At 42.8% G+C, this 72,089-nt stretch overlaps 2 protein-coding genes, 1 non-coding gene and 1 pseudogene across 3 annotated transcripts; 1 reads left to right on the top strand and 3 right to left on the bottom strand.

Annotated features, from left to right (window-relative positions):
• Positions 1–7,618: 7,618 nt before the first annotated feature.
• LOC123445691 lies at positions 7,619–8,852 on the bottom strand (annotated as a pseudogene).
• A 540-nt stretch (positions 8,853–9,392) lies between these two features.
• Positions 9,393–13,512, bottom strand: LOC123445690 (NADH dehydrogenase [ubiquinone] iron-sulfur protein 3). Its single transcript, XM_045122713.1, has one exon. The coding sequence runs from the start codon at positions 13,255–13,257 to the stop codon at positions 12,685–12,687; it is 573 nt and encodes a 190-aa protein (XP_044978648.1). The 5' UTR covers positions 13,258–13,512; the 3' UTR covers positions 9,393–12,684.
• Positions 11,859–11,941, bottom strand: TRNAY-GUA. Its single transcript has one exon. It is a non-coding gene; the product is annotated as a tRNA-Tyr (tRNA).
• Positions 13,513–23,738: 10,226 nt separating the features above from the next.
• Positions 23,739–27,115, top strand: LOC123442291. Its single transcript, XM_045118313.1, has 2 exons — positions 23,739–24,160; positions 27,044–27,115. Exons 1-2 carry the CDS (start codon positions 23,834–23,836, stop codon positions 27,113–27,115), a joined length of 399 nt encoding a protein of 132 aa, XP_044974248.1. The 5' UTR covers positions 23,739–23,833.
• The last annotated feature ends 44,974 nt before the right edge of the window (positions 27,116–72,089 follow it).

Raw genomic sequence — 72,089 nt, forward strand, 5'->3', positions numbered from 1 at the left:
ATAGAATTGTTTGTCTATCACTTCGGCAACGAAGGTCATTTCTTTAGAAGATCGATACTGGTAGTTGCTTGCGGTGTCTGAACAAGTTTCGAAAAAACTACTGTGTCTGCATTTTCCTAAAGATTGCTGTGAGGCTGCTAGTGATATCTTTCCAATAACTGACTCAGCAGGTTCAATTGAGGTATCATTCGATTGATATTTCGAACCGTGTAGTGGTTAGCATCCTCTTATTGCCGTCAAGGGCTATTTTGGTCGATTCCAGCCAGAGAGTTATGAATAGAAATAGCAGACCTGATTCGAGACAACAGGAAGTTCCCGTTTGCAGATCTACATTTCTCAGGTTCAGGCTATTCGTGGAGTCGATCACCACCACTTGAGATAGACGATCAACTTCATTAAAGAAGCAGTCATCTCTATACAGGAAGCAGCATGTTTTCTATGGTCCTATGAAAAGGTTCCAGTGGGTTTCTCTTGCTGAATGGTGGCAAAACACCAGCTTTCATTCCTCACTGTAAGCTACTCCTTTTGCTGCTTTTTCTCACTCTTTGCTTGGGCCAACGATAGATTAGTCTCTGGGTCGGTCAAGTGATAAATTGGCGAGATTAGTTAAGGAAACTGGGACTTCTGATTGTTCGCGAGGGATGGCTGAATAACCTACTTTGCTTTCCATTTAGGGTAATAGGATGCCACTACTTGACCTTGCTTGCCCAAACACAAGATAACCTATAGTTTGGGTACTGCCCTTCGTGGTGCTTGCTTTCCTATAATCTATAAAGCTTTAGCTTTCAGAGAAGAGATTTCAGTATCCGATTGCTTTTCTGACTGGAATTCTCTAGTTCACTTCACTTCTACGCAATGTCATTTCTTGATTCAAAGTACTTATTTTCTGATTGGAATTTCGATCTCTTGGCAACAGGTTTCGCTTCTGCTGAGGACAAATTGAACAAGCTACTTCTCAAACCAAGTCCGGGTGGGCTTTTGAATTCAGAGAAGGGAATTCTAGTTCTGATTCTAGTCTCTGTGCTCTGTTCAGTTCAGTTCAAGATGGGAAAGTATTGCTTGTTTCCTAGAATCCTAAAAGGGGTGCTTGTTTTCCTCGTCCGGGCTCTCCTCTCCCCTTTCTGTCCCAACCTTCATTCCTGCTTTTCCGCCAATTCACTAATTTCAATAGTTCAGATCCAGCACTTATATCCCTTATATATATATATAGAATCAGGTATCTGCTTTCCATGGTTCCTGATTTCGGTATCTTTCTTGTCTGCACTTGATGAAATCCCTTTCTTTTCTTCTTGGCATACAGATTGGATTCTTGTTGATCCAGTCGGAACTCTTGAATTGAGGGGTGGCCGTGAAAGAAGAACTGTTTTGATGATATGAATGAAAACAAGAGATTTCATTCTTCATGGCATATTTCAAGACTAGGGTACCTGCATTCTAGGTCTAGGACTTGTTGCTTCGGATCAGTTCCCTTTAGAAGCTGTTTTCCTCTTCTTCAATCTCGAATCCCGAAGGGGAGGCTCTAGTTGCCAAGTAAGAAAAGATCTCGGTAGTTCAATTCATGCATGTGAAAGCTTATCTGCCAGATATAGATGATACTTGCCACTACTTGACCGAAACTGGGACTTGAGGAGGAATGAAATTCTAAGGGAAATCAATCAACTAATTGAAATAGTGATATCGGTATCGGAACTCTGGAGAAGGGCCCGGCCTAAGCGCCCTCTTGAGACTTGGACTCGAAAGAGGGAAAGATTAGTGGGTCAATAACCAAGTTCCCCGATTGGATTCCAGTATCTGATCAAGCCGAAGTAAGCAAGTTCCGGATTCGAGTTTCCTTTTCTGACTGGAATTCAAGTAGGATTCCACATCCACTCGGTATTCTAGCTGTACCAAGTCTTTTTCTTCACTCTTTAGAGGGAAAGTATGCTTTGGATTTGCTCAGTGATACAGGTATGCTTGCCAACCCTGCTGCATTGTCTTGATCTCTCCCTGGGATTCGGAACTTGGATCTGGGAAAGGAGGCTTAAGAAGAATATGACTCCATATTAGTAGTAGTATGTTGCACTAGACTCATATGATTAGGAAGCGATAGAAGTTATCGAAAGCAAAAAGGATAGGGGCAAGAAAAGGGTTTGAAAGTTCATTCTCACCCCTACAAACTTTCTTTTCTTCTTGGCATACATAATTCTCTGCCTTTAGTCACCCTTAGCGCGAACCATCTTCTTTTCGAAGGACGGAGTCGAGACTCCTATCTATTCGTAACACTTGCACGATGAACTATTCGTCCCACTATCTCCCTTTCCATGAGACCTACTATACCCCTTTTCTACCTATACCTGGCTAGACTCGTGTACCTCGATTTACGTACATTCACCTAATTTACTAACGTTATTGCCTGCAATCGAGCAAATACCAATAAGACATTGATCTCTAAGGAGCTGTTACGAAGTGTCGCAGTCGCTGCTAACGGTAGGATTTTCTATCACGTTTTTTTTCATTAACGTGCTTGCACCCACTAGTTTACTGCTTGCTTTAGCTTAGCTTTCCCGAAACCATCAACTCTTGCTTTTTGAGCAGGTTTTTACCAATCTGGTATCCGCTGCTGATCCATATTCTAAGATACCCGCTTTCTTTACGACAGTATCCTGTATGCTGACAAGATCCATGGAGTAAAAAGGAGGGATATGGACTCCATCCTATAAACTCAATATATAGAGGCTACTCCGGAAACAGGAAGAAACCACACTCAGCATACAACACCGACTCGTCTTAGACAGGCTTTTCTAAATACTCAATTATACTATTATGTACTTGACTTGCTAGGAATTGGATGAAACTATTAATGCATCCCATTATCTATTTCTTCATTCAGCTATGAGAGCTAGAAATTGATAGAATTTATCCATTCTACTTCCTCCACTTCTTTAAAAGCTTCTCCAATCACACTTATTACAATCTCACACACTTCTTCTTCTTCCTGACCTTGAGCGCAGCGCTGAAAATCCAGTATAGATTTCGTGATATATCAGGTATAGTGGTTTGAACCAGCTCATGCTTCAGTCCAAGTGTTTGCCGTACGCCTTCCTTAAAGGGCTTAGTTTAATCAGTAGTGGTCCTATCACGGGTGTCACATTCATTTTGACCTATCCGGGAGACCCTATTTGATTAAGAGATCCATGCGATGCCAGAATCCGTCACTAAAGCACCGTATTGAGAAATAGATACCCAGCTGAGGAGTAGATGAGGGGCAGTGAAATCCATCTAAAGAATGCCGTGGAAATGCTACTTGTTGAATATCAAAAATATAGGATATCGAAAGGTGATGCGAGCGCTAGCTCATCTTAGAAGTGAGGTGAAAGATTTCTTTGATTTCGCGATCGATCCTATTTTGCTGGTGAGAAAGCAGAAAGGATTGGAAAAAGTACCAACTTCTTGTAATTCTGTATGCCAGCTCCTATCATATGTGCTAAGAGGACGTTAAGCGGCCTGGGACTCTTATTTATGATCTTGTTTAGGATTGGAAGAGCGGAAAAGCTAAGGTACATCAGCATGGGTTCTATTCTCGTCTTTCAAGTACCTACCCTGGTATCACCTATGTAGATTGGTGGGGCTTTAGGACGGACTCCAAAGTTGACTGTTGAATCTCAGTATGTATGGCCAAGGCTCAGTCATTCAACCCGCGAGAAAAGCGAGTCTTGAACGAAGGAAGAATAGTTGCAGGATCCTGGGTTCGGTATGATCGTTCTTCCAATTCATACTAGCTACGATCTTTCCCTGCTTAGAGGATCCAGCAGTAAGGGACCTACCTATGGCCAGTAAAGAACCCACCTATGGCTGGCTCCTCGACAGCTTTCGGAGCTCCTGCTTCACCGGTGTAACACAAGTGGTTCCTGGGCTTTAACTAACTAAGTGCTGGCAGTGATTTTAGGTTGGTTTCATGGTTTCTTCATTCTTGTAGCCTGTGTTGCATGTGTTTGCAGTAGCTTTGCAGATTCAGGACTATTGGCAACAGCCGTTGACCGTCTATCTTCTTCCCAGTTCCCAGATACAAGATTCTAGGCTTTGAGCAATGCAAAATGCTTGATAGCCAGGAAGGCATTTCACTGGGGTTCCTTTGGTGGAACTAATTCTTTCTCTCTTTTCTTCATATCATAATTGAATTGATACCTGAATTCAAAGAAGAAATCAAGAGACAACGTTCCTGTTCCAGTTGGGGTCCAGACGGCTTTCATACACACGGATCTTTCCTTTCTTTTGGTCATGCGCAGGATTCAACTCAACTGAATACATTACATAACATATTTTTGATAGATCGATTCTTCTTGTCCGCAAGGGCAATAACGTTCTAAAGATGGGTACGATCGGTTGCACAACCATAACTCAAAATGGAGTATTTCTTGACTACTTATACAACTCTTTGGGGTCCAAAGATACTCTAAAATACTCATCAGGTTCGATACGATATTAATAGTGCTTAGCACTAACTTCCTTCGACCGGACACCACCACTAGCTTGTACTTAAGAATGGGTCTTGGCTGAAGGTATCGATATCCGGTGCGAATCAACTTGACACCATGGTTACGGTGAGGAAGGATCAAGTTTTATGCTCGCGCTTAGTGGGAAACCGTACAATTATCAACTCTGCCTCCGTTCCCCCTCTTTACCCCTATCTGAGCCCAATCGCGAAACCCACTCCTCAAATGATGGATTAGGTGAAATGAAACATGTACACGTCGTTCTTCAAATCCTTAGAAATCATATTAGAGTCTTGCTGGATCCATTAACACAAACAAGTGCAAGCGTTGGTCAAGTGAGTCCTTCTACAAAACAAATTACCCAAATCTTACAGAAATAGCATTCCCCTACCCTGTGTTAAGCATATAGCTAGCGTTTCTGGTGAACTTCACTTCACACCTAAAAAATCCCGATTGGAAAGAGAGAAACTTGACACGCTATAGTGACAGGCGAGGGCGAGCGAACCCCGTTAGCTACAATTCTATATCTTCTTTTTTGACCCCTTTGATTTGCCTTATCACTACAGCCACGGATTGAGCGAAAGCCGGCCAAATGAAGATCAGATCACGAAATCATTCTACGATCGATCGAGTTATTCTCTATATCTTTATATAAAATAAGAAGACAGAGAGACTCGGCTTCAAGATGGAGATTGACCATCTGCACCTGCTCATTCAATTATTCTATTCCTAGAAATCCGGACTACAATCTTCAGGCAGAGGGTCCCTTCGATAAACTACTTGTCTCATTGGGAATACCCTCTTATGGAGAGCTAGATTCCGTAGTGGAGTTGACTTAGCTAAATTAGCAACTTATCGATCTGCTGTAGCTTTTCAAATCCACTCTAACCGAACTATGTTAATTATGGAATACCGCCTATCCTTAGAAAATAAGATTGTCCTTGTACTTGCTCTCTCATTCCTGGGAGTCCTTCAAGGGTATCAGATCTTGCTTGAAACTGGTTTTTCTTTCGCGCTTCCCCTAGCGCAGGCAGTAGTTTGATAGCGAGTTCACCTTCCTAGTAACGTTTGCTCATTTCATTCATTCTCATTCAAATCTACTTCTAAGGCATGTGAAGTACCAATTGTGGACAGATCCCTTGGCAGAGTATCAACTTGAGATTCTTCTTTCACCCTCCAGGAGTTCGGTTCTTTTCTTTCTATATCAGAATACGACGTAGAGGCTGAGCCTGCCGATTGATCAGACTAGCCAACTAAGGGGCCATTCACTTCTATAGAAAAATAGGTGTACTGCGCGAAAGCTTCTCTTTATGAAAACCCCTTTGAGTCGTCTATAGCCGCCAAATCCCTTTTGATTCTGTTGTCAGAGGTGCCTTTCAATTTCATTGACCTTGGTACTGCATTTCATAGATACCTTCGCTATTACAGTAACACAATTCTCCACTGAACCCATTGACCTAGGTACCGAGTCTGTTATGCGTACGTCTTTTCGGACTCTTTATTTGTTTGTGGACAACAAAAATGCAAACATGAGAAAAGGGGATCATTCCATTTTGAACACACCCATCTATCTCATCTGACCTCTCCGAATTCCCGAGTAACGAACCATGGGCTATAGATGGTTGGGACATATCATCATCCGGAGGGAGTGGTCTTAATACCGATGTCTTTCTTTAACCTTTGGGAGGTCGAACCACTGAACCTATTTCTTTGACCTTGGGACCGATAGGAAGAAGAAAAAAAAGCAAGGACGAGTGGAACGAAGGAGACTAGACTAGCGTTAGGAAGGACAAAGGAGACAGACAGAATTTACATCAGAAAAAGACAAAAGGACTTTTTGAAGTTTGAGTGAGGATAATTGTCTTAAATTTCGGAGAATCGGCTGAAAAAACGCGGAATTGTCTTCGCCTTTGTAAGCGAAAATGTCCAGTAAAGCCTATCTCGCTTTTAGCCTTCATGGTGAATGGCCCACCCTTTCTTTGAACCTTGTCAATGATCGAACGAACTTACAGATATGAACTGAGTGCCATTTGATGAGTAAGATCGAACAAGGGAGAGGGATATGGAAAGGATGAAGTAATGAAAGAGGAAGTCATTGCTAGTAGTAACGACTTGTCACGATCCATTGGTTCATATAGAATCCATGTCCTAGGTCTATCAAAAAACATTCTTTTCGCTAAGCGTATATAATAAAATAGAGTGAAAGGGTCCACCCCGAAACCAAGGGGGTACTAACTAACAGCTGAGTCCTCTCCGAACCGCAGGAGATAGTTGCCCATCATACAGCTCACCAACTTCACTTGCCTCTAAGGGGGGCTCGCTCCGGGCAGGTTCGGATCACTTACTATACACGGCCCTACGAAGGGGTTAGGAGCGTTTTCAAGATGATTCTATCTTTGTCGAGACGAAAAAGGAACCCATCTTTTCGATTGAAAAATGTGAGTCTGTTTTGCCCACTTTATCCATCCCCCTCTATCAAAATGATCAAAAAGGCATTTCAAATGCTTCTTATTCCCGTGTTTGATCTTATCCATCTCTGCCCCGCTTCCATGTGGGCAGAGACCCCTGTAAAGAATGAAGAGGAGCCAAGGATCTTACTCTCAAGAGTGCTTCGATAGGCTCCACTCTCTCCCCTGAATAAGTCAGGCTCCGTTATCCTGGGCTGAGATGGGGATAACGAGTCGACGATTGAAGCCCCCAACGTTCTGCCAGACACTGGACAGGGGTAAGCTCTGTAAATGTGTAGAGCCAAGTGTAGTGTGGTGTAGTAGTAGGCACTTCTAGGCCCCTTCCCGGCTACTGGATCACTCCAGTGCTTCGGGTACTACGGACCCTCTGCCATCCATTGCAGCAGAGCCGTTTCATGAGCGGGGGGGCTAAGCGCAGTTCTTTGAATCAAAGGTTTCATGAAATCGAAATCGATTCTTTTTTAGATATCTGGATAGATGGATGGATCTATCTTTCTATTCAGATATCTTTTGCAATCAGCCCCAAATCCTTGATTTGGCCAGGAAACAAAGCACTGCTTTGGGCCCAGGAAGCGAAGGGAATGAGCTCGGCTGCTTCTCCCCCACACTTCTTTATTTCTCCGTGCCCCTTCTGCATGCGCTTCGCGCGCCATTGGCGCTTTGCTCTCCTCTTATTTCTTCATTGGAGGGTTCGGATGGACTTCGCCGTTCTTTCCCAACGAAAATGGAAAGGGCTGTATCACATCGAGATGTCGATTTGTTTTCCACCCGAAATGAGATGGGGAATTAGTCACCTCTGTCCCTTCATCTTTTTGAAAGGAATCGAGGCTCGGCCCGGCTCGCGTCGTTCCAACAACCGACGGGGAGCACCTCAGTATACGATCGCGCGCAGTAACTGGGAGTCCTATTACACCTAAGGCCAACTTCCATTCACCAAACCCAGGTTCATCTCGTGTAGTGATTGTGGACTCGTACAAGGATATGGAGTCGACGGTTGATGTATCAGACTCGACCCTGTCTTTCGTAGCATGCATTCCCATCTGTGTTGCAACTGATTCGGTAAGCTACGTGTCCGGTGCACGGAAAACTGCCTTCGGTCTCCCAACCTTACTCATGGCAACCTTCCGGCCGCCCAACGACCTATAACGCTAGTCACTACTCCCACTGGGGCTAGGAAGTAAGCCCCACAACCCAAAGCGGCGAAGAACAAATAGAATTTGCTACAAAAGCCGGCTAACGGGGGTATTCCTGCGTATGAGAACATTGTAATGGAGAAGGTCATAGCCGAAATAGGATTCGTTTTGGCTAGAGCGCCCAAATCCGCTATATATTTGACACGGGTTTGCCGTAATGCTGGAACTATGCGAATGCATCTATCGTCATTGATGCATAAATAAATATACCAATTAGGAGTGATTGAATTCCTTCTATGGTTACCACATGAGAAACCAGTACGAATATAACCTACATGTCCAATCGAACTATGAGCTAGAGGTCTTTTGACTTTCGTTTGGGCCATGGCGGCCAGTGCTCCTAAGATCATAGAAGCAATGCTGCAGAAAAAGAAGATTTGTTGTAATGTACCCCCATAGGAAGCAACAATAGAAACACGTGACATATTTGCAGAAATAGAGATTTTAGGCGCAATAGAAAGGAATGCTGTCACCGGGGTGGGTGAACCCTCATAGATATCAGGTGCCCACATATATAGAGTCAAAAGAGAGATTGAGTCCGAGGGAGAGGGGGGTTTTCTTGGGGCTCGAGAGATTGAATAGATAGGGCCCCACAAGTTGTTAATTCGCCGCTGGGGAATTCACACAAAAGGGAAGGACTTATTCTCAACGAAAAAAGTGCTCTCTGAACCGAACGTGAAAGTTGTTTTCCATCAGACGGCTGTTCACATAACTCCACTCTCGGCTTGGATTATATATCCATTTGGTCCGCTCTCGGCCATTCCACACGCTGCCTAGCAGAGACGTGGTTATCTGAAGTGGATTCTCTCTTTTGTAGTAGATGCCGAACCTGCTGCTCAGTGGGCAGGCGCAGCAGCTACATGGACCCCTTTCTTTATGTTGTTGCCAGCGCTTTCCCGGGCCGAGCCGGAATTCTTTATTAGAACGTCGGCAGGCAAAGCCCGAAGGAAGGCTGCTATCCCCTCGGCCTTCTTCCTTTTCGATGAAAAACAAATCGACATCTCAATCTCCGAAAGCGTTTTCCTTACCCAGCTAATATCCCCCCCTTCGTCGAGCCTTTCCTTTAGTGGTAAGGGATATGCACCTTATCTGAACGTCGGCAGGCATTCCGGAATTCTCCTTTTTTGGCCCCGGGTGAACATAGGCTCAAACATGATTGGAGGGGTCCTAGCTACGCAATGCGTTCAATAAAAAAAAGCAAGCCTCTGGGAAGCTGCAGGGATTACAAAAAGAAGGTGCTTTCCTGTGTTGCACTGAAAAAAGGACAAAGGAGAAGACGCTCTTCGACTTTCTTTCTTCCTCCCGCGCCCGCCTAAGCCCGGCCCGCGTTAGAGGGGAAGATTAGCAAAGCGGAAAAAGACAGAGGGAGGGGGAGCTGCATCTTATTCTCTTCGAGAGAACTTCAGGATCGGAGAAGCATTCGGAAGGGGCGAGGCCTTCATTTTGTTGGCAGAAGCAGAAACGATCCAATCCATTCGGGGCTTCGGGGAACCCAAAAACGAACTCTGTTTACTTTTTTCATAGATAGATGATATATATAGAAATAATATATACATCCCTTTACTTTAGATGTCTATGTATCTATTTTGGAATCATCTCCCGATTCTCTTTTTTTTCTAATTCGCACTGCTCTTTCTCTCTAAATTGCATCAAAGAAAATAGAGAGAGAGAGAGAGAGAGCAGATGGATCCTATCCCCTATAACGAACACTCATTCCTATCTATTGATAGAAAAGAAAGATCTTCGTCACGGACTTTGTCTTTGTTCTTTTTTTTTAGATTTGAGGAATTCCTCATATCCAAGGCAGCTCCCCACAAACATCCCACCCATATGACTATGCCCCCTTTTGAATCGACAGTAGATTGGGCTTCATAGCTACTTTCATTCTAAAGACGAATATTAGTCAATAGGCAGGCTTCTTTCAGTAGCAAACATATTCATTTTCACCGGGCTCCGCGCACCTTTGGTACTTCTGGAGGGCAAGCAGTTTTATAGTGACTTCTTTCTTAGGGTAGGGCGACGAATACTTCCAATTCCGGAAAGGTCATTGGGTCGCCTTTGGAAGCTAAAGCGAAAGTTGTAGAAAGCCGGGAGAAAAAGCGAAAGCTTGCTCGAAACGGCCTATACCCTAACCCTCGGAAGCGAAGACGCAAAGCGTCACTTTTTTCAAAAGGAAGGAGTTTTTTCTGACTGAATCCATCCATAAAGCCGCCAAGGAAACGAAGTTCGTTCCCTTTCATCAAGTGGGTAAGGTAGGCAAACCACTTAAGCTTTGCCTTAGACTGACGGAACAAAGCTAAGAAGTAGGCTGAATGGAAAAAGGAAAGGGACAAGGGCGGTCGTCGCTTGGCGCGAAGGCTGCTGGTTCGGTACGGTACTAAAGGTCCTCGGACTTCCAGGCGGTTTTTCTTTTGGGCTGCTGTGAACCCTTGGATCTCGCCAATACAGCCTCCTATGGTTTTCGTTACTGAGATATCTTTTCTTTTTTCCCAGGGATTTTTTGGGTAATCAGCTCCCATGCTGCAAACAGTCAAATCTGAACCTTGTCGCTCTTCTTTCCTCGTGGGCAGGAAGCACACCAGCAGCGTGCGTTGCGTGATTCCACTGTGTTTTTTGCACTTGACTGGGTGGACAGTTGACCGGAAGATAACTTCGATTCGCCCGGCCAGCAGGCGGGCGGCGTGCTTATCTTGTGTGACAACACTACAGAGCGAGTAGCTCTTCTAGTCGGGAAGCTGTGTGACAACACTCCTGAGAAAGCGGCGCTTTTGTGTAACATGCTATGGTCTCAACGCCCTTACGAGGTAGTGATGAGTTTCACGCGCTCTAAGACCGGCCCGCGCGCAGTTAGGAGGATTGGCCGCTATCTGAGCGGTACCACCCACCCTACCCTACTACCTATAGGGGGCCGTCCATCCTACAGCCGCCCGAAAAGGAACTGCAGTAATCTTGAATAGGGATCCTACAGCGATAAAAAGAATCCCCATAAAAATACCACTAGATCGAGCACCAGTGATTTCGTATCCGGTCAAAATCTTGGCTAATTGATCGAAGTGGGTAGCTCCAGTAGACCCATAGATCATGGAACAAATAGGGTGGGTAGGCCCAACCACCACACTACACGTATAGATGCAAACCCCCCTCCTTACCGTACGTGCGACTCTCACCGCATACGGCTCGCACAAAGACTCCAAAATCCATCCCGAGCTTTTTATTCCACCTCTCCCTCCTCTCCAATCCTCGATCAAACTAGCCTTCCCCAGCAAGAAAACGTATCCGCTTTAGCAACAAAGCGCTCATCCCTTGCTTGTTCTTGAGCGCGCAAGGCGCTCAAGACGGTGATTCTTGCTTAAAAAAGGGCTAAAGCACTCCAGCTTCGAAGCTGGAGTTTGCAACTTCAAAACTACAGGTTTTAGCCCTCCTGCTGGGTGGGCGCTTCCTTCGTCTATCGTATGTCTCGCTTGGCTTCGTCCCGAACCAAGGAGGCATGATGGCGGGCGCGTGCGTGTGCCGACTGCAGAGACTACAAGCCGACGCTTGAAGCGACTCGCTTCTATTCTCGATTGGATATAGATGGGGAATCTCTATAGATCGTCTTTTTTCGACAACCTCTCTAAAACGCATACGATAAAATTGCACTTCACGGCACGGCAAAAAAAAGAGCTTCGCTCGGTTGGCCCTCCTAGGCTTCCGCCTACTTTCTCTTCTCTTAAGTCTACAACAAGTGGGAGAGGCAGGATTCGAACCTACGTAGAAAACCTTCAACAGATTTACAGTCTGTTGCTTTTGACCGCTCGGCCACTCTCCCCTTCCCGGGGATACGCCCTCCTCAAACAAAGGGTTCCTGAATAAGAAGGATGGCGGCCTTTGTTCTTAAGTTAAGAAGAGCAGATGGAACTATTAGATTTGCTAGCGTTCCGGGAGAATAAATAAGGTCATTTAGTAAGTTCATAACAATTTATGTAAAGCAAGGGGCAAAGCTTCTACGACAGCTTCCCCCTCATTGCCATCGTCGGCCTTCCCCAGCTCCCCTCCTTCGTCGCTTCTGGCTAAGCATCTTTTGGCGGAGGAAAGGAGGCGACTAGTCGCTTCTGGCGAAGCAGCGAGTTCATGAGCAAGTGAATGAACGAGCAACGAGTGAAGTGCAACAGTCATAAGTAAGGCTCGCCATGTTCCTAAAAGGAGTGACCATCTTTTCTTCCCTTCTACTGAAACTGAGCGAGCAGCAAGCATAGGCAATAGTTTCCGTAGGGGTGGGGCGCAAGCAAGCGTTTTCAGGCTCCGCTAGCTAGCGTACTCTTCTGCTATCAATGAAACCGAAAGAAAAAACCAGTGCCCTTTCGTATAGATCGAGACGCAGTACTTTTTCTTTACTTCTTCCATACTAGGAAGAATGGAAGGAAATCCTTCGATAACACTTCTTCCTTATTTGAAGAAATGATATCCGACGCCCGTGGAAACTCTTTCATTTCAAAAAAGTTCTTCTTCTTAAGAAGCAAATAGCATTTCCTATTGATTTGTCCCCTGGACTAGACCTATGTAGATTCGGAATTATCCGTCGCTACGCTGTTCCCAAGGACTAGCAAAATCGAAATAGCGAAATTCTTGGGTCATCTCAATGGGTTCAGAAACCACACGTTTCTCTGGATCATCATAGCGTACTTCCACATATCCACTCAGAGGAAAGTCTTTTCGTAATGGATGACCCTCGAAACCATAATCTGTTGATATACGGCGTAAATCCGGATGATTGATGGAAGAAACACCAGACATATCCCATACTTCTCGCTCCCACCGGCCGGCTGATGGAAATAGACTGACTACCGGAGATATTCGTGTTACTTCGTCTGCACTTGTTTGTACACGAATGCGTGAGTTATACCGAGTACTCAGTAAATTATGGACAACTTCAAATCTGCGTTTTCGAGAGGGATGATCCACTCCGCAAATATCGATCGAAACTTGAACCCTTGTATAGGTATGCCATTTTAGAAAGCACAACAATGGAAATGGGTAGTCAGTATTGGTATAAGATCTATTCCCATGTTCCGATCTTTTCATTTTATGTACCCATTTCTTGGGTAAAATCTCCCAACTATATTGGAAAATGGATTGGTTATCCATAAATGAAAATAAAGAAAGCTTTATTTTGGTTCCGCTTCTTGCTCTAAGCAGAAAGACTTGTCGGAAATCGCCGGTTGGGTTGGTCCGACCAAGAAAGGCATGGGAGTGGAGAGGCAGAAGTGAAAGACTGGCTACCAATAAAGATCCCTCACTGCACACTTTTGAGAGTTATGTATCCAGGATCGGCTGCATGCTCTAGTGTTGAATCGGGTATAGAACCCAGGATGCTTGGTTACAATTCCGAATCCGCTAAACCATCGCTCGGGGAAAAGTATTATACAGAGCATTAGTACTTATTCTGATCCTTTCCTTATATTGAGATTCTAGTTGTTTATTTAAGTCGTATTCGTATCCTTACTGCGGTTTAGTAAGGGTAACAAATAAAAGTATGCAGGTTCTATTTTATTGTTCCGAGACATATGATGATAGCATTGAGAATGAGAAATCTTTGCAAAATGCACGTATTATTAAGGAGTTCTGGAACGATTACTACGCTAAGCTGTTGGATATTGACAAAACGAAAAAGACTTCTAATGTTGATATGTATCAGGATGATGTTAGAAAGTTGTTGATTAATGAAAAGAAGAATAAAAATGGTGTGTTTTCCGATACTGAATTAATAGATTTACAGAATCAAATTGCAAATTGCACAATGAAGTTGGATGAGGATAATCTATTTAAATTAACTCCTAACATAGTAAAGTTCTTGATTAATAAAGATCAGCCTAACGCTAAGCAATATCTAAAGGGTTGCCTACCAAGTAGCTTACCTATGCTTAAGATGTTTGGTATCTATACGCTTGAGGCTATCATGATTCATGTACTAGGCTTGGTATTCAACACTCTTCAGGAATCATCCGCAGTTAAGGCAGCTAGATTTATAGATCAACTTAATTCAACTGTACGAGAACAAGCAAGGTTTCTACAATACAAAGCACCAGGTAGTGGTAAGGTGGAAGCAGTACTCACTAGTAAGGTAGAATCAGTTAAGGATGTTGTTCAGCCCAAAGGTGCTAGCAAAAAAGAGAAAAAGAAAAAAATTCAGTGTCATTATGATATCGGGAAATACTTGCTCCAATTCATGATTGAAAGAAATGTTCTACATATATCAACAGATAGGGGAGTAACAAAAGAAGATCCAGTGCTGGTTCTTAAGAAAGGTCAAGGGTATATAGAGAATTCTTGTTATGTTATGTGCAATTTGAACATAAATCTGCTCCCTATCAAACTAAATCTTCCGATGCTTTGCAAACCCTTGGATTGGCAACCAGCAGAGAGGGGGTCTGATCCTGATACATTATTGGATCTGATAGGAGGTTACTTATGCAAACCCACGGGGGATATCTAGAATCACTTTCGGCTATTAACTTCCCATGACTTAAACCACTTCTATATAAAGTTACATAAAAAAGAATACAAGCAGATGTGTGATATTTTGAATGGGCTTCAGTCTCAAGCGTTTGAAATAAACAAAAGGCTCTTGAGATTTCTGGAAAAGAATCGTCAATGTTTAGTTGAGTGTGGGCTTCTTTTACCAAATGCTCTGGCTCGCGTGAATCCGACAGAAGCCTCAGACATATTGAGGGAGTGCTACTTCAATAACGTCAAAGGTATTAAGAATGCTTGTAGCTATAACATACTGTTAAATAAATTATGAAAACAGGTGCAGCAGGCTAGTTATGAAGATTTTTTAATAAGACTTGCGTCAGCATACGAAGGTTATCAATTCTATTTGCCAGCATTCATGGACTTCCGTGGTAGAATCTACCGTTCAGGTGTATTGCATTTTCATGAGCGTGATTTGTCAAAAAGTTTATTACTCTTTTCTGCCGATCATCCTCAACCTCAAGCACAAAACCACCTGTCGGAAAAAAAGAATCTCAGTCAACACTTAGCATGTGCTGCAGCCTTTAAGTATCAAAAGTTCTCGAACTTAGATGATGCCCTTAAATGGTATAACGAACACCAGACTGAAATGTTTACTTCGGACGAAAGTTTCATTCAATTTGCTGCGCAAGCTAGTGATCCATTTTTTTTCATAGCCAAGATCCTTTCTCAGGATGAAGGAGTGAGTAATTATCATCAGGTTCCAGTGACCCAAGATGCGAGTGCGAGTGCATATCAAATTATGAGTTATCTCTTGCTTAACTTAGAAATGGGTAGGAGAACGAATCTTCTTCCATCTTCAGACGGTAAAATCCAAGATGTGTACATGTGCTTGCGGGATGAGCTTAATAAATTCTTGGATACCAGATTGAATAATGTTAGTAGTAGTAATTAGAAGAAAAAACTCATAGATTCTACGTTAACCAGAAAGTTCGTCAAAGGATTGTTTATGCCACTTGTATATGGGAAGACAGTACTAACTTTTAGTTTCTAAAGATGTTACCCATATGAGAATAAGTAGAAACATGATTCATAATTGCATGAAAATGAAGAATGAACGAAGACAAAGAGAACAGGGTTGTATCTAATTGTACTAATATTGGGATTAAGTAATTTCTGCTTTGCTAGATCATGCCATCATCCATCTTGACTTTTGTTGAGTTGCCTAGGCTAGCTTCGCTCACACCAAACTCATAGTGCTGCCACAGGCATCAGTTCAATTGATCCTGCTACAGGGAATCGGCACTCTCTTTTTTTCTTTTTCTTTTTCTTCCCCTTCGGCTTCTTAGACCCCTTATTTTGATTATCTGTAAAGGTTATATTATCTTTAGGGGTCATTTATATATTAGAGGTATAATCTTTGGGATTCTTGTTGGTAGGTTGGGGCACCTCTTTGTTGACCATTGGGGGTGGTGTAACTGGGTGCATAACAGCTTCCTCTGGATGCTTATCATCAGCTGACTTCGAGATTATCTCTTCACGCAGTTTATAAAATGCTGACTCCAGACTCGCAATATACTGATCTTTTTCTTGATCTTTCTTACGCAGTATAGCCATTTCTGACTCCAGACGTGATATATGCAGATCCCTTTCTTTTGTATTATTCTGAAGTATAGCTATTTCTGACTGCATACTAGCATTTATCTCCTGCAAATTCTTTCATTCATATTTTAGAATAGTGCTTTATTCTCCACCAAAGTATATTATATACTTAGGTTCAGTATCAACCCATTTATTTTATTATCAAACACAGGGTTCCTTTTGTTATCTACTTGGATTCCAATGTTAACTTGTAAGCATTTTTTAGCTATTTCCAGTGTGTGCCAATCTATTCTGAATGAAGATTCCACGGTGCCCTGCTTAGTTCGAGACAGATCGGCGTATTGTGAGACAAACCATTCATAATCAACCAAGTCTTTCTAGAGCCTTGTGCTTTAGAATTATATCACCAGTGGGTGTAAGTAACGTATAACTTTTTGGTGCTAAGAAGTATGCATTCTTTTGGTGCTAAGAAGTATGCATTCTTTACAATGTGCTCCTGTTTTAACTTACCCAATTCCATAGATGAGATTTCATCTTCAGGAAGAGGATTTCCTAGAATAGCTCCTTCTGTATCTGTGTAGTAACAGTCAGGTCTGCTAATATATTGGTACATATGAATACGAGCACATGCTGTAATAGCCGCTGAGATTTGAACAGCTGTGTTAGTAGGAAGATTCCAGTCAGATGAGTTGTCAACATGTCCTGTTTTGCTATTCTAACTGACCATATAGTAATGATCGCTTAGCATGTCACCTGAGATGAAATTGGAGTTCTGTATCAAATACTCATATCGTTCCTTTTTGCATACCTCCGTTATAGTACTTTCCGGATTTCTAAAAAATCTACCGTATAGCGAGTTCATGAGAATCTTGTAAACATATGCCATAGCATCGTCACCACTTTTCTTAGCTTCTTGTCTGCTGGCGAAGAGGTCTGACACAAAGCTTTCGAAAGGACTAATCATCTCCTCAAACAAGTAACCCCTGAGTGGTATAATCTGGTAACCCAAATTGCGGGCATACTTCAACTCTTCGCTGTAATATACACCCAAAAATTTCCCCGTTGGGAAAAGTAGTGTATTATTTTGCTTTTTGTATGGCAAGAATGGGCGAGTAATAGTAGTAGGACAAACAACATAAGCCTTTTCCAATAAATTTATTGAGCCCGAAGCATCACACCAGCTAAAAGACGGATATCTTGTTCCATATAATCCAACAATTGGGCCCTATTATCCTTCAGAGAAGACACTTGAACCTCGTCATGTGCTATTGACCCTTTTGAACCTAAGTGCGGACATAAAGTCTTAGCCAATGTTTCTAGACTATTAGGGAGTAGAGTGTAGGAATCTCGTAGATTGAACAACAATTGATTCCGCCCAGATGGAGTAATCCTAGAAACAGATAACTGGTAAAGCTTATTGTTCCTCATCAGAGGTTTAATGGAGTACTCGACCATATGAGTTGCTAAAAACTTCATTAAGAGAATACCATCGAATCGTGAGAAATTGTGAAAGTAAACGGTTTTCACGTCATTGTGTTTAGATACCAGTTGGGCTATACGCTCTATAAATTCTACCAACATTTTTTTACTCCTTTCTTCAAAGGAAGGTAATATAAAATTGTATTCCTCACTAAAATATGTGTCTATTTGATCATCTATGTCAATGGGTAGAAAAGCCCGCCCTATAATCTGAAGTAGTCTTCGACTAGGTATATAAAATGGATAAAAAGAAAGAAGGGGAGGAGAGGAGATAGATGCATTTCACTAGGCGTATATGATATTGGAAAGAATGGAATCGAGTAAGCTTAGGCCAACTGATAAGTCATCTTTGTGTAACTTCCCATATGCCTACTTCTAAGCTAAAGTAAGGAAATAGGGTGAGATAAGCAAGAATGAGCCGAACAAAGACGTAAGGTTTGTTTAGATGTAGTCTTTGTGCTTTTCAAGTTGCTTCTTGCGAAATCAACTAAGTTCGAAAAAGCCATGCCCAGGTTTCCGGGAGTTTAGATAAGATATGTCAGCTGTTGGAGGATCAATATTATTCGGGGGATCCATATATTATGAGGGAGTATAGAGAGGGGGTCTAGAGATAGTACAGTCTGTAGTGAACCTATTCACTAAATGGACTTTTCCCTTACCTCTCATCAGCTTCCCTTTCCCTCGCCGGTGCAGTGCCATCTGGATACCTCATAAATAAATCAAGCAGGCCGGCTAGTAAGCGATCCCGAGGGGCTATCTTCTCTCCCATGCTGGTGCCTTGCTTAACTCAAGTATAAAGTGGAAATTAAAGCCAAAATCCGGGGTGATAAAATTCCATTTGAATCTTGAGATCCAAGAAGAAGGATAGCTTCATGAGTTCGTTCTGACTCCTAGCTTAGCTGGAAAGCTTTTGCTTGTATCTGGCAGTGGGTGTAACATCCATCATACTCAAACAGAAGAAGGTTTGCTTATCTAGCTCCAAGGCAGTTATAATCATTTACAGAACCTGGGTTTGCACCTACTGAGGAGGAGAAAGGGCCGACGACCCATACTAGAACTCCAAGATAAGATCTTTCAGTCGATCAGACGGCCGAGGCCTTTAATAAGGTCTGGTTGTGCCAACGAGTTCTTCTAGTTATGAATCGCCGTAGGGAGGTAGCATTACATTTGTATTAGCAAAATAGAGCTCCTCATAGAAAAGAATGGCGAAGAAAGTGTTAGAGTACTTTCTTTCTGTTCAGTCCTGGAACTTATTCTTTTCCGATCGACCTATCAACAGTAGCGATCATACCCTGTCGAGCGAGTTAGGAGCTGCTCACAAAGAAGGCCGAAACCAGATGAGATGGCCGAAGCAGATACCAGAGAATAGGTTCCTTCACGGAAGTCTACTTTATTTTAGAATTCAAATTCAATTGATGCCGCACAGGCTGACCATTTAAAATAGGTGGAAACGGGAGACTGGAGAAGATGATCACACTTTGGAAGAGAGACAGTCGCGTACCTGCCCCGGGAGGGGGCTTTTGTTCGATACAATCACTGAACTCAACCGCTTAGACTGGAGATGGCACTTGAAAACTCATACAGAAATCTATCAACTTGACTTAGAGGAAGAAGTGGCAGGGGTAGGTCGGCTGTTTTAAGTCCGGATGGTTCCTCTTGTTGGCATGGCGTTGGTATGCCTCGCTATCCTTAAATCTATGGACAGGGGAGATAGAACTTTTGCTTTTCGATACCCCGAGCCGATACATGAAAAAAGAGGGATAATAGTAGTAGCAAGGGTGCTGTATTGGGTCAGTCAAAACTTACTACTTCCACATTGGTAAACGGCTCCGCCGTAGATCTATCATACAAATTTCTATTCTGGAAAAGCGAACCCGCTGATAAAGAATTTTATACCGAGGTTGGAGTTAGTCAACTCAATAATGATACTCTCCCTCTGGGGCCTTGAGCCGAAGCCGAGTCGTCAGGAGAGAATGCATAAGATACGATTGTAATATCAATAAGCGGAGGAGGAGAAGTAGAAGACAGGCAGGATGATAAGTTCAATTAAAGATTTCTCTCTGCGGGAATACCTTCCAGGGAAGGTAAGATCATCAATAGTAGGATGCTGCACCCTACTCATCTCAGCCTCTTAGAGCAAGGTACTAGTTACTGTTGATTGTTTTACTATCAGCCTCTTTCATTTCGTAACACATGAATTATCTATTTGTGTAATCACCATCATTCCTCGACATACCTCATGACTATCCAAACTCCGCTCTGCCTCTGCTAAGCAAGGAACTAGATCTGTATCCTCTGATCTCTAATCGGTTTTACATGGTGCAACCACCTGGTCATTGAGGAATTATCTAACTAAAAAGTATATATACCTTGTAGGTTTCCTCTGCAACATATCCACCTATTCCAGATCTTGGTAGTTCAATTCAATTAAATATAAAAAAATCACAGTAATGAATCTTTGGAATGGAATCCATAGTATCGTGCATTGGAATGGAAAAGTAGAATAATCAAGACATGGATCTAGTATCAACATGACTCAACTTCCATTCTCATGACCCAACTTATTCAATCCTCAGTCAAAATGTAACATAACATCACTTATAAGAAATTATGAAACGAATGGAATCGAAACCTGGAACCGGAGCTGCAACCGAGCTATCTGATGACGGAATAGCGCCATTGAGAGTCATGTCAGAGTCATGCCCTTTGGCCCGATACAGAAGAAAACAGAAAATAGGTTCTTGTCGAGCTTCATGAAGAAGACCGATAATGTGGCGAAGGAAAGCATCACTGGAGGCTGTAAGGATGATGTCATCGACATATAACAGGAGGTAAGCAGTGTGACTACCAACCTTGTACACAAACTGCGAGGAGTCGGTGCGAGCTGCAACCAAATCCAATGGTGGAGGCAAACCAGCTTAAAAATTGCTGTAGGGTGATATACCAGCTTATAGCTTTGACTGCTCTTAAGGTAAGGTGGTGCTTAAGCCGCACTCTTGGCTTTAAGCATACCGCTCTCCTGTGAAGATCAGTTGTACCAATGCTCCATTTTCCGTAGTCGCACCAGATCCACATAGTACTCTTTTTCCATTCCTGGTGGTAATAAATAGTACGCGCTTTTATTGATTAAAGTCTGAATCCTGTAAGAAATTGGTGATAGTGATTTGAATGTGTATTGGTACAATATGAAGTATCCTCTGTACTACTTTACAGTATTGGTACAATATCAAGTCTCCATACCACTCTTTTTTTCTATTCCATTCAATTCCTTCAATAGGTGTAAAAATGCATTTGAACTTTCTTACTCGAAAGCTGTTCGCGCAGGAGGCGATAGCAGAGTAGCTGGATTTCACACTCAAAGTGTTGAGGCCTATTCTTTGATGCAGGGTAGAATACCAAAGTGTGTACCAGTTTGAGAATAAGCATGCGCGGTCTTCTTCAAACCGAAGGGGAGAGCCCCAGTAAGATAAGATTGAATTCATCTCGGAGCTTTGGAATAAGAAGATGGACCAAGCACCCACCAACTTAATTGTGAGACAAGCAGCTAAAGCAGTTACTAGACCCATTATAGAGATCGGAGGAAGAGAGTTCACTTTCGTTCGAAGGTGGTCCGTGAGCTCACTCTGGTTAGAATGAATCCCGACAAACAACATAAGATGGCTGTCAATACTCCTTTTTTTTGCTTACTTTGGAGACCCCGATCGGCCGGAGAAGATGTAAAGACATACAGTCCACCTAAACTACAATTTCAACAGCGAGCGATATAGGTACCGTTGTATTTTATCTAAGCACGCTAGTCGAAGGAAGAAGTAGTCGAAGAATAGGTTCCACCAGGCTGTAATAGACGATTTGAGCCGGCCTTTTGGTACCATTTCGAAGGTGATTACTTACGCATATCAGGAAAGCAATGAAGAGAAGGGCATATATATCCTTGGCCCTGCCGTACGACGAAAGCTGTTCTTTAGAAATCAAGTGAACCATTGGTTTCGCCACAAGGGAGGTACTAGTTATGACTTAGAGAAATAGTGATTGATGCTCAATTAGCTAGGGCTGCTAGTTGACTGTATAGAAAGAATATTGTGCCTCTAACTCACGCCCCTTAGACTCGAAAGTACTAAGGCACTTATTACGGTGAGGCAACGAACCACCATTATTGAAAACCCTTCTATCTAGACTCCCGCCGTGCTTCTAGACTACCCCCATGCTTCTCGCGAGCAGTGGTTAGTGAGGTACTAGAAACCATATTTTTTGCATTGCCTGAAAGAAAGTAGTATATTAGAGAGTCTCGCAGGTGACCTAGCCGGGTGGGTACGATTAATCTCACAACCATGCTGAATTTGAAAGCATTTCAATCTATCGAAAATCAAGTCAACCGTGGTTGGTATTAACTGGTGGTTTACCTGACTTGTTGTTCAAAACCTTGAGCGAATCAAACCTCTAATGCCTTTTCCATACCTTCTTGGACCTGGCGCCTCTCTTTTCTCTTTTCCTTCTCTTTAGTGGATGTGGTGGCATGTGCTTCATCCCTCCTTTTAGGGTTAATGCTATCAATGGTGAATCGATCATTCGCTATCCTTTTTTTTAGAAGATCTTTTTTGAATGGAAGAAAAGTAATGAAACCCGTGATGGCTACTGAATAACCTCCTTTGATTTTTTTTATAATAAACCCTTTGACCTTTTTCTTCGTTCACCAAATCTTCTTCAGTTCTATCCAAGCTCGGTTTTATCTGAATCTTTGTGGAAGAAGAAGCGGTTCGCCAGCCGCTACATCCAGGGATCCCACAAAATCATTAAACCTGGCGGCTGCTCGCTCTTTGATCAGTGATTCACCGGCCACTAGATCGATGAAGAATCTCTCAAAAATCCGCTTTTTGATCAGTGATTCACCAGCCACTACATTCTTGGATCCCACCTTATTCTCAAACCTGGTGGCTCGCTTGATTGGCAGTCCTGTAAGCTCATCTTGCATACAAATTTTTGGGGTACCAGGGCCTGCATCCACCAAGAACATTTCTTCCCTTAAGCGTAAGCGTAAAACTGAAGATTGTGAGGCGTTTCCACTACATAATAAGAAACTAGAATTAGATCTTGGAAATGATCGACTCCAATAGATGCTCATCATAAGCTTTTTTTCCTCCTATTCCTATTGATCAGAAGTATCCAGCAGCGCCACGCCAGAGTGACTTCCGAAGCGCTACGGACGGGACGAAATCCGGCAGCCAGTTGCTGGCTCTGAATAACCAGCCCAGCAAGAAGCTAAATTCTTCCATAACATAACATAACGGGGCGGGGTTGCGCGCGAGCCGAGTGACGTAGGTGCACAAGAGTACTTCGCGCCACAACCATCTCTTTTTTATAGGTTCTACGGACCGATGCCTCCTGCTTCATCTGGTAAAAAAGAGTCATAGATATGCCTGTAATTAGAAGGAAGAACCGCCATAAAAATCTTCCTCGTGTATCGTCTGTAGCAGAACTATGAACGGAAGCTAGCAATCCGGACCGTATTGAAAAGGTTCCTAAGACACAGCATGGAAGAGTCAAAATATTCAGAAGCGAGGTCCAAGAATGAAGAAGGGGTAGAATTACTGAATGAATACGAGCTGTGGCTAATACCCGAGGCATAAAAGATGCATTTTCTACAGGATCCCGAAACCACCATCCACCCCGACCTAATTCATGATGAGCCCACCAACTTCCTGGCGAGATGCCTATGGTTAAAAACAACCGACATGTCAAGATCCAAATTCGAATTGGTTCCTGGTCCTGGTCAGAGACCACTGTGTTCGCGCCGGCGGTCCAACAAAGAGGCGAAGTAGTGGTGTCTTTCTTTCCATTACGAACGACACGCTTCGCCTGCTCCCTCCCCGTGTCCATTAGCGCTCCTGTCCAGAGCGAAGAGAAGGCGAAAAAGCGCCGCCGAAGCAGCATGAGCAGGCTTCTATTGCTACGCAACAATAGAGCAGGCGCGCCGCCCACAAAATGTTTGAATGATCAGGTAAAGAGCGAGCTTCTTATATGGGATCCGACGCATCCAGCAGAGCGAAGCAGCGTTCCATTCTTTTCGGCAGCATCCTTCCGCATTGGCGGCGAGTGGAGTGCCACAATCCCATTCATCATTTTTGATCTACATAACCCAAAGCCCATAGCACTGGCGACATCTCCGGCATAAATGCAAGGAGGATGTATAGCTGATATAGGATCTTGTGGAACTGGATTTGATTCTGCAAGCGGTTCGGTACGAACGAAGAAATTTCGAACAAAAGGATCGGAACTCGCTGATAGGAAAGGAGAGAAAAACAAAGCAATGCCAAGAGCTCCGTCAATCTGCTGTTCATCGATAGACGAAGCTCTCTCTTTTTCATCTCGTGCCAGATGTAACAAAAGATTAGTCCTTTTTCCTTCTCGCGAACCACGGGAGCGCCCAGCGCCCAGAAGAGCAAAGCTCATTTTCAAAACAGGGTCAAGCGGCGCATTAAAAAGGGCTGGCCCGTTAAAAGTACGCTTACTTTGCGAACGAAGTTCAGAATCAACAAGGGTTCTCCGAACGAAGGGAGTGTACAACTGGGGCGCAACCCCACTTTTTTGTTGGAGAGATAGAATGGAGTTCTTCATGAAGTTCGAGACAAAGGAAAAAATCAAAGTTTCTCTATAGCCTCTTCGTTTTGAGACATTATGGCTTTGGGGTCGACCCCGGTAACAAAAAAGGAATCCATAAAAACTTGGGATCCAACACCATGATAAAATACTACCCTCATGATTAGACCATGTCCCTGAGATTTGATAAAAAAAAAGGTGCATTAGCGGTTAATACGTTGTAATTAGATAAGTTATTTGGAATATGACGGAACGAAAGACCAAGGAAAGGAAGAAGAATGCACCAAAATGCAAGTGCTGCACCAAACGCTGGTGGTTGTTTCTTGTTGTAAGTGAATGCAACGAAAAGACCCGGAAATAACGAATAATGAGAAAATTCATTTATAGACATTTCGTGCTCATTTCCAAATTTCTGCTTAGTTATTCCCGTCATCCGGTAACCACAGGATGATCCCAATCTCCTTTTAGTAATAGATCTTTTTGATATGTCTCAGTCTCAGCGGCAAGGAAGAGAAAATGCATCGAGTTGTTTATCAAGAGAGTGGACGAGCATGGCGGTCCCTATATCTCTGAGGGGTGTACCACTTTTTTATTCAAGTCAGCTTAAGAGGTTCAAAAGAGAAAGTCACTCTCCTTATTCTTGGCTAGTGGAATGGAAGCAAGACTCTTTCCTATCCACTTTGCCGAGGGGAGAGAACTAAAAGATAACTCAAGCTAGACAGAAAGGTGCAAAAGTCCACAGTTTCTTAAGGATCCTGTAAGCAAGTAGGTTAAGATTGTCATTTAGCTTCAATTTCTTCAGTCTCACAAGCGGGTCCGCATGCAACAAAAGAAATTGTATTTGCCTACTACTCCGACCTTGCCCTGAAAGGATAAGGAAATTGGATAAGAGCGAGAGCTAGACTGACTGTTGGTCCAATGCTAGTGGAGGATTCAGACTGAGGACCCCCTGTGGCGGCTACTCATAAGAAGATGAAGGATTGAAAGAGGACTGATCACCCCTCTGATTTGTGATCTTTTAATAGAAAGAAAAAGCCTTCTCTCAGACTTCAAGGTCAATGAAAGCGGGATTCAAAATGATTGACAGGTACCAAAGCAAACATCCCTTTTCCCCTTGCCTGCCTCCCCATGACGAATCCTTTGTCTACCTGGATCTTCAAAGAGCCTCAAAAAACAAAATTATCAAGCAGAGAAGTCATTTCTTTCTCTCTCTGATACTAATTCCCATCTCATGAAATTTCTATTCCATTTTGATTAATAAAATATAGGGCTGGCCTTTAAGATAGGATTCCATAATTGCAATTCTTTTTTAGGACTCAAAAAGAAAGCAATAAGACTGAAAAGTGGATTTTAGACCTGGCTGACTGACATGTTTACGTCTCATATTGGCTAATGTATTTGGAAGCCCCAGGAGCGTCTGTCAAATCTTATTAAAAAACTTTCCGGGGTGGCATCCATGCTGAAAAAAGAGAGAAATTGATTATGGTTGTCCGTCCTCTATGGAGAGAGATGCACTTAAACCAACCGCATAGTGTGTAAGGATGTCTCTGCGATGGTGATCTTTTGCTTTTGAAATGAGAATGGCTCGGAAGGCTATCATTTTGATTTTCCTTAATAAGAGGGCTCATTTGTACTTGATTTCTAATATCGGCGGGGTACTAGTTGTTGATTAAAAAAAAGATCAGCAGAGATAGTTGAAGGCATGGGGACCGAATATGCCTGAGTTTGGGAAATCACTATTCAAGCCCTATCGGATGGGACCACTTTGAAACTCCCATTTAAATAATGATGTAGATATATAGATATAGATATATGTATATTCATTCTCGGGTCCTCAATCTTAGTTCAGAATTCAGTCTCGTCTTCTTCTTCGACCTAGGTTTTGGATCAAAAACCTATGACTATTGGTGGACTTGCTTATGCAAGAATCGAATGAGCAATTTTTCTGCTATGAGCTGCGAGTTGGTCCAGTCCGCCTTAAAAAAGAAAAAATGGAAAAAAGAGAAAACACTATTTTGAACGAAATGCAAACAAAGAATTTGACTTTCTCAGTCTGATTTAGAAGCAAATTTCTATAGAATTCAAAATCAAATATATATTTCTATAGTTTCCAGAAATGCGCTGCCTCGAGTCTTGGCTAACAAAGCCCATGGCATAAGGGAGGACTAAATAAAAAGTTATTGCGCACTAAAATGGAATTCTAACCAAAAATCATTAAATGGATATAAATGCCCATGGATGCAATTCCAATGGTAGGGGAGTTCAAGGCCAGGCTCCTTATGCTTATTAAAACCATGGCATTGAGACGAAGAATCCATTTGCTATTCTAATATTCTGGTAGGTAAAACAAAATGCACTAGCGATTGATTGGCCACGAGGCTGATGGCTGACTATTCGTCTAACAGATCAATCTTGACTGACTACCATCATTATCATTACAAAGAAAACAATTTCCATTAATATATGACTCAGTCATAGTATAGTAATCCGATGGTGCACACTACTCATCCAATCTCCGCCCACAGGATTTGGAAAGTGCGATTGAGAATTCTGCGTTTGCTGGTGACGTCAAATCCCTTCCTTCATCTTTGTATGGGATCCGAGCTCTCAGAAGCAATCCATGCTTTCAGAATGAGGCGCCCCGTAGGCAAATTGGGATTCCCGTACTCATCAGTTTCACTGAAGACTGACAGCCATCTTCGAGACCAACAAGACAAAAGAGAATGGAAATCATCGTCCATTGAGGATGTTTCATTCGAATTCCCCAATCGGCATTCACACACAGAACAGAGAGATTGTACGGAAGGCCATGTCAGGAAAAGTGTCTGACCTTCACCTGAGTGCCATCGTGAATTGAAGTTGAAGACAGCTTTTTGACTCTATGGGACATTTATGGAATTTCTTCCATCGGCAAGAGTACCTTTGTTTCTCAACTTTAATGATTTTTTAGTCTCTCGATACTAACTAATTAGTTAGGGGAGGTTCTTACTTTTGTAGTTAAGGATCCAAAGAAACAGGTCTGGGGTATCACAAGATGAAAGCGGAATGCCTGAAGCATAGAGAAGTGAAGTACAGTATGAATAAGGAATGGTGGCACACTGGCGAATGCAAACTCTCAGCGAAGTCTGCTAGCGGAGATACTGGGTTGTCCGTTAAAAGAAAAGAGTTCATTTAATAACTCCCGTGGTGTTGGCCGTTCTCATTCTTACAGCAATCGAGTAGGCCGGGTCATCAATGAGTCCCCTTAACACGCTTAGAGAAGTACATATATAAGCATGATAATAATAGTCTACAATAATATAAGTGATTGGAGGTTCGATCCCTCACCCTTTCTCACACACTACCTATGGGAGGAATGAGCTTTAAGGAAATAGAAACATAGGTGCTTTCCGAGAGCCAGCGCTAATGGTTCAACGGACAACAAGAAAACTTCCTTTTCTTTATCTTTCTTCTCATTGTCCACCCGAGACTCTCGAAATAGAACCCTCGACTTGATTAACAAGTTAGGAAGTAGGAAATGTGATTTTATCAACATCATCCCGCTCTCATTCCTATCCGGCACAAGGTTTGTTAACCTCCACCTTTAGCTCGTATGATTATCCACCTTTAGCTCGTGGGTTGGCTCTCCGATTTCTATCGCGACCTATCAATATTGAAAAGTCAAGGTAGTGAAAATGCACACCTGCTTCAGTAGCCAGAGTGAAAATGCATACCTGCTTTAGTAGCCAGATACAATACAGTTGAGTGCTCAGTTCTTCCACTGCTATACTTGCATCAGAACAGGAAGAATCCCTATTTCTTTTCCATGGTTCCTTCGAGTTGGTATCTTCCTGAATTCCATTATCTCGGCTGCTTGGAATTCCCATATCAATTACCTAACACGATAGGGCCAACCTGCTCGGAATGAATGAATGAACCTGTTCTTCTTGTTTGGTATGCGAAACTGATGCCCCAAAGGTGAGCTCGGAATACGAACTAGGATTCCTGTCTTAAGCAAGTTATTCTTGTAAGGAAGGTGCGGATTGAATGCATTGATTCTTCGATGGAAATCCAAGACATGCCAAGAGAGATTGTAGATTGCATCCTGATTTCCTCCGCACAGATGCTCTTACAAGCTTGTTCACTTTCTTTGGGCTAGAAGATGCATGTCTTTCTCAGCTACACCATCTTTATGCATGTCTTTCTCAGCTACACACTTCTTTGAAGTATTGATTCTTCTCCTCCTTGCTTCTTTGAAGTATTGATTCTTCTCGTCCTTGGTCATGTCATGTAGAGGATGCAAAAGGGAGAGAGATGGCTCATGTGGCAAGTGAAACATCTCTGCGAGAAGACACTCTAAACATTTGTACTCTTGTAATCCATTGCATGTTGGAGCAATTCTTAGGGATGTGCACTGTGGCATAGAACTCCTTGATTGCTGAAGCATAAAAATCTTGCTTGAATTCAGAGAAGGTCACAACTGTCAAAAAGAGGAATCACTGCTTTGAGTTCATCTTGCTTTCCTACATGCTCCCAGTTCACCCACTTCTCACTTCAAAATACCTTCTTGAAGTAGACTGAATGATATGTATCAAATTGAAGTTGCCTTTAGAATCTGGGATCAGAACAGGACAGGTATCACTTTTCACGATCAAACCAATGGGAAAATGCAATGGATAAAAACCATGGATAAGCCCTTTCTCTTTTCTTTCAAGTACCAACTCGCCAAGAGAGGTTTGAAGAAGAATTATCTCTATGCTCCACACCTCATGAAGCTTATCTTGAACCAATCTCAGCTTTCCCCATCTTGTCGAGAAGTTAAATTTAGTTAAAAAGAAAACGATTATTTAATTTTTCTTTGAAAAGAATTGGAGAAAAGAAGATGAAATTGGAGTTGTATGTCGTCGATGATCACAAGATCAAGATGGATGCAATGCGCTTGAAGATTTGAAATATTACAAAATACGCTGTTAATAAACAGGCTTGGTATCACTATGCTATTGGATCAATTGTTACCTTAGTTGCAACCTCGATGACCCTGAAATTGAAAAACAGTATAAATGAACTCTGAAAAGGGTAAAACTTGACATAGCATCATCATTTCACTAACATAGCATATGCTAAAAAGTTGTGAGGAATACGATAAAAACTGGATACACTTCGTGTATAAACTGGACAATCTCTTTCGAAGTATCAAGGTTTCGGACAAATACTCATCTCTTACAAAGGCATTTCATTTTTTAAAACCTATTTCAACTCTAGACTTTTTGTGTGCTCAGTATGCACCATTGAAAGACACATCATCAATTTTCAACCCTTTCTCACTCATTTTCTATTTTTCATGCATTTAATGATTTTTGATGTAAATGACCCTGAAATTGAAAATCACTACAAATGAACTCTAAAAAGGCTAAAATTTGGCATGTTATCATCATTTCACTCACATAGCATGCGCTACAAAGTAGAGAGGGTCACGACAAAGCCTTGATGCACATCGTGTTCAAACTGGACAATCTCTTTCGAAGTATGAGGGTTTATGACGAATACTCATCTCTTACAAAAGCATTTCATTTTTTTAAACTTATTTTAATTCCATACTTTTTGTGTGCTCAATATGCACCATTTAAAGCCACGTCATCAATTTTTAACCCTTTCTCACTTCATTTGCTATTTTTCATGCATTTAATATTTTTTTGAGCTAAATGACCCTGGAATTGAAAGACGCTACAAATGAACTTTGAAAAGACTGAAACTTGGCATGGTATGATCATTTCACTCACATAGCATGTGCTAAAAAGTTAAGACGGTTATGGCAAAAACTGAATGCACTTCGTGTTTAAACTGAACAATCTCTTTCGAAGTACGAGTGTTTCACACGAAAACTCATGTATTAGAAAGACATTTCAATTCTAAAATAACCTAAAAATTACCAAATGTAGTATAATGATAAAAAACACTACTATTAAACATCAAGAAAAAGAATCACTAAAAATATTTTTTAAAGTAAAGTTTTCACAGAGTAATGATTCACATAAATTTCAAAATAATTCAAATTTGAACTATGTAAATTTGAAAACTAACATGCACTAAGAGAAAGTGTGTAATTTTTTTGACCTAAAGCAAAAACGTTTAATTCAAAAACTATAAATAGTCTAACAGTTATTCCGAATCTAAAAATAGAAATTGTCTTGTTTAGAAAAACAAAACATACCAAAAAAAAGAGAAAATAGACCTTTAAGTCCCGGTTGGATCCACCAACGGGACTAAAGGTCCCTTCCCACACAGAATTTTTGGCGCCGAAAAGGGGACTTGTATTCCGAGTTGGTGGCACCAACCGGGACTAAAGATAACCTTTGTATATAAACATGACTTATCCAATTCTTCCTCAACCTCTCCCATTCCCCCGATGTCGCCCCCTTTCCCGACGCCGTTAAGCTGCCGGAGCTCTCTGCCGCCCTTGAATTCTTCCTTGTCATTGCCTCCCCGGATGTCGGTCGCCTGCGCGCCCCCGACGCCGCTCGCGTGCCTCCTCGCGCTCTGTGCCCATCCTCGTCGAACAACGTTGTCGACACCGCCCGTGCCTCCTCCATGAGCCCCTCCGCCGCCCGCGGGCCTCGCCCTGGCACTGCATCACCCCGCCCGCCGGTGAGACCCCGGCCGCGAAGTACTTAATTTGCATTTTTTTCCTGTTTTTTCATGATAGATATATATATAGTTAATTGGATGATAGATATATAAATGATTTTGATGATGATTGTTAGATGACGATGATTGTTAGATGACGATGATTGTTAGATGATGATTTTTAGATATGATGATGATGATGATTCTAGATTCATTATTTATGTTAACAACAAGAATTGTTTGAGTGAAGCATATAGTATGCATTTCTTAAACTACTCCATGATTGACACACATAATTAACTAGTATACACCATATAAGAAGAAATGTAGTGTACTTTAATATAGTAAATTTTAAATGTGTTTCAATATAGTGAATTTTAAATGTGTTTCATTTTAAGTGTATTTCATATTTAAGTGTATTTCAATGTAGTGTATTTGAATGCAGTGTATCCCAATTTGAGCACGGGGAAATGTAGTTTATGAAAGTTTATTTTAATGTAGTGTATTTCGATGTAGTTGACTTCATTACAATTAATCCACAAACACTCGAAATCTGTGACAACGATAGGATCCCTGAATGTGATTAGTGCGGCGATGATCGCGGTTTGTGCGACAGGCGGCCTCACTTGCGAGACGGCAGGTTCTTCACCATCAATCTTGATGATATCTTCGATGTTTGTACGGTACGGAACGATGACAAGTGTTTTTTTGTAATTAAGCATGACTTCTGTTTCTTTGTTTCAATGTGTAATTTCTGTTTTATACAATTCGACTAGTTCCTTCCCTGCCATGCAAGAAGGTATGTGTTAGAGAGGCTCGGTTTCGAAGAGTATGAGAGCATGGAGACAGGAGAGCTAACCTAAGGACTAGACATGGTCACACATTTCTGGTCAAAGTAATGAATGAAGTTAATAACACAGAATTAGGGTGCTCAAATTGGGAAGCTCTTTGCAAGGCATATGTATTTCAGAAGGATATGGAAATAACCTTCGATCTTCGTCCTGGAGATCATATTGAAGGTAACATTGACATTTGGGTGGATGTTGATATGCTTCCTGCTTTACCTCCATATGAGTTTGTCAACCATATTTGTCAAGTAATTTGCATTCAATATTTAAAAATAGTTGTTGTTCATCCATACTAAATTTTTTAATTTATAATTTACAACTTATTTCGTTTCTTCAAGTGAAATACGGAAATTAATTGACACAACACCCTACACTTATGGATCACATCTAACTTGGGAGGAGAAGGATGTTCTTATCCACTTTGTCCTTGGTGTCCTGGTTGGTAGGGACAACTTCCCGTATAATTGAGGAACTGACCCAAATTATACATTTTACATGCCACTAGTGCATATGTTGAGGGTGGATGATATTCGCCGAAATATCTTGGTAAGGGTTGCTAATTAAGTACACTACACTATTGCATAAATGGCTTTGATTTACGTTGCTAACTAGCCTACTATTATGTTCTTCAACAAAATCTGCCAAATGATGTTGTGCCTGTGTTGATGCATGGCAAAGGTCAGATGACAATTAAAAGCCCACTGAGGGCTCAGTTCAATTCTCCATACTCGACTGGGCGCAAATCAAAAGGACGACTCTAAATTGAAGCATGGAGACAAATAAAGAAGGATCGCAAGCAACAAGTTGAAGACCGCTGGATCTCTGTGCTTCATCACGGAGACATAGGTGTTATTCTGTTTTATGACATTTTACCTAGGAGAGAGGACTAGTTCCTATGATAGAGAAGTTTTTCTGGTTTATATTAACTTAGCATGATCGATTAGGATGATGATTATTATGATGTTTTTCTGTTTTATGAGATTTTAACTTGGTATGATTAAGATGATGATGAGTTGTTAGGTGAGTAAGATGATGATGAGTTTTATGACATAATATTTTGTTAAAGTGAATGGATGCAAGTGGTCGATATATGAAACCCATAAACCTCTCCTTTAAAAAAAACAAGCATTTGGTTCCTACTGACGCACGGTTGTCTTTTAGTCCCGGTTGGTGTTACCAATCGGAATTAAAGGTCCCCGCCCCCCGGCGCAAGCTACCAACCACGTGGAAGGGCATTAGGGCATTAGTACTGGATCGTGGCCAACCAGGACTAAGGAGGGGGGTTAGTCCCAAGTTATTTGTCCCGATTGGCGAACCGTGAGTAAACACTAGTAGAAAAAAGGACCTTTCGTTCAGAGCATTAGTCCCGGTTGGATTTTGGACCGGAACTAATGTGACCTTTAGTCCCGGTTCCAATGGCTAGGATTTAGTTAGGGTTCATTTGTGACCTCTAGTCCCGGTTGGTGTTATCAATCGGGATTAAAGGGGTGGTGGCATGCTCGCGTGAGGCTAGGCCCCCTACGAGCCCCTTTAGTCCCGGTTGGTATCACCAACCGGGACTAGAGATAGACCTTTAGTCCCGGTTCGTGATACAAACCGGGACTAAAGGGGGTCTAACCTTTAGTCCCGGTTGGATATACCAACCCGGACTAAAGGGTTTTAAAAGTTTCTTTTCTGTTTTTCTATTTGTTGTCTGTTTTTAGTTTCTGTTTTAAATTCCTTATATCTTTTAGGTTATTTGATGTTTTTGAGTGATTCTTTTTGCATTAGATTCAAAATTTTGTCTAGTTTCTGTTTGTGCCTTAGTTTTCAAATTTGATTTGTTCAAATTGGCTTCAAACCCTAGATTGTAAATAACTTGAGTTTAAAAATAGTTTTTAATTTAATTCTTTTTGCTCCTAGTCACATGTTAGATTGTTGTCACAGTAAGATTTATTTGGTTATTTTTAGAATCAGTTAAATTTGGATTTTATTTAAAATAGTAGTGTTTTGCTTATATAGTTGTTTTAGTCATTTATTTGTTGTCACTACAAATGAACACTGAAAATGTTGAAACTTGGCATGGTATCATCATTTCTACCACATAGCATGTGCTAAAGAGTTGAGAGGGTTACAACAAAAACTGGATGCACTTCGTGTACAAACTGGACCATCTCCTTTGAAGTATGAGAGTTTTAGACGAAAACTCATTTGTTACATAGGCATTTCATTTTTTAACTTAGTTCAATTCCAGACTTTTTGTGCATTCATCATGCACCATTCTAAACCACATCTTCAAATTTCAACCCTTTCTAACTTCATTTGCTACTTTTCATGCATTTAATAATTTTTTTGAGCTAAATGACCCTGAAATTAAAAAAACAATACAAATGGACACTGAAAAGGTTGTAACTTGGCATGATATCATCATTTCGACTACATAGCATGTGCTAAAAAGTTGAGAGGGTTACAACAAAAATTGGATGCACTTCGTGTACAAATTGGACCATCTCCTTGGAAGAATGAGGATTTCGAACGAAAACTCATATGTTATAAAGACATTTCATTTTTTCACTTATTTCAACTCCAGACTTTTTATAGATTCAATATGCACCACTGTAAGCCACATCTTCAAATTTCAACCATTTCTAACTTCATTTGCTACTTTTCATGCATTTAATGATTTTTTAGCTAAATGACCCTGAAATTAAAAAGCAATACAAATGAACACTGAAAAGGTTGAAAGTTGGCACTTTATTTGGTAGAATTAGTTTTGCTATATTAAAAAGTAATTATTTTTGCCACTTTAATATAATTAACTTTAGTTTCTATTGTTTGACAATAATTTTGTTTTTGTAATTATCTAATATAACTTTATTGCTATGTTAGTTGTTTCTAATTTTATTTAAAAAAGGGAGTCATATTTGGATCCTCACATTTTTCCGATAATAATGGATATATTATTTGTTGAATTACGATTTACAGATTTAAGGATATCAATTATGCCATATTAAATGAATAAATGGCAAAGAATGAATAGAATATTATTATTATTTATTTGATTTTCATTGAAATTCAATATTATTATTATTAATTATTTTATTTTAAACTTTTTAGTTATTTTGGATTTTTTTGTTTTTTATGCATTTTAAGAACTATTTGTGTTTTTTTGAAAATTTTGCCTTTTTTGAAGTTTTTTGAAGTTTTGAAATTAATTATTGTTGTTTAATAATCATTGTTGTTTATTTTAATATTTTTTTAGAATTTTAAAAAATAAATCATGTGATATCAAGACCTGAGGGTTAATAGGATTGATAGGTTACTACTGTCAAGGAAACAACAAGTGGAGACTTGGAAACCAGTGGAGATAGAACCGGAAATTTTAAAAAATAAATCATGTGATATCAAGACCTAAGGGCTGGATTAGTGAGAGGATGGGTGACCGACTCGGAAGGTAGATGATTTGAAATGAGTGGAGTGAGTGACTGGTGGGGAAGTTAGACGATTTAAAAATGGTGATTAGAGATTAAATTGTCAAATAATTCAAAGATTTGAAAATTGTAAAAGGTTAGAAAATGAATTCATTTTTAAAATGTTTTTCAAAAAATTTGATTTTTTTAAAATAAAATAAAAAAAAACCTTTTAGTCCAGGTTGGTAACACCAACCGGGACTAAAGGTCCTCGAGCCCCAGTAGCCGCGTGGAGGGCCTTTAGTCCTGATTCGTGGCAAACTGGGACTAAATGGGGGGGGGGATCTTTAGTCCCAAGTTAATAGTCCCGGTTGAAGAACCAGGACTATAGGCCCTTACCAACCGGGACTATAGCCCCGTTTGCTACTAGTGAAAGGCCCTCACCAACCGGGAGTTATGCCCTGTTTTCTACTAGTGTGCCTATCGTGTCCACATTTGAAGCGAGAGTGTATGCATGTGTGGAAGGATGTTGAAGTGTATGTGGATTGTCCAACCTTCTTCATTGGTTGGTTTGGGTGAAGTTGTTGGTGTGTGAAATGTTATAGAAAAGAAAACTGGACATATGTTTTTCAAGTGAAGTGCATGATATCCTTCACATAAAGCATATAATAGGGTTCGACTACTTTAGGGTGTACATTGGTTAATTTTGGTGCCCTTAGAGCATGACAAGTAGTGCACTAGTCCCTGCCATACTACCCATGTTGCGTGCTCTCTCTGGATTTAATTTTTCTGTACGTGTTTTCAGATTTTAGATGAGCTTTTATTCTTGTTTGGTTCAAATATTTGGTTTTGCATGTTTTTTGTAAGGTTTTGAGAGAAAAAAACTTCGTGAAATATTATTATTATTTGCGTGAAAATACTTTGAGACGAACTATAAGTGTCTAGGCTTTATTGAATAATGGGAATGTTTACAGGAATGGAGTTCAGGTCGTATGGAACTCCCAACTTCCTAGTGCTTCGTGTTTCTTGTCTAAAATGTGAACAATCTCAAATTCAGATATTGATGTATGTAATATTGTTTTTTGTGATACTAGAAAAATATATATGTTAAGAGGTTTGAGAGTGATTTTCGTCATAATTAGGCTACACCCTCTCGGTGTGACACATTAGGCCTTGGTTTGGATGACTTTATACCCTTTTTATAGTAGGGTGATTCAATTTTTTTATGGACGTTATTGAGAGCAATGGAATGAACAAAAGTCAGTATGATCATATAGTGGGTTGATCACACTAGATTAGAGTGCACCACAAAGATATTTAGTTATGCATGTCTTGCATGCATGCACATTGTCTCTCTTTGAGTTTATATCAGTATCATGTTAGGGCATCTCTCGCCAATTCCCTAAAAGGCTATCGAGTAAAATTTCAATTGTACTTCTCTAACCGGCATATAGCCGAACTCTTAAACAGGTTTGAGGAGTAAGAATTTACTCCTCCAGTTTGGAATCTTAAATTTAGAATAAATTACATCACTGATGTCACAACTTGACGTCAAAAGTCAGTTTAGTGCTAAAACATATGGCATACATTGAACTGATGTCATAACTTGGTTTTGTCATGCATATACAGTGCAAATTACATTTCTATACGAACATAGTGCTGATTAGGCGTGCCAACATGGCATGGGACCTGGTGCCAGCGACTAAACGACGTGTGTCTGCTATTTTGGGAAAATATACCTTGGAATGTTTTTCTCACAGAAAAACCCCTGTCAGCGACCCATAGTTTTCTCATGAATGGAAGCACGTGGTGTCTATCTGCCAGCGACACATAGTATTGTGCAAAAAAAAAAAAAATCGCAACCGAGATGCAATCACGTGACCATTCTCGATAGGAACGCAGGCCAAATCAATACAGCCGATAACGTTTGCTTGTTATTAGCTATTACGAAACGTATATGACCTTTCTAACTTAAGTGAGATGCTCGCTAAGAGAGGTGCATATATATGTCTAGCTCTCAGACCGCTCCACACAAAAAACTTAAGTGGGTTGGAGTGACAGCAGCCTATTTTACACTTTATTTAAAACAACATACATGTAAATTGTAACCGTGTGTTATAGATAAATAATTTCAAAATAACAATGAACACTTATATATACTACATAAGTTCTCTATTAAAATCATAAACATTTTAAATTTATATTATCATTTACTGAAATAAAAATATATTTTTTATTAAATAGGAAAATTATTACGTGAAATTTCTGTAATTTATAATTTAAAAAGTAACACTGCTGGTTGGTGTGGTGGCCGCTCGCAAATGATGACTACATGTCGCTGCTTCTAATCCCAGCCAACTATTGTTACATTGTGTGAGTATATGTTTCTTACAGTATTAGAACATTATATACTACATGAACATTTTATTAAAACTGTGCATGTTTTAAATTTTTTTAAAAAAATATAGTAATTTTTTTTAGAACATGAACACTTATATGCTGCATGAATATCTCTTTAAACTCCGAACATTTTTAAACTTTTATAAGCATGTATTAAAAATATAAAAATATAAGCACTTACTTGAAGCATGAATACTTTTATTATATTACATTAATATTTTGTTAAAACTGTGTACATTTTTAAACTTACATAAGCATATTTTGAATATATGTTTTTATTCAGTATGCAAATTTATACATGAACAGTTTTGAAATTCATAATTTATTATATATACAAATGTTAAATCAGTATGTCATTATTTTATAGTGTAATTGATTTTATTTATATAGACCCGTCCTAGCATATTTAGGTTATTAAGTGCTGACACTAATTTTAACCATGAGCACACAGCCAGCCGAGTTGACTAGCATACCCTTTTGTCTCACAAGCACGTAGGCAGCCTATTGGTCAGCGCTCTTCTTTGAGTACCTGGGTTCAAAATCCATACACTCCAATTTTATCATGTTTATTTTTTCTGCCCAGCCACAACAATATTTTTGCATTTATGGCATATGATCTCGTGTTGCGCGTATCTTTTAAACCACAACTTTGTTGAAGATGAGCTATATATGTAAATGGACTAGAAGGACGAGTAGAATCACGTGAATCACTTTGTTTTACCGTTTAACAAACATAAAATGTGTTTAGGACAAATCTGGACAGATATCAAAGTTAACACGTGGGGTCAGTTCAGAGATGCTATATGTCGTTTCCGGCCTTATTTTAAATACCTAGATAGGTAGTTTAATGTGTGCTTCACCCCTTGCCATGTTTAACACCATATAATATTGTCGTGGAAATAAACGGGAGTGAACTAAATAATTAAACGTGGAGTTGCGTCAATATGCAACTCGTTGCATATTTAGCTTCACTTAACGTGTAGTGTTTGATTGTTGTGAATTGCCATGCCATGCCTTGTATAATTTAAACTCGACATGCATCATATTAGGGTGTGCATCGTATCATGCATGTGTGTGGTAAATATCGTGTGTTGATGCTTGTTTCCGGTTTGCTTCGTCTCGATAGAGTTCCGCAAGCGTGTCCGAATGAGAGGACCCATTCGACTACGTCGGTTCGTCTGCTTCGCGAATTCGTTCTTCTTTCAAGCGGGATCTCAGGCAAGATGATCATTTCCCAAGATACCATTACTATCATTGCCATGCTAGTTGTTTCGTTTCTTTCGCTATGTCTCGCTGCCTACCACTTAGATGTCAGCCTCTCAACATTGCCATGAAAACCTTCAACCTGTTCACAACCTAGCAAACCACTGATTGGCTATGTTACCGCTTGCTTAACCATGTGTTAGCGTTGCTAGTTGCAGGTGCAGTTGCTTCCGTGTGATAACATGGGTTCTTTGTTTTATCAGCATATAATTGCTAATTAATTTAATGCACATATATACTTGGTAGAAGGTGGAAGGCTCGGTCTTTCTAGCTTGGTATTTTGTTCCACCTTTGCCGCTTTAGTTTCGACTATCGGTGTTATATTCCATATTTGAGTGCTCCTAACACGATCAGGGTTGTTATGGGGCCTCCCTTGATAATTTGTCTTAGATTAAAACTGGTCTGGCAAGGCCCAACTTTGGTTTTACATTTGCCTAATAACTAATAAATAGCATAGGGACCCGTTGGCACCCGCGGATAATTAATCAACCCCTAGGCCAGTGATCCTCAGGAGTGTTGGTCCAAACTAGAGCACCGTGCGGGGCCAATCCGGGACAACTCGGGAGATGTCTATCAGGCCACCGTACGCTTCACTTATCCGTCGTGTCTTAAGAACGAGATACACGGCTCCTATCGGGTTCGTCGACACGTCGGGCGGTCTTGCTGTATTAGTTTTACCTTTGACGAAATATCTTGTGCATCGGGATTCCGGTGATGCTTTGGGCTATCTCAGAGTTGAGGTTTTCCACTAAGGAATCCGAGAAGATCACGAGTTTCGTGATCGAGACTTTTTATGCGGCTTGTGGTAATTTGTGATGGACCAGTTGGAGCACCCGTACAGGGTTATATCTTTCGGAAAGCCATGCCCGCGGTTATGTGGCAACGTGGAAACTTTGTTTAACATCCGGTTCTAGATAACTTGAAGTAAGCTTAATTAAAAATTTACCAACTGAGTGCGTAACCGTGACTGTCTCTTTCGTGAGCTCCTTCTCCGATCGAGGACAAAGTGGGGTTATGTCTGATGTAAGTAGGTGTTCAGGATCATTCATTTGATCATCAATAGTTCACGTCCGAATATGTGTAGATCTTCCCCCTCTTGTATTCTTGTACTCGTAAGTTAGTCACCTCAAGTAAATGCTTAGTCGCTTGCTATAGCCTCACCACTTAACCATGCCTCATTCATTAAGCTTTGCTAGTCTTGATACCTTTGAAAATGAGATTGATGAGTCCCTTGTGGCTCACACATTACTAGAACACTAGTTGCAGGTACAGGTAAAGCGATACTTTGACATGAGAGTGATGATTGTTCTATTTGGAGTTTCTCCTTCTTTTTCATCGATCTAGGATGGGTTCCAGGCCGGCAACCTGGGATAGCAAGGATGGACGTCGTTCTTTTATCGCTTGTTTTCGTCCGAAGTCGAACCCTGCTCTTCTTGATGATGACTGTATATTGTTATATTGATGTGAACTTGTTGTAGCTTGTGACGAGTGTAAGCCAACTCCTTATACTCATATTTTCGGCACATGTACTTGTAATGATATCCATTCTGACGAAACGACGAGATGCGTTTCTATCCCTGTCGAGTCCCTCGCGTCAAAATAAGGATATGACCACATCTTGAACTTTATATACCACCACGTAGTCTAGTCGTCCATGCGGATTGTCACCGCTCCATGCAGCGCATGCAAATACCGTCCAAACTAACTCTTGTAAAGGACCCTCCAGCTACCTTTTTCTCAAAGGTCCAAGGCGTTCCATTGTACCCAATGTCAATAAGTGAATAATCATTAACCGCAGACCGGAAAGCATCGATCTGCCCTTGGCTTCTTGGAACAACACCATCATGTTCACTCTCATGAAGGACCTCGTTGAAATCACCGATGACTAGCCAGGGCAGGTTTGGAAAACCAACTAGGCCTCTCAAAGTGTTCCAAGTCTTATATCTCTCTTGAACTTGCGCTTCTCCATACATGCAAGTAATTCTCCATGGCAATGGGCCCAGATTATCAACTGTTGCATCTATATGATATTTCGAGTAACTGGAAACTTGCAATGTTATTTCATCATTCCAGAAGAGACCCATGCCGCCACTTCGGCCGTTACTACTAATAGCAAAACATGTATTGAAACCTAGCTCACCCTTCAACTTCTCGACCCGTACACTATCTATTCGTGTTTTAGTGATACAATGTACGGACATGGTAACTTTCTTCTTCGCAAGGTCATGAAGTTGATAAACTGTCACGGGGTTACCCACACCACGGCAGTTACAGCTGAGTATATTGATTGCGAGCGGCGATCCTCTAGACTGGAGGATGCCGTTTTTCCATCATTACTCTTGCTAAGGGACGAATTTTTCTGCCCCAAAGTTTGCTCGCCTGTAGCAGTGGTCCTCGCCCTCAGATGTTCCTGCATGATGAAGGGCTTTGCAGGATTTGTGGAGCTGGTAACAGGAGCGTATTGCTAGAAGGGTTTATAGGAACCATAGCTACGGCTGTGGAGAGGTAGCCGCAACCGCTTAATCCTTTTCCTCCCGAGTCCTCTTTTTGCTGTCATCTGGATCTTCCATGGTCACATCCCGGCTCTCATATTCATTGAAATCCTCTTGGAAACTGTTTCCTCCTCCAACACGTCCAGCACCGTGTCCGGATCGACCTCTTCCCGCGCTTCTGCCTGCTCCAGGACCTCTACCAGGGCCCCTAAACCAATCAGCTCGAAGATTTTTAAAGACCAAGGTCGAGGGTGGGTGGATTCCATTCCCGCATTCCTTATGAAGATGACCGAAATGACCAAAGACAGTACACCAATCGGGCAGTCTTTCGTACTTGACTACGAAGATCTCCCTCTTCTTCTTGATCACCAGAGACACGTGGTTCTTCAAAGGTTTTGTGACATCCACTTTGACACGAACACATTTTTTTTTTCCTTTGAAGTCTTCAGACTTCAACTCTAACCACCTAGGTTGTAGAGAATTTTCAAGGGCGCCATCTAAACCATGACGGAGGGAGTAATACATGTAAATAATCTGAGAAGGCTAGTGAAAAAACAATAAAAGCAGAAGGAAACAACAAAAGAAAACAGAAAACCAAGTTGTTTATGGGAGGCCGGCCGTTAGGTTCATGTGAAGCTGTTTACGGGAGGCGGTTGGGGGCAGTTGGTGCCACGACAACCTGCCTGAGATGTTTGCCGAGGTGCTTGGGTCACACACCACCGCTGTATGACCGGCCCTCTGGGTTACAATCGGTGCCCTCCTGTGGATTCTATGAAATATTCGTAATAAGCTTGTGATATGACATGTTATTCCTCTCCGTACGATTGATGCAGTTTTCAAATTGTGTGGCTTCATCCAGCTTTGACGGTCGCTTAGTCCGCGCATCGACCGACCCTCCATTGACACAACTGTCGCACCATTGAGAGCCGTCGCCGCCCGCATGTCTTCGACTACAGCATCGCTGCATTGTCCTCCACCAGAGCCGGATTAGATTTGCCGTCATTAGACTCTTTCTTGGGGATTATTGTGCTGCTCCCCAGCAAAAATTCATTTGTTCGTCTGTACTTTGACATTGGCTGTGTGCCAAGGACGTGTGTGTGCGTGTGTGCGTTGAACCTTCTGGCTTATGGTGTCTTGTATGTTTTGATCGAGGCTTTATATAATACTCCCTCCGTTCCTAAATATAAGTCTTTTTAGATGTTTCACTAAAAGTCTACATACGGATGTATATAGACACACTTTAGAGTGTAAATTCATTCAGTTTGCTATGTATGTAGTCTTCTAGTTGAATCTCTAAAAAGACTTATATTTAGGAACGGAGGGAGTATAAAGCAAGGAAAAACTCTTTTTCGTCAAAACCAAGAAAACCGCAAAAAAACATAGAAAAGGGAAAGAAAAGAAAAAGAAAAAAAATGAAGAGAACCAGCGAAGCAGCAAATGCAACAAGCGGGAGCGTGCAATCGAACGAAATGCACTGAAAATTGTCGATACTCTCGGTATAAACGAGATTTCTTCTGATTCCAAAAATAAAATAAGAAATTCAACATGGGCTGGGACGTGTCGTGATGGGCTACGTACCACACGAGACAATGGGTTCCGATTTCGTTTCCGTTGAAAACTTGCCGGTTACGATTCCACTCCGGCATGAACCAAACCCTCACCAAAGATCAAAGAAACCGCCGGACGGATCCGAACAAACAGGCCTAAATATCATCGGATCGGAGACCTGAAAGCCGGTGCGGTTCCGATGTGTCGATGGAGGACATCCCCACGGAGCTAGTGGTGGAGATCCTGTTGCGGCTCCCATGGACTTCGCGCCGGCGGGCGCGCCTCGTCTGCCGGTCATGGCGCGACCTCGTCCACCAGCGCACGACGGAGATGGAGCAGTGCCGCGACGCCGTGCCGCTCGTCGTCACCACCGAGTCCACATACGTCCTGGACGACCAAGACCAAGAGACCTGCATACCTCGAGATCTCTGGACCGACCAACACATGGATGCCTACAAGGACATGGAGGTGGTGGGCGTCTGCAACGGCGTGCTCTGCCTGTGCGACGACACCAAACCCGGTGGGCGTCTGCAACGGCGTGCTCTGCCTGTGCGACGACACCAAACCCGGCGGCGCCATCACGCTCATCAACCCAGCTACCGGAGACACGCTCGCGCTCCCGTCGATTCCGCGCCACGGCCTGTTCAGGCGCCACAACTCGCGGCGCACCGACAGGAGTTGGCACCAGGCCTACAGCTTCGGATACCACCACGGTACGGGGCAGTACAAGGTGGTGCACGTCCCGTGCTTCTTCAAGACCAAGGAGACGGTGCAGGTGTTCACGGTAGGGGAGGCCTCCTGGAGGGAGGTTCCAGCCCCAAACATGAAATGCAGGCTGGACGCCGGCGTCGTGAGCGTAAACGGGGCTTCGTACTGGGTGACGGAGGGATCTCAGGAGAAAATAATGTCTTTTGACCTCAAGAGTGAGCGGATGAAGCCCACAAAGCCATTGCCCATGAGAGACGGGCCTATCTGCCAGTTGGCCGAGGTGCAGCGCAGGCTGAGGACCCTAACTAGCGACACATACTACATGATCAAGGTATGTTGCGTTTTTTTTCTTCTTCTAAATCGAGTCACTCAAACTTAGCAAAAGCGTTTATAATACTACTCCACTTTGTAAACTGTCTATCATAGCTTATAATAAAACTGGTTTAGACTCACTAGGCTTTTAACGGTTTATATAGAAGTTATAAAACAAATACTATGAAATAAACAATGGTAAAAGTAAAGAATACTCCCTCTATTTTTAAATATAAGACGTTTTAGAAATTACGCTATAGACTACTCCCTCCGTTCCTAAATATACATCTTTTTAGAGATTTCATTAAGGGACTACATACGTAGCAACATGAATGAATCTATACTCTAATGTATGTCAATATACATCCACGTGTAGTTTCTCGTAGAAACTCTAAAAAGACTTATACTCCCTCCGTTCCTAAATATAAGTCTTTTAAGATATTTCACTAGGAGTCTACATACGGAGCAAAATGAGTGAATCTACACTCTAAAGTATGTCTATATACATCCGTATATAGTCCACTAATGAAACCTCTTTAAAGACTTATATTTAGGAACAGAGGGAGTATACAATATGTGCATGTAAATAAAGTATTTGATCCATGAGAGTTTCCTTCACTCAATATTATGATTGTTTATAGGTGTGGGTTCTTGAGAGCAACGCGAAGGAGCAGACATGGATATGTCAATATAGTTTGAGTGTTTCACACGGGGCAAACAACCATGTGACAGGGCCAAACATCATTCTTTTTGGGTATGACCTAATCCATGGTGGACAAGGCCACAAATTGTACCGGTATCTGCATACTCCGGTCAATTATGAGACAAGCTCGGAGGGCAAGGCGGTCACCCGCTATTGTTCGAAAAGGGTACTAGTTTCCCATATACGAGGCCATATTTTACACACATTCGCATACATCAAGACCACGGAGGCGTTGAGTGTTCATAGGCGTTGGTGACAAAATATATAAATGGATTTTCAGGTCATAAGAGTATATAATATGTTAACGTCTATCTACTAGTTGTTTTCTTTATGCGGGAAAACTTTTAATCTGTTCATTTTCAATGGTGACAGTACAATGAAGGTCAGAAATAATAAAAATTACATCTAGGTTCGTAGACTACTTAGCGACGAGTACAAGCACTGAAACGAGCTGAAGGTGCGTGGTTTTCTTCGCCCCTCCCTCGCCGGAGCCGGACAATACTTGTTGTAGTAGACAGTCAGAAAATCGTCGTGGTAAGACTCCATAGGACTAGCGCACCAGAACAGTAACCGCCACCGATGAAGAGTAGCATATATTGAAAGGATCTAACCTAAAGACACACAAGCATAGACGAACGAAAACCACATCCAAGCATGTTCACCAAAGACGACACATCTCCACACATACACCTATGATGTGTTGAGTAAATAGGCAATTTTCCGAGTAGATTAATGCATGAAATAATTACGAACATGGCATTGACTAGGTTCATGACATACTGATCATGGAGTATACTAGCAAGTACTACGCATGTAGCAGAAACATCTATGCATATAGGCAGTATTACTAGTGCATATAGAAACAGGAGAGAGATAAACATATCATACCCTCCGATCAGCCAATTGGCCGTAGCAGCAGCGGTGGCGGCGGCAGTATCCTCTGCCGCCTTCTTCTCGGCTTCGGCCTTCTCGCGCACGAGACGGTCAGCTTCGCTTGGTGAAGACATGGCGATGACGAGGGCGACGTGGACGTAGACGAAGCAGACGGACGGAGGCGAGCAGTCGCATGATCGCTCCCCAAAAACCTAATCGCCCCTCTCCCGTACAGGAACCGGAGAGGCGAGGTTTCGGAGGCCTGCTCTCCCGTCGACCGTGTATGCGGTAAACGGGACGGAGTCGCCGGCGGCGGCAGCAACAGCAAAAGGAACGAACGCGTGAGGCAAATGCGATCTGGTTCTCGTGTCGGCTAGGGTAGGCGATAGCCTGCTTATAAAGACGGCTGGGTGGAGAGACGTGGGCCGAACCCACTTCCGAGTCGGTAACAGCCCACGATCCGACGTCTCGGATCGTGCCGTGTCCGTTACGTATTCTCCGTTCCTGACCGGCAAAAATAAGCGCGTAGGTATGAGCTCGGCTCGGCTCATTCCCGCAACCCACGGCGTGTCGTGACGAGGCATGGCGAGGCGGGCGGCAGAGGAGGAGTGCGCGAGGGCACCTTCTCTTCTCACTCTCCAATGGCATGTGGAAGAGAGACCCTTATAAAGGGGTCCAACTTCTCCTCCACTAGCGGGGTGGGACTAAACTTCCCATCACCTTGTCATGCCACCACCTACATGGGCCCTTAGAGATTTTTCTGAAATTTGTCTTATGGGCCTAAGGCCCATCTCTAATTTCAACAATCCCCCACCAGATCTCAAGGGCACATCGTGTTCCCTCGTTCCAATCACTATTTTAATATACCAGCATTTCAGTGAAGACTTGTTAAGGTTGAGCTTCACCTAGAGCAAGTAGCTACACCCCTTTACAACTGAACAATGGACTATGCCTTGAATTGTCAGTTTGGCGTAAAGGAGCTTCACCACAAGTCTTAGTAGTACTAGGCTGCCGAAGGTGGCCCCTCGGGTGGAGCATATTAGTCACACTCCTGGCCTATTCATGAGTTTACTAGAGATCACCCAAATCTCATAGACTGTGACCAGCAGTCAAGCTCATATAGGTGTATTCCTCCAAAGATCGCTCTCTAGGACAACGTTTTGCTTACATATAAGCCTTAGAACACATTAAGACAGTAGTCATCCTACCATACAGTATCCGAAAGTATTGCATCTCCAACGGAGTGGGTTAGTAAAATTACTCTCCTCAGTTCACCACTAGCTTGTTTTCCCAGGTCCTACTTCACGGGATCTCTGATCATATAGGTTGGGTTACTACCATGGCAACTCATGTGGGTCTCATACCCATCTCCCTCGATGCACTATCTATCACAACACGTGATAGCCCTTTAGTAAAGGGATCTGCCAGATTCTTAGCCGTTTGGATGTAATCCAACGCTATCACTCCGGAGTTTCTCAAACGTCTGACACACTTCAATCTCATTCTTATATGTTTGTTGGACTTCATATTGTCCTTTGAACTCTTCACTTTAACAATAACTGTTTGATTATCGCAGTTCATAAGGATAGCCGGAACCGGCTTCTCAACCACAAGTAAGTCCATCAAAAGATCTCGAAGAAATTCTGCTTCGACAACAGATGTGTCTAATGCTGTTAATTCTGCTTCCATTGTCGATCTTGTTAAGATCGTTTGCTTGCAAGACTTCCAGGAAACAACACCACCCCCAAGAGTAAACATATACCCAGTGGTGGCCTTCATCTCATCAGCATCAGAGATCCAATTCGCATCACTATACCCTTCAAGTACCGATGGGAATCCCGTATAGTGAAGCCCGTGGTTGACAGTACCTTTCAAGTAGCGCATAATTCTTTCAACAACACGCCAATGAACATCGCCCGGATCTGCAACAAACCGGCTAAGTTTGCTCACAGCAAACACGATGTCAGGCCTCGTTGCGCTAGCTAGGTACATAAGCGAACCGATAATTTGAGAGAATCTCAATTGATCTATAACTGTGCCTTTAAACTTTCGAATAAGCACACTAGGATCATATGGTGTTTGAGAAATTTTGCAGTCTGAATATCCAAAGCGACTCAAAATCTTCTCAACATAGTGGGATTGCAGAAGTGTAATCCCACCCTCATCATCTCTCAACAGCTTGATGTTCAAGATAACATCAGCCACCCCAAGGTCCTTCATCTCAAAGTTTTGAGACAGAAAAGACTTGACCTCCTCAATTACTTTGAGGTTGGTTCCAAATATCTGTATGTCATCAACATACAAGCACAATATAACTCCTTCGCCCCCACCATGGCGATAGTATACACATTTGTCAGCTTCATTAACAACGAAGCCAACAGATGTCAGAGTTGTATTAAACTTCTCATGCCATTGCTTAGGTGCTTGTCTCAGACCATATAAAGATTTCAGCAACTTACACACCTTTCCTTCCTGACCTTCTATCACAAAGCCATATGGCTGTTGCATATAGATTTCCTCATTTAGCTCTTCATTTAGGAAAGCCGTCTTAACGTCCATTTGATGAATGAGAAGACCATGAGAGGCCGCCAATGAGAGTAGTACTCGAATAGTGGTCAGTCTAGCCACAGGTGAATAAGTATCGAAGAAATCTTCTTCTTCTTTCTGGGCATAGCCCTTGGCCACAAGCCTAGCCTTGTACTTTTCAATCGTACCATCGGGCCTAAGATTCTTTTTGAACACCCACTTGCATCCCAATGGTTTGCAACCATAGGGACGACCAGTGATTTCCCATGTCCCGTTAGCCATGATGGAATCCATCTCGCTACAAACCGCAGCTTTCCAGTAATCAGCATCTGGAGAAGCATACGCTTCTGAAATAGAAGTGGGATTATCATCCACGAGGTATACAAAGAAATCATCACCAAAGGTCTTTGCAGTCCTTTGTCTCTTGCCCCTACCACGGGTTTCCTCGTCATCCTCCTCAGGATTTTCATCATGTGTTTGTTCATAGTATTCCATACGAATGACAGGCTCAGGAGTTATTTCAGATTCCTGTCTAGAAGTGCTTTGCATATCTCTCATGGGAAATATATCCTCAAAGAATGTAGCATCCCTCGACTCCATTATTGTACCGACCTTCACGTCAGGTACCTCAGATTTCACTACTAGAAATCTATAGCCTACGCTATTCTTAGCGTATCCCAAATTAACGCAGTCCACAGTCTTTGGTCCAAGCTTACGCTTCTTGGGGATCGGTACATTGACTTTCGCCAAGCAGCCCCAAGTACGTAAGTACGAGAGCGTCGTCCTTCTCTTCGACCACTCCTCGTATGGAGTGGCCTCATTATCTTTTGTAGGAACTTTATTCAGCACATGACATGCGGTCAATATAGCCTCCCCCACCATGCCTTGGATAAACCCGATGTATCTAACATGGCGTTAACCAAATCAGTTAGAGTACGGTTTTTCCGCTCGGGAACCCCGTTTAACTGGGGTGAATAGGGAGGCGTCCTCTCATGAATAATGTCGTGTTCCGCACAAAATGAATCAAATTCGTTTGAGAAGTACTCTCCACCACGATCAGACCGGACTCGTTTAATTTTCTTTTCAAGTTGATTCTCAACTTCTGCCTTATAGATTTTAAAGTAGTGTAGAGCCTCTTCTTTAGTATTTAACAGATACACATAGCAAAATCTAGTGGAATCATCTATCAATGTCATGAAGTATTTCTTTCCACCTTTAGACAACACACCATTCATCTCACAAAGATCAGAATGTATGAGTTCTAATGGTGCCAAGTGTCTCTCCTCTGCATCCTTGTGAGGCTTGCGAGGTTGCTTTGCTTGCACACACGAATGCCACTTAGAACCTTTGGCTAAAGTGAAAGTTGGGATTAAATTTAGTTTGCTAGCCGCGACATTACACCGAAACTTATGTGACAAAGACGTGAATGCCAAACTTTAGATTCATTAACACTCGAATGAATATTGTTCACGACTTTATTACAAAAATCTGCAAGAGAAAGGCGGAATAGACCTCCGCATTCATAACCTTTTCCAACGAAAAGTCCATATTTCGTAACTACTCCTTTATTAGACTCGAATACCAACTTAAACCCTTCTCTACACAGAAGGGAGCCACTAACGAGATTCTTCTTGATGACGGGGACATGCTGCACGTTCTTCAGCTGCACGATCCTTCCCGAAGTAAACTTCAGATCGACCGTGCCAACACCAAGAACAGAAGCACTCGCGCCATTCCCCATCAATACGGACCCGCGACCGGTGGCCTGATAAGAAGAGAACAATGATAAGTCAGCACACACATGAATATTTGCACCCGTGTCCACCAACCAATCGGGGGACTGACAAACTGTAAATACAGTAAGTAAATTACTGTACCCAGATGCACCACTTTTATTGTTGCCCACAATCATATTGGCAGACTTGGAGTCCTGCGCCGGCTTCTTGTACTTGTTTGGACACTTGTGCGCCCAATGTTCCTCTGAACCACAAGTATAGCAGCCATCTCCCTTCTTATTCTTCTTGAAGGGCTTCTTTCCCTTCTTCTTGAAGTCGGTATTCTGTTGGACATAATTCTTTCCCTTGGGCTTGTGGGAATTGAGGTTCCTCTGATGTACCATATTGGCAGCAGAAGAGCTTTCCACCGCTTTTCCATTGGAGTCCTTTGCTCTCGAGTTCTGCTCAACACTCAGATGGCCGATGATGTCCTCTACTGAGAACTCACGCCTCTGATGTTTCAGAGTAGTAGCAAAGTTCCTCCAGGAATTAGGGAGCTTAGCAATTATACAGCCCGCGACAAACTTGCCGGCAAATTGCACTTAAGAACCTCAAGTTCTTTAGCTATGCATATTATCTCATGAGCTTGTTCCAATACAGAACGGTTGTCAACCATCTTGTAATCGTGGAACTGCTCCATAACATACATCTCACTCCCAGCATCGATGGTCCCGAATTTCGATTCGAGCGCCTCCCACAAGTCCTTGGCAACATGCATATGTAAATATGCATCAACCAGCTTATCTCCGATCACGCTAATGACTGCTCCAAGGAATAGGACGGTGGCCTCCTTAAACATCTTCTCCTATTCAGGAGTGATAGTTTCTGTAGGAGTGACACCGGCTAGCCAAAACACGTTCATAGCTGTGAGCCATAAGGTGGTTCTCGTTTGCCAACGCTTGAAAAAAGTACCGGTAAACTTATCCGGTTTCAGTGCAGCAGCAAAACCATTACTCGAAAAATTCCTACACAAGTTAGGTTTTTGGATTGTTGAGTAAATTGGCAATTTTCCGAGTAGATTAATCCATGAAATAATTACGAACATGGCATTGACTAGGTTCATGACATACTGATCATGTAGTATACTAGCAAGTACTACGCATATAGAAGAAACATCTACGCATATAGGCAGTATTACTAGTGCATACAGAAACAGGAGAGAGATAAACATATCATACCCTTCGATCGGCCAATTGGCCGTAGCAGCAGCGGTGGCAGCGGCAGTATCCTCTGCCGCCTTCTTCTCGGCTTCGGCCTTCTCGCGGACGAGACGGCCAGCTTCGCTTGGTGAAGACATGGCGATGACGAGGGCGACGCGGACGTAGACGAAGCAGACGGACGGAGGCGAGCAGTCGCGTGATCGCTCCCCAAAAACCTAATCGCCCCTCTCCCGTACAGGAACCGGAGAGGCGAGGTTTCGTAGGCCTGCTCTCCCGTCGACCGTGTACGCAGTAAACGGGGCGGAGTCGCCGGCGGCAGCAGCAGCAAAAGGAACGAACGCGTGAGGCAAATGCGATCTGGTTCTCGTGTCGGCTAGGGTAGGCGATAGCCTGCTTATAAAGACGACTGGGTGGAGAGACGTGGGCCGAACCCACGTCCGAGTCGGTAACAGCCCACGATCCGACGTCTCGGATCGTGCCGTGTCCGTTACGTATTCTCCGTTCCTGACCGGGAAAAATAAGCGCGTAGGTATGAGCTCGACTCATTCCCGCAACCCACGGCGCGACGCTTCGTGACGAGGCGGGCGGCGGAGGAGGAGTGCGCGAGGGCACCTTCTCTTCTCACTCTCCAAGAGCATGTGGAAGAGAGACCCTTATAAAGGGGTCCAATTTCTCCTCCACTAGCGGGGTGTGACTAAACTTTCCACCACCTTGTCATGCCACCACCTACATGGACACTTGGAGATTTTTCGGAAATTTGTCTTATGGGCCTAAGGCCCATCTCTAATTTCAACATGATGCTAGACGCACCACCAAACCAGGGCTAGGCAAGGAGAACATTATCCCATCTTCAGGGAGTCGCCATCGTCATCTTGCATTCCTTAGCGTGACACAAATCTTAACAAAATTCGAAGCCCCCCGCCCCACCCCCCCCCCCCCCCCCCCCCCCAACACACAAGTACCGGGATCAACGTAACCAAGCCCCCATGACCTTAAGGCCACCGAAGACGAGGCAGACAGGCGGCGGTGCCGGCAGGAGACAAAGTAACCCAAAGCTTTTTGGGAAAGAGGAGGCAGCGGTGTCATATTCCATGTCTAACCTGCAAGGAAGAACTAGTAGGCTACTTAACAATATTGTACCTTAGCTGTTCTTTATCTGTACAGATTCTCTATCCGTTGTGTTGGTCACTTTCCAAGTAGGCATGCTTTGCATATTTGCTCATCCAAAAAACGATAGATGTTACGTGAGCAAGCAACATGAAAAAAACAAATGAACACTCATGCGATGCGGGCTACAAAACGTGAAGCAGAACATGGCCCAAGCTGCGTTTCGGCGGAGTTAGGCTCAATCGGACCACAAATATAGGAACCTGAAATCCATGCAACTAATCCACAAATATAGAATCATGGGACATTCAGAAACCTTTATTGGGAACCAAGTGTGTGCGTGTGAATGAGTGGCAGTATCACTAATTCGATCTAATTGCAGTATATTTAGTGAAAACTTGAAAGTATTCCTTTTCGGTGAAAAGATTTATATACCACAAAAAATATATTACTGTAATTCTTAGTGTAAGAATTACTTCATATTTTCTTGGATATTCTATCCAAATCAATATACCTATAATGATTACGAGTTATGAATGAAATTACAGGTGTTCCTAACAAGAAGGTTAATTTCCAATGTACTTCCTCCGTTCCTAAATATAAGACCTTTTAGAGATTACACTATGGACTATATATGAATGTATATAGACATATTTTAGAGTATAGGTTCATTCATTTTGCTCCATATAAAGTCCATAGTAGAATTTCTAAAAGGTCTTATATTTAGGAACGGAGGGAGTAGAATATAGTGTCTATTCGACTTCTAAAGTCAAACTGATCATTTTTTAATAAATTTATAAACATTACAATACCAAATTAATATCATTAGATTTACCATTTTTTTAAATGGTATCTATTTGATATTACATCTATGGACAATTTTCTATATTAACCTTGTCAAAGAAAAATCAATGTGCCATAAATTTAGGGACAAATGAAGTATATATAGTTTTTAAATCTAATGAGTGAATGTCTGAAATCTAGGACCACATTTTGGGAGGAGGGGGTAGAGAAATCAGCCTATGCAGAGGAAGAAACGAATGGCGGGGAGGCATGTTTGTAAAAAGGAGTGGATCGACTGATAGCTCTATAAGACGACGAATTTGCCCGAGAATTCGACAAATGCGTTGTTCATATTCCACGTCTAACGAAGAATTCGCCCGATGATGAGATGCTCCATAAGACGGAATCTAGGAACGTCGGCAATACAAGCGGTAGGGCAGCCTGTAATCTAGCCCACTAGCCCACTCGTCAACTCCCTCCAAACCAAACGTGTGGCGGGAAGAAATACTCCACCGACTGTCCTGGAAAGCCCTAGACACGGTGATCCTAGGATGAAAGCAACTCGCGAAAAGGCTCGGGAAGCCCACTCTAAGGGTCTCGGCACCAACCCAAAGGTCCAACCAGAATTCGGTCCCTAGTCCATTTTTTACGGAGAAGGAAACCCAAGATGAATATCCTACTGGATAGATTGGCTGGCTCTCCGAAACATCTTTAAAGGAAAGAGAGGAAGGGATAGGATAGAGAATAGGGAGGGCGGAACTGTGGTTGGAAGGGTTATGTCTCGAGTGGAAGACGAAGCGATGAACAAGGGGGTGACTACAAAACCTATGGTATATTGAAAGAAGAGTGCACTCATACACTCATGCACATACAAACATTACAATTTTTTATAAATAAGATTTTTATTTAGCCGCACTGAGTGAATTCCCAGCCGCAACATAACACGATGAAAAAGGCAACACGTCCAATACAAGAAAAAAGTTATCATTTTACATCAAAATCAAAATGTCTAATCTAAGATTGTAGAGATAGTATCCAAAGATTACGACTTCATCCATCATGGAAGAAACCTTCCTCAACCATATGCTCAAGTCGGGCCATCTTTCAAAACACCTTTGTCACCTGGCCTCTATAGGACAAACAAGTACAAAGCCATCATCGGTGTGGAGCAAAAGTCTTTTTTAACACATTACAAATGCAAACATTCATACACACGCACATATATTAACCCATATGAATGCACACCAACACACCTTATCCGTATGAGCAACTCCAAAAGATTGAGCCCATACATTATTTTAAGATTGTCGAAACTGTCACAGACGTGTTCTTCTTTAACAGAAACATTTTCTTTTACTGAACACACATCATCAAAAGACCTGAATAAATTCAACAAAGTACGACCACCAATATGAAGATTAAACCCTGGTGAGTTGGTTTCACCACAAGAAACCTAACCATCTAAGCTACTTCCAATTCGCATCATCATAATGGCTGGCCCATTTTCTCGTGTAGCCCGATTAAATTTCACCGACAACTATGTGCATTTGCCATTCAGGTTTTCATTTCCATAGCATTAGTAGTCTAGCAGAAGAAGTGAGTGCGGGGCAAAGAAGGGTGAGGGAGGGCATCTCCAATGCAAACCTCAAAACGTCCGTAATCGTTTGGACTGTAGAGTCTAAATTTGTTCTGTCATTACTTTTTCCCATGGACCAAAAACAAACTGCATGGGCTTTCATTGAAGGGGCATGCATATCAATCAAGAGCCGACACGACCGCTGCCTGCACACATATCGATCAAGAGCCGACACTAGTGGGGACGGGGCCTTTAGCCCCGGCCCGTAAGTGGCTTTAGTCCCGGTTCACCAACCGGGATTAAAGGGACGGGTCTAAAGGCCTAACCTTTCGTCCCGGTCCTCTTACAAGCCGGGACTAAAGGTGCTCCACGTGGGCGCCTCGTAGCGCCCCAGGGGCAGGCCCTTTAGTCCCGGTTCGTTACACGGACCGGGACTAATGATTTTCAGATTTTGCTGGTTTTTGGGGTTTTTTTTTGAATGAAATTATTTTTGGGTTTTAGGGTTTTAGGGTTTAGGTGTTCGGGAGATTAACGTGATGCCTCGTTTGGTGTTCGGGAATTAGTTTTCATATAATTTAAATAGAAATAATTATGCATATATATATATAAGATTAACTTATCTTACAAGCGATCATATATATACAATTATATGGAGATCTGAATTATCGGGACTAGAGTCCGTCTATTAGATTACATGGACGGACATCAGTAATGGCCCTTAGCTACACTAAATCGTTCTTTGTCTTCTATAGCTTCCGTCCTCAGAAATCCCGCAAGCTCCTCTGCAACAGCAATCGCGCGTTGCTCTGGTAGGACCTTCGTCCTCATGGCCGTGTGCTATATAAGAAGAGGAGATGAATATGAATATCAATCATGATAACAAAGAATGACGGGTAAAAATAGAGGTGTGAATGTTCATTGTTTACGTCGAATATGTGATCCTTGAACTCAGAGGTAAACGTGCGAATGGTCTCGCAAACATAGTATCCGCATAGATGCGTTCCCCGTGGCTGCTGGTCGCACTTTACGAGAATAGAATATATATAATCAAAATAATAATCTAGCATTATAAATGTATTGAAAATTAATAGAAGTATATCATATTACTACTTACATGAGCCGCTCTAAAGGTCAGCTTCTCAGGAAAGTTACCAGGAGTCACGCACTTGAACCGCTTCCAAACCCTGCCCGACAAGGATAATGATTTGCTAAGTTTTTCATTAATTGATATATCAGAAAATCATCGAAAGAGACCGATAGGGCGCAAGAATGATTAAAATTACCCTTGAAGCATGTCCTGCAGGCTTTGGAACTATTCCAAGGGTCTCGATAATGGGTCGAAGACATCAACTCTTGCCTTATCAATTTGAATGTCCAACAGAATCCAATGAAAGCTGCACATGTATATATATATATATGTCAGTAACTTATCAATTACACTTATAAGTGAATGGACACAATAGAGTAAAGACCCTCACCTGAAGTTGTATGGAAACAGTATGTGGTCATAGAAGTTTTGATCTATTAGAAACCTTAGAAGGTTTTCCTCCGTCTCCTTGGGTTTGTCAGTTAGCGTCGCTATATGTATTTTATCTGGGTCAATAAACCCAATATTTAGGATGCTCTTACTTGTACAATCCAGAATCTTCATTCTGCATAATAGAGTACAAGTTATATATAGACAATGAATTGAAATAACTAAACAAGTTATATGTAGACAACGAATTGAAAAACTTACAGACAATAGCAACTCATAAGCGATTTGTCGAGGGCGTCGCCACTGTACATTTGGAAGAGTTCATCAAAGTCGATATGGATTTCTTCGGAGCGGCCGTAGTACTCCCGTGGGACACTCAGCACGATCATCGTTCTCCCATTCTTTGATTCACTTAAGTACCATTTATGCAAGTAACGCATATTTGTTGGGAGATCATCTTTGCCGACCAAAGGCTCTCCCATGACAAATTGTGGCTTAGGGGCTACCACAGCCTTGGGTATCCTGTCGTCTTGGGAAGCCAACAAATCTTCAACCGAGATACCACATTCAGCCGCCAACTCCTTTGCTCTTTCAAAAGCTTGCCCCTGCGCCGGAGAGGGAACATTCTCGGTTAACACCTTGAGGGGTGGGATCGACTGTTTGGCCTGTTGTCCAAGCTGAGGAACGTCTGATTTTTTCTTCCTTGTAGTTGAACTTGATTTGCTCCCACTTGCACTTGCACGTGAGCTGCTCTTTTTTACTTCCTTCTGCAAAGTGCGTGTATAGTCATCAGGCTTATAGTGTAAGTCATACTGTGATGGAAGGGTTATGAAGTCTTTTGCCCATGCTATTTGCTTCTCGGTGTATTCCGGGCGGGGCTCGGGTTCCTTCTTTTTCATTTGCGCATCATGCTGTTCCTTTTATCCTGTCGTTTTCCTCGGGGGTACGATCATAAGGTCTGATAGGAAGATTAGCATGAGGTACCTTTGGGAGGGGCGACAATTTGCGCTTTGGGGAGCTCCGTCGCTTAGAAATCATCGACGGAGCGTTCTTGCTGGCACGCTTCCGCTTAGTATCATGTGCGGGCGGCAGCGGAGATGGACGACCCAAGTTCGACAGCGGTGATCGAGATGGACTCGTGTTGTGCTGGCCGACGTCATGTGGAGGGCTTGGAGGTAATGGAGGTGTAGGTGACCTGCGACGACTCGGAGGCGGTGTTGTCCTTGGGGCCGAGCCTGGATGCTTGATGTAGTTCTTGTCCCATAGGATGACTCCATCCAGTACTTCTCTGAGTGTCCTCTCATCTTCGGGTCCAGCTATGTCGAGCTCCATATCATTAAACCCCGTCATGATTTCATCCACCCCGACTTTAGCAAAGCCAGCTGGAATCTCACGGCCATGCCAGCGTGCATCAGGGCCAGAAGGTTAAGCTTGTCCGACGGCCACCTTCATCGATATGTTCTTGAATTTCTGATGGAGTTCACATGATGTTGACTCCTTGATTCCATCCACGGGGTAGCCGGGACCGCCCTCTATCATTCTTCGTTCATCGTCAGGCGGGGCCTCAGATTCAGCCACGCTGCTTTTCCGCTTAGATGGGGCGCCGGTAATATCAAGTGTAGGATCTTCTTGGTGCGGTACTCCTCTAAGCTCATCAATCTGCTTCTGTTGCTCGTTAATCCTGGCAAGCAACTGGTTGAACTTGTCATTCTCCTCATCCTGCTACCGCTTTTTTACTCTCTCTCGGCTTCTGTAAGTGTCTTGGTCTCTGGCAAACCCAAGCCACCACGGGTAAGAAGGACCGAAGCCTCGCGTTCGTCCTCCATGTTCGTCATTGCCGAGGACCAGTGTGAGCAAATCTTTATCTCTATCTGCAGTGAACTTTCTTTGTCCCTCCTTAATTTCTTTCACTATCCTTTTCCAATTCTCCCTGGGTATCCTAAGATCGTCATTGCAAATGAGGTCCCCTGTTGTTTCGTCGTATGACCCACCATGCGCAAGGAACCAATTTCTTGCTCTCAATTCCCACTCATCACGGAGTGGTTCAGGTACGATGCCTTTATGTATCAGATCTTGCTCTTTCTTATCCCACTTTGGGATGGCAGTCTCATAGCCCCTGGCCCCAGCTTGTGGTGATATTTCTTCTTGTCAGCATTTATCTTGTTCTTTTCTGATAATGCCTGGGCATCTTCTGACTCCTTGTACTCTTGAAATGCCTTCCAGTGATTCTCCTGCTTGGCTAGATACCCCTCGAATACTGGCACTTTCTTTGTCTTCAGATAGTTTTTCCATAGCTTCTTCTTCCAGCTACGGAACAGTTCGGCCATCTTCTTCAGAGTCCACTGCTTGACTTTGGCCCTCAGTTTGTCTGCGGCGTCTTCATTCTCACATTCTGGCAGGTTGAAATATTACATGAGATCATTCCAAAGATTATCTTTGTACCTTTTGGCGACATAGTCACTATCGGCTGCCCCTTTGCGCTTGTTCCACTCCCGAACACTGATCAGGACGTGATCCCTAACGAGAACTCCGCATTGCTTCTTGAATGTGTCAGCAGCATTCTTAGGAAGCTTGGGTTCGCCCGTAGGAAATATTACCTCAAATGTGTAATGCGTCCGTGCATCCAACTTTCTAGTCGGGCCTCGTTTCGTAGTTTTGCTCGATGTGGAGGCCTAAGAGGGAGAAACATTCGTCAAATGAATGTATATGTATACAGTATAGAGCTATCTCCAAAAAATTTCACATATTACAAGTGATTGTCGAACTTCATATGTATACCTCGCCGGACTTCTCCTCTTCACCGGCTTCTCCATCAGTGGAGCTATCACCTTCTCCGTCATTGGACCTATCTCCTGCCCCATCGGCTTCATCTTCGTGTCACTCGACCTCCATTCCAACGTCCTGGTTTAGATATGACGACGGAGATTTAGCTGGTTCAACGTTGGGGCCGTCTTTGATTATATCTTCGAGAAGTTCTTCCTCTTCGAGGTTCCTGATATGTGGATCCATAGTTCTGCAAAAAACGGATTCTCTTAACCTTTGTGACAAAAAATAATTATTCTATCAGGAACTCCGTTCCAAAACAACTTAAGTCCCGGGTCGTGGCTCCACCCGGGACTCCTAGATTTCTGCATAGTATTCAAAGTAGGATTACTTTTCCAATTTGAGCATTCAATAAGCAAAACCAAATCGTAAAATAAAGTAGTATTCAAATTAGCATGCATTCAATTATAAGCTAATACATCATCACTTTTGTCCGTACATCGTCGAATATTATCACTAATACTCCTCGAATACTATCATACATATAGCATCACTGATACATCTAGAACCGTAGCGCCCGACGGGTATCGGTGCGGGCGGTGGACACCCAAAGAGAAGGAACCATCACAGGATCATAGCTCCAGTGAGATCCCCGAAGAACCTGCCAGGTATGCTCGAACCTGCCCTCCAACGCAACCATGTAGTGACGGACGTGCTCATCCTCCTCGCTGACACGGTGACGTACCACCTCCGCGGTGTCCGGAAGCCTCGGCACCCTCACTGGCCCACGCGACCGCCACCAAACAAGGATCGGGTCAACGACGAGCTGGCTCCTCACCAACCTACGCCCCCGGAAGGTAGCACCTCCCAATACCAGCCGGGCGGAGCCCAGTCCCGGACAGGGCCCCTCTGATCAAGCAGGTGTCCTCCGCCGAGTCGACGACGAGGATGCGGGATAGGCATCGTAAAATGAACTAAAAAAATAAACTAGTTCTATTAATTTTCTTGCTAAAAATAAATTATTAACACTTAAGCATATACAATAGCAAAATTAAACTATTAACACCTAAGCATATACAATAGCAAAATTAAGCAATAATCTAAGAAACACTATTAACACTTAAGCATATACACTATACAATAGCAAAATTAAATGACAAAAAAATATATTTCTTCTTCTTGTAACCCTAAACTAATTTTTCCTCTTCTTCTATTTCTCCTCTTCTTCTACTTCTTCTTCTACTTCTACTTCTCCTCTTCTTCTACTACTTCCCCTCTTCTCTTCTTCTACTTCTCCTCTCCTCCTCTTCTAATTTTTTCTCTTCTTCTACTTCTCTTCTTCTATATTTCCTCTTCTTCTCCTCTCCTCCTCTTCTTATTCTCCTTTTTCTTCTTTTCTTCTCCTCTTCTTCTTATTTTCATTTTTCCTAATCTTATTTTCTTATTTTTGTTCATATTTCTTCTTCTTGTAACCCTAACCTAATTCTAAATATTACTAACCCTAATAATCTAGCACAAACCTAATAACAATAGGAATTAAATGACAAAAAAATCTTTTTCTTTTTCTTCTTTTCTTCTCCTTTTTCTTCTTCTCTTCTCCTTTTTCTTCTTTTCTTCTACTGGCCGGAGTGTTGGGGAGGAGGGGGCGGGGGGCTTACCGGTCGGAGGTGTCGACGGCGCGCCGCGAGGAGGACGGCGGCGACCAGGAGGACGGCGACGGCGAGGAGGGCGACGGCGAGGAGGACGGCAGACGGCGGCGAGCAGGACGTCGGGCAGCCTGACGGCGTCGTCGAGTTCGTCGCTGTGCCGCGCCGGGCAGGAGAATGAGCGGAAGAAGAAGAGAAATGGACGATTTGGGTTGGAAATTTTCGAAGTCCCGCTTATATAGGTGGATCTTTAGTCCCGGGTGGAGCCACGCCCCGGGACTAAAGACCCCCTTTAGTCCCGGTTGGAGCCACGACCCGGGACTAAAGGCCTCTTTTCGGGCAGACCAGGAGGCGGGAAGCAGGGGGTCTTAAGTCCCGGTGCGTGGCTCCAGCCGGGACTAGAGGGGTCTTTAGTTCTGGGGCGTGGCTCCACCCGGGACTAAATCCCCTCCTCGGCTTCACGATAAGTTTAGTCCCACCTCGCCCAGCGAGGGGGACTAACACTTGTTTATAAGCCCCGTCGCACCTTGTCCATCGAGCTCCTCTCTAAAGCAGGCTTACGGGCCTAAACTCACTAAAAATTGAAACTATATTCGAAATTATAGGGAAAATTCAATCTAAATTCAAATAAGAATTTAGATTGAATTTTCTCTATGATTTTGAATATAGTTTCCATTTTTTCTATTTTCATAATTAATAATTTTGACTATCCAAACTATTATCTATTTCGTTATTTTCAATTAAAAACTATGTTTATTAAAAATTCTTTTTGCATATTTGAGATTTTGACAAAACTATGATAATGAAAAGTGTTTCAAATTGAATAAATAATGCAAAACTATTTTTTATTTTCATAATTAATAATTTTGACTATCCAAACTATTATCTATTTTGTTATTTTCAATTAAAACCTATGTTTATTAAAAATTATTTTTGCATATTTGAGAATTTGACAAAACTATGATAATGAAAAGTGTTTCAAATTGAATAAATAATGCAAAAATATTTTTTATTTTCATAATTAATAATTTTGACTATCCAAACTATTATCTATTTTGTTATTTTCAATTAAAAACTATGTTTATTAAAAATTCTTTTTGCATATTTGAGAATTTGACAAAACTATGATAATGAAAAATGTTTCAAAATGCACCATTCTAAGGCACATCACAAAATTTCAACAATTTCTGACTTCATTTTGTATATTTCGTGCATTTACTTATTTTTTTTGAGCTAGTTGACCCTAAAATTAAAAAGCACTACAAATGAACTCTGAAAATGTTGAAAGTTGGCATGCTATCATCATTTCACCCACATAGCATGTGTTAAAAAGTTGAGAGGGCTACGACAAAAACTGGATGCAGTTCGTGTACAAAACGGACAATCTCTCTCGAAGTAGCAGCGTTTCGAACGAGAACTCATCTCTTACAAAGGGATTTCATTTTTTTTGAACTTATTTGAACTCCATACTTTTTGTGTGTTCAAAATGCACCATTCAAAGGCACATCACAAAATTTCAACAATTTCTGACTTCATTTGGTATATTTCGTGCATTTACTTATTTTTTTTTGAGCTAGTTGACCCTGAAATTGAAAAGCACTACAAATGAACTCTGAAAATGTTGAAAGTTGGCATGCTATCATCATTTCACCCACATAGCATGTGTTAAAAAGTTGAGAGGGCTACGACAAAAACTGGATGCAGTTCGTGTACAAAACGGACAATCTCTCTCGAAGTAGCAGGGTTTCGAATGAGAACTCATCTCTTACAAAGGGATTTCATTTTTTTGAACTTATTTGAACTCCATACTTTTTGTGTGTTCAAAATGCACCATTCAAAGGCACATCACAAAATGGACAATCTCTCTCGAAGTAGAAGCGACCCCCACAATAAGATACGACATTCTTCTTCTCTCATATATGGTGGACACTAGCTCACCTGATTTTTCAACCGTCAATGATGGTTGCTACTCCTACTTCCCCTAGTGCATAATCAATATCTAGCACAAGGAGAAGAAGGAGAAGCGACCCCCACAACAAAAGTGGTTCCGCGGCACGCCACGTGGGACTAATGGTCTTTCATTTTTAAATGACTGTTTTAATCAAAAACAAATTTGTTACAAAAGGGATTTCGTTTTTTAAACTTATTTGAACTGAAGACTTTTTGTATATATATGTGGTCGAAATGCATGATACCATGAAGTTAGAAAGGGCTAAACCATTCAAAAGTAGCAAATGAAGTTAGAAAGTTCTAAACCATTCAAATTTGGAAACTATAATGGCACAAACAGAAACTAGACATATATAAATTGGTCCAAGAAGTACATGATACTAGTCCAAACAGTACATAATAATAGCTACCATAGATATATATACAAGTGTTCGACGTTCAGAACACTACTCGTCTGAATCATCTAAATCAGAATGTCCACCTTCCTCGAGGTGACACTGGCCATAGTGGACGACTCGAATCTTGCGGTACAACTAGTATGAAACGTATGCATCTTTTGCTGCATACTCAATATTGATATCACCAAGTGCGCCCTTCTCCCAAAGTTTGTGCTGAGACTTTGGGAAACTGGTCTTCATATCAGCATATGAATCGTCGATCAAGGCAACTGCCATATGAGCCATCGAAGTCCTGTCATGTCGAAGCCTGAATATCGTTTGGAGATCAACGAGGCAACCAGCTGGTATCTCAATACCGAAGCTGTGCCTCATCTTCAGCTTGTCGTTCCTTATGTCAACGGAAGCAAAAGTGATGCCGCTGCGAAGGAAGTCCATGAGTTCTGGACAATGCTTGTCACTCCTGCAACAGAAACAAATTAAAATGGAACAAATGTTACATACTGCTGCAATAAGGAAACATGTTTCACTACAACTAAAGAGAAAATTATCTTTAGGATTCAAATAGAACATATGCAATGGAACCTAGAGAGATCACTATAGCTATCCAATGGAACCTAGAGAGATCACTAGCTATATGCAATTTCCATGACTATGACATATCATATTGATATCCAATGAAACATAGAGAGATCACTAGCTATATTCAATTTTCATAACCTTGGATCAAAGAACACCGCATAAAATTGTATCACTACAACTATGATTTCAATGGAACATATTGAACCAATCAGATTTTTCAGATTGTGGGACACTATTTCAATCAGATTGTGTTCCCTTCAACTAATCAAAATTGTTTCACTACAACTATTTGAAGCGAACCAACTATGATTCCAATAGAACATATTAAACACTAGTTGATTCTAATACGATTTTTCAGATTATGGAACACTATTCCAATCAGATTGTGTTCCCCTTCAACTAATCAAAATTGTTTCACTACAACTATTTGAAGGAAACCAACTATGATTCCAATGAAACATATTAAACACTAGTTGATTCTAATACGATTTTTCAGATTATGAAACACTATTCCAATTAGATTGTGTTCCCCTTCAACTAATCAAAATTGTTTCACTACAACTATTTGAAGGGAACCAACTATGATTGAAACAAATAAACTTACAATGTCATTATCTTGGATCAAAGAAAGCCTCAAAACTTACCTCGCCCATTGGAAGATAAAGAAATGGCGTGCGAAGCATAGTTGGATGACGGCAACACCGCATTGATCGGCCGTGTACTCCAGATCAAGCCCCAAGAACTTCTCATGATCCACTGCGTTGTCAAACATCGTTCCTTCAACTGTTGAAGAAAAAACGGCACCTCCCTGCTCAGGTTCGTGTACACGACATGGAGCTTGGTCGTGCCATGTGCGAGCACCTCATGAAAGCTAGTTGGCATGGCGGAAGAAGAGAAGGGAAGAAGAGAGGATAAGAACAGAGAGGGAGAGCGAGAGAGAAGAAGAAACAGAGAAATGGCGACTGTACGCTTCGGTTCGTGCTTTTCATCGCCCGAAACGACGCGGCATGCAAACCGTTTGGGTCTTTAGTCCCGGGTTGAGCCACCAACCGGGACTAAAGAGGTATACCAACGATCGCCACCACTACGGCAGGCCACGTGTTAGTCCTTTAGTTCCGGGTTGAGCCACCAACCGGGACTAAAGGAGGATACGAACGGTTGCCACCACCACTGCCCACCGCGTAGCCCTTTAGTCCCGGTTTGGGACACGAACCGGGACTAAAGGCTTCTTACGGGACGGGACTAAAGCCTCAAGAGAGGCATTGAGAATTGGGGCGACGTGGCCGGACATTTAATCCCGGCCCAGAGGCAGGCCGTGACTAAATGGTCCCGGCCAAAGACCCGTTTTTCACTAGTGTTGGTCTTGAAGAAGCACGGGACATGCACCACCTTGTACTGCCCCGTACCGTGGTGATACCCAAAGCTGTAGGCCTGGTGCCAACTCCTGTCGGAGCGCCGCGAGTTATGACGCCTGAACAGGCCGTGGCGCGGAATCGATCGACGGGAGCGCCAACATGTCTCCCGTGGCTGGGTTGATGAGCGTTATGGCGCCGCCGGGTTTGGTGTCGTCGCACAGGCAGAGCACGCCGTTGCAGACGCCCACCACCTCCATGTCCTTGTAGGCATCCATGTGCTGGTCGGTCCAGACTCCAGAGCTCTCGAGGTCTAGGTATGGAGGTCTCGGGGTTGGGGCCGTGGTCGTCGCCGTCGAGGACGTATGCGGACTCCGTGGTGACGACGAGTGGCACGGCGTCGCGGCACTGCTGCATCTCCTTCGTTCCTTGCTGGACTAGGTCGCGCCAGGGCCGGCAGACGAGGCGCACCCGCCGGCGCGAGGTCCATGGGAGCCGCAACAGGATCTCCACCACTAGCTCCGTGGGGATGTCCTCCATCGACATCGCAACCGCGCCGGCTCTCAGCTCAGGTCTCTGATGATATTTTAGGCCTGGTTGTTCGGATCCGTTCCGTCTTCTTTGATCTTTGAGACTTTGATGCTGGAGTTGTTCTTTTTATAGTTGGAGTGGAAGCGGAATCATAACCGGCAGTGAATATGACCTGAGGTGTTGCCGCGGGTTCACTTTTCCATAGTTGCAGCGGAACCGTAACCGGCAAGTTTTTAACGGAAACCGAATCAGAACAGCGGAAATCACCATCGTGAGACGTCCCAGTCCATGTTTTTTTTCCTATAAACACAGTATAGACGCAAGCACTCATATACACACGCATACACTCACCCCTATGAACGTACATACACACATCCTATCCCTATGACTCTATGAGCACCTCCGAAAGACTGAGCCGGAATATTATCTTGAAATTTACGAAGTCAACGTAGGCACCTCGTCATCGACGAGAACTCGACCGAAGTCTCGACGGTGGTGCCCTTTTCCTACACTGCGTGCATGACGAGGAAGAGTGGGGAAATGGCGAGGCCCGGGACCTGCAATGGTGGTTCATCCGCATCGTTCGGGCTCTTAGTTCCGCCAGGGTTTGTTCCACGCCCGCCGGTCTCCACAGACAACCGCTTCGGTGCAGGTGATATGCAATTTCTTCCGCGTAGGCATGCATCGTTAGGTTATTTTCCGTCTGAATCGATTCAATTCAAACCCATGATTAAAATCAAGTCAATTTCATCCATTATACGTGCCCGCTTAGAGATTTCTTGCTAGGTTTGTGCTTTCTGTGATGACAACGGTACGTAGATTGGTTGTTACGTTATTGCATTGTTCAGACTGCCTACTAGGTTGTTCTTCCTGCATTACATCGCTAGAATAGTAGCTGATTTCCTGATAGGTTGTTCTTGCTCTGATCACAATGCCAATTAGGGTGTTCAAGGTTGTTCTTACCGTGATTAGTATAGTTACTAGCTTATTGGTGTGAGCATAATCAGAATGCTTTATAGGTTGTTCTTACTATGATTAGTATCTGCATGCTATAAATAGTAGGACAAATATGCATGCATGATAACCATAGGACAAGTGTGCATGCATTTTGTCCTCAATTGCAAATGTCATGGTGCACTAATCATGGCAGCTACACATCGCAGAAATGTCATGGTGTACTAATCAGAATGTCGCAGAAATTTCTATGAGCATATCTTAGCAATGCCCAACTGCAACTGCCATGGTTAGTGGCTTGCATTTGGGCATTGCAATGCACTGATCTTCATAGCAATGCCCAATTGCAAATGCCGCTCATCAGCGCCCCATGCTTGAGAGCATATTTTGTCGATTGAGAGAAAATGGCAACAGAAAAAATGAGCCATTCAAGAGAGAACTCGATCTTGATAGTTAGTGGCTCAAAATTAATTCAGTCTCAAACGAACGGCAACACAATGGATTGAGAATCTGTAAAAGATAGAAACAACTAGTAGGCAAGCACTAAGAAATGTGCTATTTTTATGACCTGAAAAACCACTTATATATATATATATATATATATATATATATATATATATATATATATATATATATATATATATATATATATATATATATGTGGTCACCAAAGCCTGTAAACACTCAACACCTCTGTGGTCTTGATGTATGCGAATGTTCCATAAATATGGCCTCTTATATCCGGAACGACTACACTTTGGAAACAATTGTGGACCGCCTTGCACTCGGATCTTGTTTCATAATTGACCGGCTTATGAAGGTACCGGTACAGTTTCCGGCCTTGTCCACCAACGATTAGGACATGCTCGCCCAAAATGAAGTTTGGCCGTGTCAGTTGTTGCTTCGGCCCGAGCGAGGGGTAATGAACAATCAGTATATATTGATAGATCCATGTCTGCTCCTTTCCGGTGCCCTCAAGAATCCACACCTACATAAAATCACATCATAACTGAGTGAAGGGATCAAATACTTCATTTTCATCCACATATATGTGTGGCAATAGCAGAGAGATATATTCAAAAAGTATTATAAACGCTTTTGCAGAGTATGTGTGATTTGATCTAGAAAAAAAAACTGGAATTACAATACCTTGACAGCGTAATTGTCGACAACTACGAAGCTCAGCCTGCGATGCACCTCTGTCAAGTGGCCGACGGGCGTGCCCGACAGTACGGGGGGCAATGGCTTTGTGGGCTTCATCCGCTCACTCTTGAGGTCAAAAGACATTATTTTCTCCTGAGATCCCTCCGTCACCCAGTACGAAGCCCCGTTTACGCTCACGACGCCGGCGTCCAGCCTGCATTTCATGTTTGGGGCTGGAACCTCCCTCCAGGAGGCCTCCCCTACCGTGAACACCTGCACCGTCTCCTTGGTCTTGAAGAAGCACGGGACGTGCACCACCTTGTACTGCCCCGTACCATGGTGGTACCCGAAGCTGTAGGCCTGGTGCCAACTCCTGTCGGTGCGCCGCGAGTTGTGGCGCCTGAACAGGCCGTGCAGCGGGATCGGCGGGAGCGCCAGCGTGTCTCCGGTGGCCGGGTTGACGAGGGTGATGGCGCCGCCGGGCTTGGCGTCGTCGCACAGGCAGAGCACGCCGTTGCAGACGCCGACCAACATCATGCGCTTGTAGGCATCCGTGTGGCCGGCCCAGAGATCTCGAGGTCGAGGTATGCCGGTCTCGGGCTCTTGGTCGTCGAGGACGTATGTGGACTCGGTGGTGACGACGAGCGGCACGGCGTCGCGGCACTGCTGCATCTCCGTCGTGCGCTGGTGGACGAGGTCGCGCCATGACCGGCAGACGAGGCGCACCCGCCGGCGCGAGGTCCATGGGAGCCGCAACAGGATCTCCACCACTAGCTCCGTGGGGATGTCCTCCATCGACATCCCAATCTCAGCTCAGGTCTGCGATCCGATGATATTTTAGGCCTGTTTGTTCGGATCCGATCCTCACTTTGATGCCGCAGGTTTTGGAATCGTAACCCGCAAGTTTGTAACCGAAACGAAATTTCCGCAAAGTCGCGCCTGGAAATTACCCACGTTTACGTAGCCATCACGACACACGCCCATGTATTTTGTCGGAAAAAGTCTATTTTAAACCTTGAATTTATAATGGTCAGACGGAATGAACCCCAAATCAAAATCCCGGTCGATTGTATCTTGAACTACGTAATCGCGGTCTAAATCGAACCCTAGCAAATTTCAACCAGAATTCAATTTATCGGAAGCTTGCTTTAGTTTTTTTTCATTTAAAATTTGTTGGGCCTTGCTCCTCGACGCCTGCAACACCATCGCTGCGTGCCTTGATCGCCGCCGCCACCTCGTCCCCGTCCTCCCTCAGCCGCGCGCGCGCCATGCTCGTCTACCGCGACAGCCGCGACGAGGGGGCCGTCGCTTCCCCTGCCCTGCCGACGCTCCCTTCCATCCCATTCGTCGACCCGCGGTGGGCGCCGCCATCAGCTCACGTCCGCCGCGCGCGTCGCTGAATCAGCCACCAGCAACGAGATCGACGCCGCGGACAAGGCCGTCAGCAAGCTCGCGGTCGTCCTTGACACCGGCAGCGAGGGCGAGGGCGCCACCCCGAAGGAGTCGGCACTGCGCGCGACCATGCAGGGGGCGGCTGAAGCGGGTGCCGAACGTCGAGGGCTGGTACTCCTCGCTGCTTCATCTCGTGATCAGTTCGAGGCGGAGACGGAGGAGGTTGTGCGTCACAGCCACCGTGAGAGGAGGAGATTGGGGAACCGCGTCGTTGACGTCCGGGAAAAAGAACAAAAAATAAAAAATAAAAACGGAAGGAAAAAGAACAAGAAAAATAAAATAAAAAAGAGAGGGAAAAAAAACCAAAAAAGAAAAAAGAAAAACATAAATTTGAACGAAAAGGAAAAAAGAACCAAAAAAAGAAAAAAGAAAAATAAGAACAGAAGGAAAAAGAACAAGAAAAGAAAAAATAAAAAAAGGTGAAAAGAACCAGAAAAGAAAAACCAAAAATATAAATTTAAATAAAAGGAAAAAAGAACCCAAAAAACAAAAATAAATACAGAAGGAAAAATAACAAGAAAAGAAAAATAAAGTAAATAAAAACGAAAGGAAAAAAGAGAACCAGAAAATAAAAACAAAAAAGATAAATTTAAATGAAAGAATAAAAGAACAAAAAAATATAAAATAAAAATAAATGAGGAAGGAAAATATCAGAAAAGAAAAAGGAAATTATAAAAACGAAAGGAAAAAATAAAAAAAAAAATGAAAAACAAACGAAAAAACGCGCTTCCATGAACTGGGCCGGCCCAATCCCGATCATCGTGTGCCACGTCAACAATCCCTGTTTGGAAAATTGATAGAAGGTTTGATTTAGACCGGAATTGTATAGTTCAGAGTACAATCGACCGGGATTTGGACTTCGAAGTTTATTCCGTCTGACCTCTACAAATTCGGGGTTTAAAATGGATTTTTTCTATTTTACTTTTTGAAAGTACAGTACACACGCTCGTATATATGTTTATACATTCATCCGTAAGAACGCACAAACGTAAACCCTTATCAAAGATTTTCTGCTTTTCTTTTGTTCTTGTCTTGTTTTAATTGTTTTTTCAGTGGTTTTTTTCTTCTCTGTTTTGACCTTTTTCTTTTTTTCTCATTTTACCTGCTTTTTCTCAGTTTTCAATACATTTAGTTATTTTCTTTGTTTTTTCTGTTACTTTCTCGGCATTCGTCGGTTTGTTTCTTCTTTATTTGACTTTCTCTGTTTCCATTCTTTTGCATTGTCTTCTTTGTGTTCAGGATCTTTGTTTTGTTTTCTATGTGTTTCTTGTTGGTCATCATTGGGTTTCTTCGTTTCCATTTTTTTCATTAATTTTCTTTTTTTTTTGTTCAACAAACGTTAACTTTTTTCAGTACACATTTAACAATTTTCATATACAGGAGAGACATATTTTTTATACACATCTAACATTTTCTAAATACAGATTAAAATTGCTTGAGAACCTATATATTTTGTCTCTACTTTTTTCTTACACATTGTACTTGTTCAGTACATGTCTATCAAAAAGCTTTTAATACAAAATTAACGTTTTTCTAAACATGGTCATCATTTTGGTCTATACACATTTACATTTTCCAAATTCTTGATTAACATTTTCTTGAATACAAGATTTGTTTTTTGAAATACATGGTCGATATTTTTTATATGCACATTTAAATATGTAGTGAACATTTTTTTCTATACACATTTAACTTGTTTTCCAAATGCCTTGTTAAAAAATTTAAATACATGATCAACTTTTTTCATACATGTTTTTTATACATTCGTGTATAAGAACATGTTCTCTACACATTTAACATATTCTGAATGCTTGGTTAACATTTTTTTCAAAAGTTTTATGTCAAGTATATTTATAAATATATTTATTTAGAAAATTTTGAAGTATAAACATATGTGTGAAAATAAAGAAAAAAACAACAACAAAAACATGAAAAAGAAACGAGGTCCGGGCCTCCCGCGTGCCTGGGTGACCCATCTCATGTTTGCCTTCAAACGTGTATTCCCTTCATCTCTACTTTTAAAGCAGGATCGAACGTCGTGATGGTTCAACCTAACGATGGTTCGACCTCTCCCAGCGATCCCACCTCCCACGTAAAGAAAATCGGCAAGCGATCCCACCTGCCACGTAAAGAAAATCGGCTCCCAGGTAAAGAAAATCGGCTCCCAGCGAGAGTATTAACCAGAAGAAAAAAACCATCTCGCAAGAACCTCTCGTACACCTAATAAAAAAACCTACATCGCACGGTCGACCTCCTCCTCCCCCGTATAGAAAAACGGCAAGAGAGAAAAAGATGAAAAAGAAACAACGAGAAGCCCACGAACCCACGATCCAATCACCCCCGACCCCGTCGCCCCTGTTCTCTCCCGAGAAGATGACGCCCCGCCCACCCTGACCCCCTCGCCGCCGGCCACCCCATGCTTCCCCCTCTGCCCGATGACAGCGGCCGGCGCGCGGGCGCTGCGGAGGGTCGATGCCAGCGCGCTCAGGTCCTTCGACGTCAACCTGCTCTACACGTTGGCCGTGCCCGACCGCCCGCTCTTCTCCGACTCCGCCATCCTCTCCCCCTACGCCACCGCGCCGGACGACATCGTGCGGGGGTTCGTGTCCGCCGCCGAGCTACCCGACCCCCTCTGGCGCGCCGGGGTCAACCCGCCGCTGATGCACGTCTCCGCCGACCTCCTCACGCCCACGGTGACCTCAAGCGGTTGCAAACTGCAGCCAAATTAGACGGGAGCGGTGGATCCAAGCCCTCGCGACCTCATCTGTTCTTCACTGAGTCCATCGGGAGCTCGACGCGGAGAGGGAGACGAGCAGGAGTGCCGCGTCCACGACAGCAATGACAGAGGCCCAGGTAACGCTTTCTCCCTTGCTCAAACCCATCTTCTCCCCGTATCCTGTACTGGACCACTCCCACATTCTCATCTCCCATGAGAGGGAGCGGGGAGTGGCAACGAGTGGTTGTAGACCGGCTGTTCGCGCAATGGACCAGAGAGAAAAGGGGTTCTATGGAGATGAGGAACGAAGCGGTAGTGGGCGCGGCTGGAAGAACGGAGAGGCGGCGGGGCATGCCGGTGGCGAGACAGAGAAGGAGTGTGGAGGTAGCGCGGCTTGCGGCTCATGGTGGACTGGATACAGCGAGGGGGAAGTCAGATTTGTGCTGATGTGAAATCCTATTTTTTGCAGATCGGGGCATGGAAAGACAGTGCTTGTCACGCCGAAATGATCACCTAAGGTGGAAGCCGCACCGGGGAGAGCTCCCCAAATATGATGTGACGACGAGACGGCATGTGTCGTTCACCGCGGAATCAACAAGCCGGGCGGTGACGACGGCAACGATGCTTGCCAGAAAGTAATCGCACGTATACCATATACTCCACTTCTCCAACTGAACACAAGCCATTGATGGTTACCTTGCCTCTGCCAATGAAAAGAAAGTTTTGGTGGCATATCAAGACTGCAAAAAAAATTGATCCATTCGGGATAACTCGAGCAGAGAAAGAGTGCATGTTTCTTCTTGG

Source organism: Hordeum vulgare, chromosome 3H (assembly GCF_904849725.1).
Source record: "Hordeum vulgare subsp. vulgare chromosome 3H, MorexV3_pseudomolecules_assembly, whole genome shotgun sequence".
Taxonomy (NCBI): domain Eukaryota; kingdom Viridiplantae; phylum Streptophyta; class Magnoliopsida; order Poales; family Poaceae; genus Hordeum; species Hordeum vulgare.

Bases quoted from the DNA above. Each gene is read 5' to 3' on its own strand.
- LOC123445690 (XM_045122713.1), bottom strand. From the start codon at position 13,257: ATGGATAACCAATCCATTTTCCAATATAGTTGGGAGATTTTACCCAAG.
- LOC123442291 (XM_045118313.1), top strand. From the start codon at position 23,834: ATGCAAGGAGGATGTATAGCTGATATAGGATCTTGTGGAACTGGATTT. The intron at 24,161-27,043 runs GTACGCTTACTT...ATTCACACACAG, and splicing joins AAAGGGCTGGCCCGTTAAAA to AACAGAGAGATTGTACGGAA.